A 72,089-nucleotide genomic window follows, 5' to 3' on the forward strand; every position below is an offset into this window, starting at 1 on the left:
TAACCGGATATAGCTACTCGTTCAAATGCCTTCGGGACATAGCCCGGTTATAGTGACTCGCACAAATGCCTTCGGGACTTAGCCCGGTTATAGTAACTCGCACAAATGCCTTCGGGACTTAACCCGAATTTAGTAACTCGCACCAATGCCTTCGGGCTTAGCCCGGAATTAGTAACTCGCACAAATGCCTTCGGATCTTAGTCCGGATATGGTCACTTAGCACAAAGCCTTCGGGACTTAGCCCGGACATCATTCAAATAACCATGCACATTTAACAATAAATCATGACACATTCGTATTTCATTTTCATTAGCAAAACTCAAACACAAGACACTTATCATTCTTGCAATTTCGGCTCAATAGCCACACACAAAGAGCATGATTTTGATTTGCTTAAAACATGATCTAATCAAATCATAATTTAAGCTCTATTACTCAAGAACTTACCTCGGATGTTGTCGAACGATTTCGATGGCTATTTGACCACTTTTTCCTTCCCTTTATCGGATTTAGATCCCCTTTGCTCTTGAGCTTAATTAAACAAATAAATTGATTTAATCATTTGAGCATCGAAAAGAGGAACACTAGGCACTTAGCCCATATTTATACATTAGACATTAAAGTCACATACATGTGAAATCATGCATCAACTCAACATATTAACCCACACTCCCTTTTAGCCGATTGTCCTAACCAAGATATAGGCATCAATATGTTTGCCTCTAACCGAATGCATGCAACACAAATCTTCTTATGTGGCCGAGTATGCATGTATATGTTGAGGCCAATTATATGCTTAATACTTCCCACAAGTATGGTTACTTGTATTAGTTATATACCGTTTCATTTCAAATTCAAAACTCGGCTAATACGCATTTATACACTAGTAATCAAATACTAACATTTTGCATTTTATCTTACTACCATTTCACTTCTACTTTCTACCATGGTCGAATGCATCAAGACACCATTTACCCTTGCAAGGCATAAATTTCATCATCAAAACTAACAAGCTTATAATCCCATGACCGAAACTTCTAACAACACCAATTAAAATACTTCATGGGTTTGAGGTAAAACCAAGAAAGAAACTCATGAATATCGAGATATAAGCACTAACATTGTTCATCTAGATTTAGCATGACACAACATCCATCACCCTTATATTTACCATAGCCGAAAACCTTACTCATTCCAAAAATTCAAATCTCAACTTGGTCACAAAAATAACTTGGTATCTCACCAACACAACATCAACACCAAGCAAGAATGATGCATCCATGGCCGAGTGTCATTTCCATCACATAGCAAGATTTAGACCATGGGCTAGGTAGAACTCAAGCTAACAACTAAAACATGCATGCATCTCATGGAACATCATCAAACATACCTTAGCCTAGTTACATGCATGGCCGAACCTCTTCAACCTTTCTTCTTCCTTCCTCCTTAAAATTTTTGGCCAAGGATGAACCAAAGGATGAACACTTTTTTTTTTGTTTTTCTTTCTAGTTTCGGCAAAATGGGGGAACAACCACACACTTTTTTTTTGTTTTCATCATATTCCCTTTCATTATTTTATTCCCATGCTCCTTATTTTATCATACTTCCCATGAAACACTAACTTAACATGTTTATGACATGTTCTTGCCCATCACACTTGGTCTACCATACTTGTCATGGCCGGCCACTACTAATTAGGGGGGAAATTGACATGCAAGTCCCCCCTTTTTATTTCATGCACTAATAGATCCTTATGCTTTAACCTACCACATTTCAAAATTTTCTCACATAAGTCCTATTTACTAAAATTCACCTACAATTAAACAAAATTCAAATATGAAATTTTCACACATGCATATATACATATAATAAGCATCAAATATGACAGCTAATTATTTTTATGACTCGGTTTAGCAGTCCCGAAACCACTTCCCGACTAGGGTCAATTTTGGGCTGTCACATCCTCTGCCACGTATAGATGATTTGTTCGATCAGTTGAACGGGGCTACAGTGTTTTCAAAGATTGATTTGAGATCAAGTTACTATCAGCTACAAGTGAAAGACTTTGATGTGCTAAAAACTACTTCCTGAATGAGGTACGGACAATGTGAGTTTTTGGTTATGCCTTTCGGACTAACAAATGCACCTGCTACTTTTATGGATCTAATGAATTGGATCTTCAGACCATATTTGGATCGATTTGTAGTTGTGTTTATAGATGACATTTTGATCTATTCCCGTGATGAATCTGAGCATGCTGAAAAACTGAGAGTAGTGCTACAGACTTTGTGTGATAAGCAGTTGTATGTGAAGTTTAGTTAATATGAGTTTTGGTTACGAGAAGTCAGTTTTCTGGGACATATTGTATCAGCATCAGGTATTCGGGTTAATCCGAGTAAGATTTCAGCTATACTAGACTGGAAGCCTCCAAGAAATGTATCAAAAGTCCGAAGTTTTTTGGGACTCGCTAGTTATTATAGACAATTTGTAAAGGGTTTCTCTATGATTGCAACCCCAATGACGAGACTACTTCAGAAAGATGTTAAATTCGAGTGGATAGAAAAGTGCCAGAAAAGTTTTGATCAATTGAAAGTTTTGTTGACCGAAGCTTCGGTGCTAGTTCAACCAAAGTCGAGTAAAGAATTTGTCATTTATAGTGATACATCTTTGAATGGTTTGGGTTGTGTTTTGATGCAAGAAGGCAAAGCCATAGCTTATGGCCCGAGACAGTTAAAGCTGCATGAAAAGAACTATCCGACACACAATTTGGAATTGGCAGCTATTGTGTTTGTTTTTCTGAAAGTTCCTTTTTCTGAACAGATCGATCCATTTCAAGCCTCATTTCATATGTATGGTGAGGAGAACTAGCTTTAGCCTCACAAAGGCAATGTTACAAAATTGATCCCTCTATCCTCTTTCATTCAAGGTCAGTTTTGAGTTCTTCCTCACCACGCCTATATTCATAATCTTTAGCATCTAACTTGCTCTAAAGGCCAGAGTGGTCAATTTTGACTTCATCCTCAACACACCTAGATTCGTAAAATCACATAAGTTGAAGGTCATGAACGAAAATCAACAGACAGCAAGATTTGTAAAATCCCATTAGTAGAAGGTCGTGATCTTAAATCAACAAACTGGGAGATTCATAAAATCTTGCAAATAAAAGGTCGTCATCGCCAATCAATAAGTGCGAGATTCATAAAATCTTGTAAGTAAAAGGTCGTAATTGTAAATCAGCGGACCTCTATCCTCCTTTCAAGTTTCAGCATCACAAAGGCAATAGAACAAAATTGATACCTCATCTTATTTTCATCCTTAGTATTTTACGAATCACATTGTCTACTGATTTACGATAACGATCTTCTACTTAAGAGATTTTATTAATCTCACGATCTACTGATTTACGATGATGACCTTTTACTTATGGGATTTTATGAATTTGTTGGTCCACTGATTTACGATCACAACCTTCTACTTAAGGGATTTTACTGATCTTGCGGTCTACTGATTTATGATCATGACCTTCTACTTACGAGATTTTATGAATCTCGTAGTCTGCTGATTTATGATTACAACATTATACTTAAATGATTTTACGGATCTAGACGTGTTGAGGAAGAACTTAAAATTGACCTATTTTCCTTTAAAGCAAGTTAGATGCTAGAGATGATGAATATAGGGGTGTTGAGGATGAATTCAAAATTGAGCATGAAAGATGGATGATAGGGGAATCAATTTTGTTACATTGTCTTTGTGAGCTGAAGCTAGTTTTCTTCGCCATAGGTTTGTAATGAGGCTTGAAATGGATCAATCTGTTAAAAAAAAGTAACTTTCTGAAAAGCTTCAGTTGACTTACAATCACGACATTTTATTTACGAGATTTTATGAATCTGACAGTCTTTTGATTTACAATCACGACCTTCTACTTATGGGATTTTACGAATCTGACAATCTTTTGATTTACGATCACGACCTTCTACTTATGGGATTTTACGAATCTCACGATCCACTGATTTATGATCACAACCTTCTACTTACATGATTTTACAAATCTAGGCATGTTGAGGATGAACTCAAAACTGATCATTCTGCCCTTCAGAACAAGTTAAATGCTAGAGATGATGAATATAGCCGTGTTGAGGAAACTCAAAACTGACCTTGAAAGGAGGATAATGGAATTAATTTTGTTATATTACTTTTGTGAGGTAGAAACTAGTTCTTTTCACAATAAGTCTGAAATAAGGCTTGAAATGTATTGATCTACTCAGAAAAACAAGGAACTCTTTGAAAAGCTTCAGTTGATTGACAATCATGACCTTTTACTTATAGGATTTTACGAATCTAACAGTCTGCTGATTTACGATCACGACCTTCTACTTACGGGATTTTACGAATCTTGTGGTCTACTAATTTACGACCACAACCTTCTACTTATGAGATTTTATGAATCTTATGGTCCGCTTATTTACGATCACAACCTTCTAATTTTGAGATTTTATGAATCTAGGTGTATTGAGGAAGAACTCAAAACTAACCAGTCTATCCTTTAAAGCAAGTTAGATGCTAGAGATTAAGAATAAAGGCATGTTAAGGAAGAACTCAAAACTGACCATGAAAGAAGAAGGATGGAGGAATCAATTTTGTAACATTGCCTTTGTAAAACCCCAAACCAGGCCTAGACGTTATGGCCGAATCTGGCGATGTCACATTGAAGTGTTTTTCGGAAAATATAATTTTGTTGAAAAACCCTTTCTATATTAAACCTATTTGTGGTCTTAACAAAAATTTAGGATGTCTTATTCAATGTTAAAACTCAAGTCATTTAGCAAAATGTTATTCATATTAAATTGTTATTACTTTTTAAAACATTGTTTGTGCGGAAGCTTTTAAAATAGGTTGCGTAAACGTGGTGCTCTGAAAAACATTTATCCTTTTGAAACTCGCGTCCTACTACTAACAGATACGAATCAAAATAAATAAAACCCCAAATTAAAAGTTAAAAATTTAAAGAGGCCTTATTACATAATAAATACCCAAATTAAATGACTTATAATTAAAAAATCAAATATGGGAGCAAAAGCAGTTGTGTGGCCACCTTTGAGTCCCTCGCAGCACCGATCCACCTAAGACTGGAGATTACCTGTATAGTTAAAACAGATGGGTGAGTTTACGAAAAACTCAGTGTGTAATCCCATATAAACAAACAATCAGAAAACAACCACAGTCTGGGCCTAAGCCCTTTTTAGAACAGTGACAATATCAGTTTGGGCTTTAGTCCATCTCAATACAGAAACAGTCATGTATTTGGGCCTTGGCCCATTGCAGTAACAATAACCAGTGCAGAAACAGTAACAGTACAGATATGCAATCAGAAATCCTACCCAACCAGCCTCTACACATCACTTCGCCCAGCCCTACACACTATTTGGGGATAAAATCAACCCACCCACCCCAATCACACTAAAAAATAACACTGGTTGTGGCACTAAACAGAAATTACAGCAGAGCTGCCAGTACAGTGCACTTCCTCCAATCATAATAACCCATCCCCATGTAACAAATCAAAATATCATGCATGTATGCAACATATATAAAACGGTATGTTCAGTACAGTCATACATCTCATAAGGGCATAATAGTCATTTTACCTTATAGCGGCATAACAGTAATTTATCAATTTTGGGGTCGAGGTATCCTTACCGACCCAACAGTAGGTCCACAGTTGTCTCGAGCGACCCGTACAACCTTAACAGTCAAACAGTGAAAATAGGCCCAAAGCCCATAGTGCGGACCCATATGAGCCCACATGCCGGTGTGGCCCACAAGCCCAAAAATGATCTTGGCCATGTGAATTACACAGCCTAGCCCAATCTTCTCTACACGTCTGTGTGGGGCCCACACGACCTATTTAGACCCAACGTGGCCCGAAATGGCCTAAGCCCGTGAAATCGCTCATGGTGGCCTCTACGTTCAAACGCCCACGTTTATGCATTCGATTTACCACGTGAGCGAGCGTATGCCCGTGTAACAATAATTGTCACATTTGCTGACTTTTTTCGATTTACAAGTAGAGATAGTGTTTTACACACCTTGTCTACGAAAATGTGCGAAAGGACCACAAGCGCTCCAAATCTAGTTTTAAGCACAATACACCATTAGTTCCCTTAACAACAAGATTCAACCATCCTTTTTTTAACATTCATTAACACGATTTTTTAACACTTGCCTAGATCGATCAACTGAGGATCACCCACTTAATCCGTTGCAAGAGGCTGATTCCAAATTCCTTTTTGAGGTATCCTGCGATACAACCAAGGCTTAAAAACCCGAACCATGTAATGATCATAACCAACACATTGTACTAACCACACAACACTTATCGAAGTGCCACACTAGGAAAGGAGTAATCGGCTTTTACCCCAACATCAGTCGAACACAAACCCTACTACCAAGACAGAGACTAGCGCTAACACAATCCTAGCCATGAACTGCAGAAAGAAGAATGTTAGCAAGAATATTACAACATAGAGAAAAAGATAACAGAGAAGAAACATGCACCCCCGATTGGTTAAGAACAATCACAACAACCGGAAACAAAATGAAAAGAGGGAGAGATACCTTAATCAACCCAAGTATCAAGATGGAAGGATAATAAGAAAAGATTTGAGAGAGATATAGTAAATGGTTAAAGTATTAAGATGAAGGAATGTCAAGAGGAGACTGTTGAGAGAAAATGAGAAGAGAAGGGTAATCGGCAGTGAACACAAAGAGAAGAGATGGTAAACAAAACGATTGGGAAGGAAAGTGCAGAGAAAGGAAGGAGAATATTCGGTCGTACAACAAAGAAGTGACAAGAAACCATAAAAAACAATTGACAGAAACCGAAAAAGAAAAATGAGCATACCAACCAAAGCTGAATCTGAAAAGTAAGAATCCTATTTCGGCACACACTCCTCTTCCCTTGATCCATTCCTTGAAAATCTCCTTACATCACTCCACCCACCAATTTGAATTCCACACAACTTCTCCTATCCAAATTTTCCTCTATAAAACACTCCCCAAATCCCCCTAACAATCGAAATTCCTTAAGAATCTCCTAAAATTCAGACACAACTCCCCTCACTCTCCAAACACTCAAGTTTCGGTCAAACTAGAATAGGTAACACACCACTTATCCCCTAGACCAGTAGGCCCTTTATGTCATGAAATACCCACATTTATTTAAGAAACCTACTTACTAGAGGCAAGGTTTATTCAAGTAAAAACAAAATTTTGCACAAACCAAAGCTTGAACCCAAGATTTCTCAGACTCTTCTCAGAACACTTAACCATTACAGCAGATACATAGTTGTGTCACTTCTTGCACAACTAATCATTTATGTGTTGCCTCCTAACTGTTCCCACGCTCAAGACCTAATACTTCTAGGCCCAAAATTTAGGGCGTTACAGCCTTTGTGAGGCTAAAGCTAGTTCTCTTGACCATACGTTTAAAATGATGCTTGAAATGGATCGACCTAGTTAGTAAAACAAGGGACCTTTAGAACAGCATCAATTGATTTACTATCACGACCTATTACTTTTGGTATTTTACGAATCTCACGGCCTGCTAATTTATGATGATAATCTTCTACTTATAAGATTTTACGAATCTCGCAGTCTACTGATTTACAATGAAGACCTTTTACTTACATGATTTTACGAATCTCTTGGTCCACTGATTTATGATCATGACTTTCTACTTACTAGATTTTAAGAATCTTGTGGCCCGTTGAATTACGATCATAATTTTCTACTTACGAGATTTTATGGATCTCGTGGTTTGTTAATTTACGATCACGACCTTCTTCTTACAAGATTTTACGAATGTCGTGGTCCGCTGATTTCTGGTCACGACCTTCTACCTATGTGATTTTACTAATCGAAGCTTATTTAGGAAGAACTCTAAACTGACCTTTCTACCCTTTAAAGCAAGTTAGATGCTAGAAATGATGAATATAAGCATGTCGAAGATGAACTCAAAAATAACCTTGAAAGATGGAGGATAAAGGAATCAATTTTGCTGCCATTCCTTTGTGAGCCTGAAGCTATAGGTCTGAAACGAGGCTAGAGATAGATCGATCTACACATAAATACAAGCAACTTTCTAAAAAGCTTCAGTTGATTTACAATCTCGACATTTTACTTACGGGATTTTACGAATGTCGCGGTCCATTGATTTACAATAAGAATCTTCTACTTACAGGATTTTACGAATCTTATGGTCTGCTAATTGACGATCAAAACCTTCTACTTACGTTATTTTTCGAATCTAAGCGTGTTGAGGAAGAACTTAAAATTGACCCCTCTACCCTTCAGAGAAAGTTAGATACTAGAAATGATAAATCTATACGTATTTAGGAAGAACTCCAAACTAACCTCGAAAGAATGTGGATAGTGGATTTAATTTTGTTATATTGTCTTTGTAAGGAAAAAAACTAGTTCTTTTCACCATGCATCATAAATGAGGCTTGAAATGGATTGATCTACTTAGAAAAACAAGGAACTTTCTGAAAAGCTTCAGTTGATTTACAATCACGACCTCTTACTTACAGGATTTTATGAATCTCAATGTTTGCTGATTTACAATGACAACCTTCTACTTATGGGATTTTACGAATCTTGTAATCTGCTGATTTACAATCACGGCCATCTATTTACGGGATTTTATGGATCTAGTGTTTCGCTAATTTAAGATCACAACTTTCTATTTACAGGATTTTTTGAATCTCACAATCTACTGATTTATGATCATGACCTTCTACTTACGAGATTCTACGAATCTCGCAGTCTATTAATTCACGATCACGACTTTCTATTACTTGATTTTACGAATCTAGGTGTGTTAAAAAAAACTAAAAATTAACCTCTCTGCCCTTCAAAGCAAGTTAGATGCTAGAGATGATTAATATAAGCATGTTGAGAAAGAACTCAAAACTGACCTTGAAAGAAGGAGGCTAGAGGAATCAAATTTGTTACATTGCCTTTATGAGGCTCAGCATAGTTCTCTTCACCAAACGTTTGAAACGAGGTTTGGAATGGATTGATCTGCTCAAAAAAAACAATGAACTTTCTGAAAAGCTTTAGTTAATTTACAATCACGACCTTTTACTTACGGGATTTTACAAATCTTAAAGTCTACTAATTTATGATGGCGACCTTCTACTTACGGGATTTTACGAATATCGAGGTCTACTGATTTACTATTAAGACCTTCTACTGACTGGATTTTACGAATATCGTAGTCCACTGATTTACCATCACAACTTTCTACTTACGGGATTTCACTAATCTCATGGTCCACAGATTTACGATCATGACCTTTTACTTAAGGAATTTTACAAACCTCGTGATCCGCTAATTTACAATCACGACCTTTTACTTATGAGATTTTACAAACCTCGCTATCCATTCATTTACGATCATGACATTCTATTTATAGGATTTTACAAATCTCGTGTTCCACTGATTTACGATCACGACTTTCTACTGACGTAATTTTGACGAATCTAGGCATTTTGAAGAAAAACTAAAAATTGACATCTCATCTTTTCAGAGCAAGTTAGATGCTAGAGATGATTAATATAGGCGAGTTGAGGAAGAACTCAAAACTGACCTTAAAAGAAAGAGGATAGAGGAATTAAATTTGTTACATTACCTTTGTGAGGCTAAAGCTAGTTCTCTTCACCATACGCCTAAAATGAGGATTGAAATGGTTCGATCTACTTAGAAAAACAAAGAACTTTCTTAAGAGCTTATGTTGATTTACAATCACGGCATATTACTTACGGGATTTTATGAATCTCGAGGTCTGCTGATTTATGATCACGACCTTCTACTTACCATATTTTACGAATCCCGTGCTTCGTTGATTTACAATCACAACCTTCTACTTATGGGATTTTATAAATCTCGTAGTCCGCTAATTTTCAATCATGACATTCAACTTACAAGATTTTACAAATCTCACGGTCCGCTAATTTATGATCACGACCTTCTACTAACATGATTTTACGAATCTAGGCGTGTTGAAGAAGAACTAAAAACTGACCTTTCTGCCCTTCAAAGCAAGTTAGATGCTAGAGATGATTAATATAAGCGTGTTGAGGAAGAACTCAAAACTAACCTTGAAAGAATTAAGTTAGAGGAATCAAATTTGTTACATTGCCTTTGTGAGGCTGAAGCTAGTTCTCTTCACCATATATTTGAAATGAGGCTTGAAATGGATCGATTTGCTCAGAAAAATAAGGAACTTACTTAAAAGCTTCAGTTGATTTACAATCACGACCTTTTACTTATGTGTTATTATAAATCTCGTGGTCCGCTGATTTACGATTACAACCTTCTACTTACGAGATTTTACAAATCTTGTGGTGAATTGATTTGCAATCATGACCTTCTACTTTATCAATTTTACGAATCTTGTGGTCAGCTGATTCACAATCATAACCGTCTACTTATAGGATTTTACGAATCTTGCAGTCCGCTAATTTACAATCATGACCTTCTACTTACGGAATTTTACGAATCTAGGCGTGTTGAAGAAGAACTAAAAATTGACCTTTTTGGCCTTTAAAGCAAGTTAGATGCTACAGATGGTTAACATAGGCATGTTGAGGAAGAACTCAAAACTGACCTTGAAAAAAGAGAATAAAAGAATTAAATTTGTTACATTGCCTTTGTGAGGCTAAAGCTAATTCTTTTCACCAAATATCTGAAATGAGGCTTGACATGGATCGATCTATTTAGTAAAACAAGGAACTTTCTTAAGAGCTTCAGTTGATTTACAATCACAACTTTTTACTTACGGGATTTTAGGAATCTCACAGTTCGTTGATTTACGATCACGACCTTCTACTTACATGATTTTTCAAATATAAGCGTGTTGAGGAAGAACTCAAAAGGGACCTATCTGCCCTTCAGAGCATGTTAGTTGCTAGAGATAGTTAATATAGGCGTGTTGAGGAAGAACTTAAAATAGACCTTAAAAGAAGGAGGATAAAGGAATCAATTTTGTAGCATTGCCTTTGTGAGGCTGAAGCTAGTTCTCTTCACCATACGTCTGAAATGAGGCTCGAAATGGATTGATCTTATCAGAAAAACAAGGGACTTTCTGAAAAGCTTTAGTAGATTTACAATCACAACTTTTTACTTACGGGACTTTACAAATCACGTGGTCTACAATCATGATCTTCTGCTTATGGGATTTTACGAATCTCACAGTCTGTTGATTGATGGTCACGACATTCAACTTATGGGATATTACGAATCTCTTGGTTTACAGATTTGCGATCATAACCTTCTACTTACGTGATTTTACAAATCTAGGCTTCTTGAGGAAGAGTTCCAAATTAACCTCTCTGCCTTTCAAAGTAAGTTAGATGCTAGAGATAATGAATATATGCGTGTTGTGGAAGAACTCAAAGTTGACCTTGAAAGAAAAAGAATAAAGGAATCAATTTTGTTACAATTCTTTTATGTGGCTGAAGCTAGTTCTCTTCACCATACGTCTGAAATGAGGTTTGGAATGATCAATCTGCTTAAAAAAATAAGGAACTTTCTAAAAAAATTCAGTTGATTTTTAATCAAAACCTTTTACTTCTGAGATTTTACGAATTTCACGGTACGCTGATTTACGATGATGACGTTCTACTTACGATATTTTACAAAACTCTAAGTTAGCTGATTTACGATGATGACTTTTTACTTACTAGATTATACGAATCTCATGGCTCACTTATTTACAATCACGACCTTTTATGAATCTCGTGGACCACTAATTTATTATCACGACATTATAATTAAGGGATTTTATGAATCTCGCAATCCGCTAATTTAAGATCACAACCTTTTACTTAAGGGATTTTACGAATCTCGAGGTCCGCTAATTTACGATCGCGATCTTCTACTTATAGAATTTTACGAATCTAGGGGTGTTGAGGAAAAACTCAAAATGGACATATGTTCCCTTCAGAGCAAATTAGATGCTAAAGATAATGAATATAGGCGTGTTGAGAAATAACTCAAAACTAACCTTGAAAGAAAGAAGATAGTGGAATTAATTCTGTTATATTGCCTTTTTGAAGCAAAAGCTAGTTCTCTTCACCATACGTCTGAAATGAGGCTTGAATTGGATCGATCTTCTTAGAAAAATCAAGAACTTTCTGAAAAGCTTCAATTGGTTTACAATCACGACCTTTATCTTCTGAGATTTTACGAATCTCGTGGTCCGCTGATTTACGATTAGGACCTTCTACTTACGGGATTTTACGACTCACATTCCACTAATTTATGATCACAACCTTCTACTTACGTGATTTTATGAATCTATTCATGTTCAGGAAGAACTCAAAACTAACCACTCTACCATTCAGATTAAGTTAGATGTTAGAGATTATGCATATAGCCATGTTGAGGAAGAACTCAAAACTGACCTTGAAAAAAGAAGAATAAATGAATCAATTTTTTTTACAATTCCTTCGTGTGGCTAAAGCTAGTTCTCTTCACCATACTTCTGAATGAAGCTTGAAATAGATTGATCTTCTCAGAAAAACAAGTAATTTTCTGAAGAGCTTCAGTTGATTTACAATCACAACCTTTTACTTACAGGATTTTTCGAATCTCAAGGTCTACTGATTTATGATCACGACCTTGTACTTACTAGATTTTACAAATCTCGTGGTCCGCTGATTGATGATCACAACCTTTTACTTACAGGATTTTACAAATCTCGTGGTCCACCAGTTTACGATCATGACCTTTTACTTAAGGAATTTTACAAATCTCGTAGTCTGCTAATTTATGATCACGACCTTTTATTTATAGGATTTTACGAATCTCCTGGCCCGCTGATTTACTATCACGACCTTCTAATGATGTAATTTTATGAATCTAGGCGTGTTGAAGAAGAAATAAAAATTGACCTCTCTACCCTTCAGAGCAAGTTAGATGCTAGAGATGATTAATATAGGCGTGTTGAGGAAGAACTCAAAACTGATCTTGAAGGAAGGAGATTAGAGGAATTAAATTTGTTACCTTGCCTTTGTGAGGCTGAAGCTAGTTCTCTTCACCATACGTCTGAAATGAGGCTTGAAATGGATTGTTTTGCTAAAAAAAAATAGGTACTTTCTGAAAAGCTTCAGTTGATTTACAATCACGACCTTTTATTTATGGCTTATTACGAATCTCGAGGTTTGCTAATTTACGATGACGACCTTCAACTTATGGGATTTTACAAATCTCGCAAACTGCTAATTTATGATCAAGGCCTTCTACTTTTGAGATTTTATGAATCTCATAGTCCGCTAATTCATGACCGCGATCTTCTACTTACGGGATTTTACTAATCTTGCGGTGCACTGATTTACTATCACGACCTTCTACTTAAGAAATTTTACGAATCTCGTGGTCCGCTGATTTAAGATTATGACCTTCTACTTATGGGATTTTACTAATCTCATATCTGATTTATGATCATGACCTTCTACTTACGGGATTTTATGAATCTCGCGGTTCATTGCTTTATGATCACAACCTTCTACTAACGTAATTTTACGAATCTAGGCGTGTTAAAGAAGAACTAAAAATTGACCTCTCATCCCTTCAAAGCAAGTTTGATTCTAAAGATGATTAATATAGGCGTGTTGAAGAAGAACTCAAAACTAACCTTAAAAGGAGGATAGATGAATTAAATTTGTTACATTGCTGATATGCGTGATAAGTTTTATATTAATGATTGATCGTACTTGAAAACTAACTATTATCACGATAAAGGCAAGCACACCTATCGAACAGTAGTATAGCTTATAGTAAGACTGGAATGTCGAACCCATAGGAACTAAAAGTACTAGTACTAACCTTCTTTTTATTATCTAGCCTAAAAATAAGGGGATTTGCTTTATCTAAACTAATTAACTAAACTAAGAATGCACAGGAAGTAAATTGGGGAAATACTTTTAGGAAAGCTGATTGATTTAGGCAATACCCAAGGAAGAATCCACCTAGACTTCACTTGTTATTTGACTCTAAACTAGACGATTTATTCACTTGACTCGATCCGTAGAAATACCTAATTTATATTATTATCTCTCTCGAGACTAACAACATCTAACCCTAGGTTGATTAATTGAAATCTCTTTCTAATTAAAACCCCTAGTGTTGCATTAACTCGGTCTATGGATTCTCTTATTAGGTTTGACCCTAATCCGACATATTTATGTTGCCCTATATCTAGGGGTGCAATCAACTCCGCTTAACTATGCTAGATCTACTCTTAGACAGGGACTTTTGCTCCTCTGAATAAGCACATCAATACTTGAAACAATATCCAGAAATATTAAAGCAAGAATTAAGAACACATAATCAAGAACAAATCAAGTATTTATCATATAATTCAGAAAAAAGTAACAAGATCCGTCTTAGGTTTCATCCCCCTTAGGTATTTAGGGAATTTAGTTCATATGTGTAAAAGAAAACATCTCAGAAGAATAATAATAACAAAACATAAAGAAACCCAAAAACCCCTGAAAGAAATTGAAAGGAGATCTTCAGTCTTGAAGGAGAATCCGGCTTCTAAGATGGATCAATCGGCTTTCTTCGAGTAATTCCTTGCCTCCCACTCTGTGTGTCTCTCTAGGTGCCTCCTCTAGGGTGTTTATATAGGCTTTAGAATGCTTCAAAACCCCCAACAGTGGCCTTTTCCGAGTAGAACTAGATTTGGGCTCAACAGGGACACGTCCATGTAGGGTGGCTTAGACCGTGTTAAAGTCTGCTAAATAGACACGAGCGTGTGGTTTACCCGTGTGAGGAAGTCCAGGCTGTGTTGATTTCCCACGTTGACCCATTTTCTCCGTTTTTGGCCAGTTTCTCACTCTTTTTACTCTCCTATGCTCATCTAAGCATAAAACATGAAATTAAAGGATTAGGAGCATCAAATTCCACAAATCTAATGATAATTCATCCAAAAATGTGCTAAGCATGAGATAAAAATATGTATAAATTACGACTTATCAATTGCCTTTGTGAGGCAGAAGCTAGTTAGTTCTCTTCATCATACGTCTTAAATAAGGATTGAAATGGATCAATCTGCTTTGAAAAATAAGGAACTTTCTTAAAAAATTCAGTTGATTTACAATCACAACCTTTTACTTATGGAATTTTACGAATCTCACAATTCACTAATTTACGATAATGACCTTATACTTACGTAATTTTTCGAATCTAAGTGTGTTAAGGAAGAACTCAAAACGGACCTCTCTTCCCTTCAGAACAAGTTAGATGCTAAAGGTGATGAGTATAGGCTTGTTAAAAAAGAACTCAAAAATGACCTGGAAAGAAGGAGGATAGAGAAATCAATTTTGTAGTATTGCCTTTGTGAAACTGAAACTAGTTCTCTTCACCATACGTATGAAATGAGACTCAAAATGGAACGATCTTCCTAGAAAAATAAGGAACTTTCGGAAATACTTTAGTTGATTTATAATCACGACCTTTTACTTATGAGACTTTACGAATTGCGTAATTCGCTAATTTACAATCACGACTTTTGTAACAACCCAATTTTTAGTGGTATCAGAAACAGTGGTTCGAGACCACTAAATCCGACGAGTGAGTTTGAAAATTTTAATATTTAATTATTATTTATGAGTCAAGTATTACTTTAGGAAACTTTTGGATTAGTAAATTTGTGATTTAAAAAAAAATTATTAGGTAAATTAGGTTGGAAAAGCAGAATCGAGACTCGATTTCATAAATTGAGCTGTAAATATTTTTATAAATATTTACAGAGTGTTAGTGAATTAGTATTAAAGTTTTGTTAGAAAATTTTAACGTTTTGATAATTAATTAAATAAAAAGGACTAGATTGAAAAATGTGTAAAATTTATTAGAGTGATTAAATAGCTTAAGTGATAATTGAAGGAGGACTTAAAGGGTAAATTAGCCTAAAGAAAGATGGCTGAACTGTATAAGCAGGAAAAAAAACAAAGAAATTAAGTTATTAATGGGCAAAAAGGGAAATAAAATAAAATTTAAATAGATAAAAAGAGGACTTAATAGAAATCTAGATATTTCTTCACAAATATTCAGCCAAAAACACCATAGGAAGTCCCCAATAAGCTAGTTTTTCATATTTCTACTTCAAGTGAGTTCAATTCTGGTTTATTTTTTGAAATTTTTATGTTTTTGATACTTTTACAGCTAGGTCCAACTATATGTTTCATTTGTTTTTTATTTCATGGGTAATTTTGAAAGTTACCATTGATGAGTGTTGGAAGTTTATGATGAATTAACTTTGATTTGAAGCTTTAATTTTATTATATGATGATTTTATCAAGTGATTTTAGTAGAAATGGATTTTTAGGATTAAATTGTGAAGATGTTATGAACTAGGGTTTGATGTTGAAATTCTGAATGTCAAGGGTTGTGAAATATCCTATAATATATAAGTAAAGTGTTAATTGAGAAAAATTAGCTCAATTGATAGGTTAATTGATCAGGGACTAAATTGTAAAATTATAAAAGTTAGGGTAAATGTGTAATTTTAAAAATTGAAGGGCATAAATTGTGAAGTAAACTAGAATTGAATTAGATGTTAATGAATGAATAATTTTACATTATAGATCAACAACCCGAAGATAAACGCGAAAAAGAGAAAATAACAAATTAGTCCCTAAATTTTTACAACTTCTACAATCTACCCAAGGTAAGTTCATATGGTTGAACTTTTATGATAAATTGTTGATTTAGGAATGATATAATGTATTATTTCATATATTTGTTAATTATTTATGATTATTATAATAATATGAAAATCGAATTGAATGTTCAAATTAAATGGAACTCAGGATTGAGTGCGATCGTTCCGTGACACGAGATGAATTGACGGATAAAACCATGATTGGACCATGGCAAAGTGTTAAATGTAAGACCATAGCCTAGGTTATGGCATTTAAATGAAAAGACCATAACTAGGTTATGGCACCGTGAACGTAAGACCATGGTTTGACCATGGCAGTGTATCTATAAGTGTAAGACCATAGTTGGGCTATGGAATCTTAATGATAAGAACATAACTGGGTTATGGCATTACGAGTGTAAGACCATGGCAATATACGTGTAATACCATAGTTGAACTATGGCATCAAGTAAAAAATGTTCTCTAATTTGACCAAGGTTGGTAAGTGTCATATGAGATTAAAGTGATAGAATTTAAGTAGTTATTGATATTGAGCTCAACCAAGTGAATTTTATTAATTGAAAATGTGATTGGCAGGCAATGTTAGTGAAATGCTCTGTTTAATGTTTATTTATAGTTTGTTCGGTAAGATTTATTTTTAAAACCTGTGAACTTACTAAGCTTCTATAAACTTACTCTTGTGTGTTTAATGTTCCTTGTAGATTGATGTGAGTTCGGAGGATCGGATCAACACATCAGACCACACTATCCAGATTTCTCCGGTAGATTTTGTAATACAATCCTATGGTTTATATGGCATGTATAGGGTTGAGTTAGAAAAGAATTAAACTTAAACATGTTTATGAATGATACATATGTGTATGTTTGTTTGTGTGTATCTAGTAGTAATTTTTAGTAATCAATAAATGGAGTTATTATGGTGAGTTTATGCAAATGAGACTTATGAAATATGTTTAAAATATGAATTTTTTACATGAATTGGTTGCTTGGTTGGGATATATTAGTGTATCTCTATGTTGTGTGCAGGTTGATGTTAATGAGTGTGAGAAAAGTGGCCTTAAAATGGCCTATTTTCGTCCACACGGGTAGAGACACGGGCGTGTGTCTCAACCGTATGTGACAGACGGCCTGGCACATGGGCGTGTAGTCTGGGCGTGTGTCCCCTGAAACTTGAAATTTCAAAACAAAATGCCTAGGTTTTTGCACACGGCTTAACATACGGGCGTGTAACTTGGCCGTGTAACCCCTGCACTTCATACAGGGCTTAGCACATGAGTGTGTGGTTGGCTGTGTGACCCAAGTCAATAGCTACCCTAATTTGGATACGACCTAAGACACGGGTGTGTCTCCTAGTGGTGTGAGCCACACTGTCTGGCCACACGGGCGTGTGTCCCCTATTCCTAAGAAAAATTTTGAAATTTTGGGAAAATTTCCCTAAATGTTTAGTTTAGTCCCGATTTACTTCTAATGTGTATTTTGGGCCTCGAGGGCCCATCTAAGGGACAATATGAGTGTTTTATAATTGATTCTTAATATGAATAATAATAAAGGTTGTAAAATGTCAGTAATTAGTTTATAAAGTTTGGTAATGCTCTGTAACCCTGTTCCGGCGGCGGATAAAGGTTAGGAGTGTTACAACTTTCTACTTACAAGATTTTAAGAATCTAGCAGTTTGTTGATTTACGATCACGAACTTCAACTTACAGGATATTATGAATCTCTTGGTCTGTAAATTTACAATCACAACATTTTACTTACGTGGTTTTACAAATCTAGGTGTATTGAGGAAGAACTCCAAACTAACCTCTCTGCCTTTCAAAGCAAGTTAGATGCTAGAGATGATGAATATATGCGTGTTGTGGAAGAACTCAAAGCTGGCCTTGAAAGAAAGAGGATAAAGGAATCAATTTTGTTAAAATTCCTTTGTGGCTGAAGTTAGTTCTCTTTACCATACGTCTGGAATGAGATTTGGAATGGATCGATCTGCTAAAAAAAACAAGGAACTTTTTGAAAAGCTTCAGTTGATTTATAATCACGACCTTTTACTTTTAGGATTTTACGAATCTCACGATCTGTTGATTTACGATGATGACCTTCTACTTACAGGATTTTACGAAACTCTCAATCAGCTGATTTATGATGACGACCTTTTACTAGATTATACGAATCTCATGGCTCACTATCATGACCATCTACGAATCTCGCAGTCAACTGATTAACGATCACGATTTTCTACTTATGGGATTTAATGGATCTTGTGGGCCGTTGATTTATTATCACGACCTTATATTTAAGGGATTTTACGAATCATTTAGTTTACTGATTTACAATCATGACCTTTTACTTATGAGATTTTACGAATCTCGCGATTTCCTGATTTACGATCGCAACCTTTTACTTACTGGATTTTAAGAATTTAGGCGTGTTAAGGAAGAAATCAAAACTGACCTATCTACCCTTCAGAGTAAGTTAGATGCTACAGATAATGAATATATGAAAAAAGGAGGATAGTGGAATTAATTTTGTTACATTGCCTTTGTGAAGCAGAAGCTAGTTCTCTTCACCATACGTCTGAAATGTGGCTTGAATTTGATCGATCTATTCAGAAAAACAATGAACTTTCTGAAAAGCTTCAATTGATTTACAATCACAACCTTTATCTTTCGGGATTTTTCGAATCTCACGATCTACTGATTTACGACCACGACCTTCTACTTACGTGATTTTACGAATCTAGTCATGTTCAGGAAGAACTCAAAACTGACCACTCTGCCTTTCAGAACAAGTTAGATGCTAGAGATTATGCATATAGCCATGTTGAGGAAGAACTCAAAATTAACCTTAAAAGAAGGAGGATAGATGAATCAACTTTGTTACAATTCCTTTGTGTGGCTGAAGCTAGTTCTCTTCACTATACTTTTGAAATGTGGCTTAAAATGGATCGATCTTCTAAAAAAAACAAGGAACTTTCTGAAGAGCTACAGTTGATTTACAATCACGACATTTTAGTTACAGGATTTTATGAATCTCATGGTCCATTAATTTACGATCATGACCTTCTACTTACAGGATTTTACGAATCTCGCGATCCATTGATTTACGATCACAACCTTCTATTTATAGGATTTTACGAATCTCGTGGTCTGTTGATTTACGATCACAACTTTCTACTTACGGGGTTTTATTAATCTCGCGATCCTTTGATTTACGATCACGACCTTTTACTTACTGGATTTTAAAAATTTCATGGGCCATTTATTTACAATCACGACATTCTACTTACGAGATTTTATGAATCTCACGGTTCATTGATTTACGATCACGACCTTCTACTTACGGGATTTTATGAATCTAGCGGTCTGCTGATTTACAATCATGACCTTCTACATGCGTGATTTTATGAATCTTGCGGCCCGCTGATTTATGTTGACGACCTTCTCTTTATGGGATTTGCGAGTCTCACAGTATGCTGATTTAGGATCATGGCCTTCTACTTACGTTGTTTTACGAATCTTGTGGTATGTTGATTTACAATCATGACGTTTTACTTACGAGAATTTATGAAACTCATGGTCCGCTGATTGACAATCATGACTTTCTATTTACTATATTTTACGAATCTTGCGGTCCTTTGAATTTACAATCACGACTTGCTGCATACAATATTTTCAAAATATTATGGATTACAATACAGTTCGCAGTAATTCTACAATACAATTTGTGACATTTCTGTAAATATAGTTCATGGCATTCTATAGTACATTTTGCGACATTTCTGTAAATACAATTCGCAATATTTATAATACGGTTCGTTTCCTTAAAATCATTTCTTCAATAACCTTTTGACTCTTGTACCACACTGCTAAACAATAAAATTTACTTAATAAAGTTTCAAGTTAAAACTTACGTATTAAGCCCCTAATTACACGTTGCACGCATGCAAATTTGTCCAAGAAGAATCACTTTATAAGTCTTCTAGGATAAGGTAGGGGACAAATTGTTATAGAGTTATAATAAAATATATCATAACTTGACTTGAAGTTAGACTCACTCTGGTGGCCCAAAATCTGACCTGTAACCCCCCTATATACATTTCTAAAGACCCTCTTTGGGAAGGGTCTCTACTTTCAAGATACTCCTCCTTTTATATCATTTTTCCTCTCTACTCTAACTATCTATGTATGTACTAACCAACAAAACGACCAACTAAATTTGAGATCAATAAACAATAACTTGTCCTCTAAGATGTTAGGAATTATCTATAAATTGTTGAAGTGACCTTATAGAAAATCTCCAGATATCATTAAGGTAAGCAAAGAGGGTTCTTTGTTAGTAAGCATGGTTATTAGCAACAATGTCTACACGTAATTGAATGGTAGGTCATCGTCTTGGTCTATTCCTAGGAGCCTCTCTAACAAGATTGAAGAAGTCCATTTGTTCTTCATTATCTTCACTTGTAGAATCTGAGTTGAAACTGCTACTTGCATGTATATAAAAAAAGAAACAAGATTAGAAGAAGGGGCCATATTTGAGAAGGAAATACATAATAAACAAACTTTAATCCTTTTATAAGGAGGATAAGGAGAAGGGTGTTTTTAATATTAGGAATGGGAAGAGACAGAAGAGGAGAAAGAAAGCATAACAAAGGAGGAGGTTAAGAAACATGGAACCCAATTAATTGGTTAGAAAGGAAAAAGAAAAGACAGAATGAAGAGAGTAATAAATGAGGGTAGAATTAGACCAACCAGAAGGTTGAATCAAGAAACAAGAAGATGGGTTCAAAAAGAAGTTAAAAATCTTTGTCAGAATGAAGACCAACAAACTTGATTCTAGAAACTTAACACAGGGAAAAGGAAATCCGAAAAACAGATAAGAAAGCAGAATCAAGTAACAGAAACAGAAAACATTACGCTGTCAAAACTCCCTACAATTTAACATCATGGTTACCATTGAGCCAATCGCACCTTGGCATGTTAAATTTCTATATTTTTATATAACATTGCAAGTAACCAACTGTCAGCTAAACAATGTGGACACAATTCAAAGGTTTGAATCTTTGGAGTTTGTAATTGCACAAATTATAAATTGAAATGTTGAATTATTTATTTAATGTAAAAAGATTTAACAACAATGAAATAATGTTATATAAAAATATTGGTTCTTTTTATTTGAATTAAAAAGTTGACAAAAACAAACTATTTAATTGGAGTTAATAGTCAAAAGTTAAAAAAAAAAGTCAAACTTCAACAACTTGAATAATTCTCCCTAAATTAAAAATGAAAGTCTAGAAACACATGCGATTCAAATTAAAAACATTATTATAAAAAAAAAAGGTTTATGTTCCAGAATTTTTTAAATTTAAATAATGATAATAAAAATGACAGCATAACCAAAGCGGGGCCGCCAATTGCCAAACAGCCTCCAATCTCACGCCAAAAGATCCCTTCTTCGCCAAAGAAGAAAAGGTGTTATACAGTTCACACAGAAGCGTCAATCAAAGAACTGATCACCGTTGAGCGACACTTCATCTTTTGGATTACTCTCTCTCTAATTTTTTCTCTTTGCCCTTTGATTGATTATTTCATCTGCGGTTCGCTGAGAGAAAAAGAAAGGAAAATCAAGTGTGAAGCAAACACGTCATTATTAAATAAAAGTGGTAGAGCGATCTCAGAGGTTAAAGAGGGTACAAAATGGCGACTCTTCAAACATGGAGAAAAGCTTATGGTGCTCTTAAAGATACCACCAAAGTCGGACTCGCTCATGTCAACAGCGATTATGCGGTACTTTTCTCTCTCGCTCTCTCTCTCTCTCTTGCAAGTTATCTTATCTCTTTCTCTATATTTAGTCTGTATAGATTTTTTTTTTTATAATTGGATTTGATTTGCTTATTTTTGGAATATTTATAATTAGGATTTGGATGTGGCCGTAGTCAAAGCTACCAACCATGTCGAGTGTCCTCCAAAAGAAAGGCATCTTAGAAGTGAGTTTTCCTTTTTGTTTTTGGATTTTTAAGTGTGAATTTACGGATCCAATTTCATTTCGTTGAGTTTTCGGTTTCTGGGTTGGGTATCTGACGATATAGTTTGAGGTTTTTTTTTTTATTGTTTTTGGTTTTAGAAATCTTCGTTGCGACATCAGCGATTCGGCCTCGAGCAGATGTTGCTTATTGCATTCATGCTCTTGGCCGCAGATTGGCCAAGACTCATAACTGGACGGTATAATTCACTGACTTTTGTTATGATTACAATATTTTTTAACTGGACTTATGTTTCATTTTGGTTTCGAATCGATGTTTAATAGGATGATGAGGATGATGTAGGGATTTTCAGGTTATAAGATTGATATGCATGTTTTCAGAGTTGAAGTAGTTTCTTATTGCTTTATCGCTTGTATATTATGTTAGATTTCCAACCGTCAATTTTATTAATGTCGATATGTAATTGAATTTGGCAATACTCTGCATCATGTGGAATGTTTTGTTGTAATATGCAAAGAAGAGTGCAATCTTCAATATACTACGTAGTGATACTATATTCCACTGCAATGCCTTTGCTATAACCTTAAGAAACTTTTGAGGACAATGAATCCTGTTTCATCTGGTTGAGCTATGTTAATCTACAATTGTATGCTTTTTTTTTTTTCTGTTTTCTGGAATAGTTTCTGTTTGCAACTATGGTTTCTAGACATGCTGAAATGTTGCAGCATACTACTAGATTGCAACTTGGAAGGATGTTGCTGCAGTTGTTTATGCTGCAAAATGGTTAAACGGATGGGAATGCATGTTTATGGTTTTTGAATTGCTTAAGTCTTTCTCCGATTCATAATTACCTGTTATGAATGGAGAAAATAACTTGCATTGATGGTTTACAATTTGCCAATGTCAAGGTCTTGTTCTGATATGGGTTAACGAACATATGTTGTAATTGTTCTTTTTTTCATTATTCAATAGGTTGCATTGAAAACGCTTATAGTTATCCATAGAGCATTGAGGGAAGGTGATCCTACTTTCAGAGAAGAACTTTTAAACTTCTCTCAGAGAGCACGGATTCTCCAACTTTCTAATTTCAAGGATGATTCTAGCCCTATCGGTAAGCTTTTAGTCTCTCTCTCCTTTGCCTATGTGTCTTCTGGTCACCAGTAATAACTTCTGATTGATTTGCTTACTTCTTCCTCCTCTTTCTGTATTTGTCCTTCAGCATGGGATTGCTCTGCCTGGGTACGTACATATGCATTGTTTTTGGAAGAGAGGCTTGAATGTTTTAGGATTCTGAGGTATGACATTGAAGCTGAGCGTCTACCAAGACCTGACCAGGGGCAGGATAAGGCATCACTCTTTTGTGAATATTTGTTCCATTAAATTACAGGCTGTTCTTTTACCCTTTGTGCTCTCATGGCCTGCTGCAACTTTTGTTCTTTTTAATGGGTAGGGTTACAGTAGAACCCGGGAATTGGACAGCGAAGAATTGTTGACACAATTGCCTGCTCTGCAACAGTTGCTTCACCGTCTTATTGGTTGCCGGGTATTCTATTATATGTCAATCTTTTAGAATTTGAGTTTTGTTTCCTCTACATGTTGAGAAGCTTTTATTTATTCATATTTTTCACCATATTTAGAAAGTCAATAGTTTTCTCTTCTCTCTTGCAGCCAGAAGGTGCTGCTATAGGCAACTATGTTATACAGTACGCTTTGGCTCTGGTATTTGTTTCATCTATCTGTACCTGAAATCTTCTTTCAAATTTATCACTACTGTTTTTCATTAGGTTATTAATTTGAATGTCTCAACAAGAGTTGAACCAAAAACTATGTACGCATCCAAAATGTGTCTATCTAGCTGTCTTTTGCTAATTTTTCAACTGAAGTGAACATTTTGATATTAATGGGCACCATAAGTATTAACTCTTATCTAGACTTTCTTATTCTGAGTTTTCTACTGGAGGACCTGGTTTCTCCTTCTATTAAATTCAAAGTTCAAATGTCTCTTTGAAGTTTCTTTTTCTGTTCATTATTTTCAGTGTGCAATGCTTTATTGTCTTTAAATCTCGTAGAATTATTTTCCCCTCAAACTATTTTGAAACCTATTTTGTATCTACACCTCCTTCCCCTGCACTATCAAAAATTATGAGAGATTTTTCTTTGTTTGTTAAAAGAAAATGTGGGAAATGGTTTTTTCACTTCCTCCTAAGGGTCTCTTTGTCTCCCTTAGGAATAAGTATAATAATGAGAATCTAACAATGGAAGCGCTTTGCATTGAAATTATTTTGATGTCTCAGTATTGCAATTTTTAGGTGCTGAAGGAGAGCTTCAAAATATATTGTGCTATTAATGATGGAATTATAAATCTTGTTGACAAGGTAACATTTTTATTTGATGTTGTTTATAGAAGAATTTCCTAGTTTGAGACAATCTGGCTGCTCAAGTTGTAATTTATTGCAGTTTTTTGAGATGCCAAGACATGAGGCTGTCAATGCTCTTGATGTATACAGGCGAGCTGGTCAGCAGGTGAAGATGTAATTTTTTTTTTAATTCATCAGATGTTTATCTGATTAGTTGCTTTTATGATTATTGGATTATACTCTTTCTTAGTTGGTAATCATGGCTTGTTTGACGTCTCAGTGTCAACAGTTAAATACAATGGTGGCTCAGTAAAATATATTCAATGTTTATGACGCAGGCTAATAGCCTTTCTGATTTCTACGAAGTTTGCAAAGGATTGGAACTTGCTAGGAACTTCCAGTTTCCTGTTCTCAGGGAGGTATGGATTCTATGGAGGCGGTTTGTTGTTTGAGTTGCCTCTTTCGTGAATCTTTTGTTCAATACTTGTTTATGTTAATTCGTCACTGATCTTGTTCCAGCCGCCACAATCTTTTCTTGCTACTATGGAAGAGTATATTAGAGAGGCACCGCGTGTGGTTTCTGTTCCAACAGAACCATTGGTTAGTACTCCTCACTATATTTCTGATCACACACTTGCATACATTATAGATCTATGTGGTCATATAAAGACAGAATGACGTTTGAGTTGTGGTTATTTTTTCCCCATATTTTAGAAATGCTGACTAGTTCTCACCATGAGGATACAATATAGCAACATTTGAGAAGCTGCAAAATCTTCAATGCATAATTATGCTACTGGCTCTAAGACTAGAAATGCATACAATTTTATGTTTGAAGACTATGACATGAACTGTGAGAAAGGTGACCTTGTGATAGTTGGAGTTCATTATCCATAATAGATGGGTGAAAATGAAAATTCTTGTAGAAATCAAAGTATTTGATACTAAATAGAACATAAATCAGAGTTTTTTATATACAACCAATGACACTACTTTAGGAAACTCTAAGTTAGGAAAGATACTAAATAGGAGATATGATCCCTTAAAATAAGGGATTTTAATAAAAAAATATCTACAAAATATTCCTAAAATATTTATAGAATATTCCTACACTCCCCCTCAAGCTGGAGAATATATACATTGTATAATCCCAGCTTGAACAGGAATTTATTGAACATAGGTTTTGGCAAAGCCTTGGTAAGAATGTCTGCAATCTGTCCTTCTGAAGGAATGTAAGAAAGAGTGGCTGTCTTTTTGTTGACTTGATCAGCAATAAAATGCCTATCAATTTCAACATGCTTTGTTCGGTCATGTTGAACTGGGTTCTTGGCAATCTGAATGGCAGATTGATTATCACACAAAACTTCAAAGTGATCCTCCTGATTTGTGCCAAGTTCTTTTAGTAATTTAAGTAGCCAAATTCCTTCGCATATCCCCAAAGCTAGTGCTCTAAATTCAGCTTCAGCACTACTTCTTGAAACAACAGATTGTTTCTTACTTCTCCAAGTTGTAAGGTTACCCCAAACAAAAGTGCAGTACCCACTAGTGGATCTTCTTTCAGTGAGATCTCCAGCCCAACTAGAGTCTGTAAAAATCTTAATAGTTCTGTCTTGTGTCTTCTTAAACATTAAGCCGTGTCCTGGAGTTTTCTTCAAGTACTTGAGAATTCTATTTGCTGCTGCCATATGCTCTTCAGTAGGATTAGTCATGTGTTGACTTATCACATTTACGGGAAAAGCTATATCTGGCCTTGTCAAGGATAAGTAGATTAGTTTCCCAACTAACCTTTGAAATTTCTCTCTGTCTACTAAGGACTCATCTTCTTTATTGAATCTCAAGTTTGCCTCCATTGGTGTAGCAGTCGGCTTACAGCCAAGAAAACCAGTTTCTTTGAGTAAATCAAGTACATACTTTCTCTGGTTGATCACAAGTCCTTCTTTTGATCTTGCCACCTCCATTCCTGGGAAATACCTTAGCTTTCCCAAGTCCTTGGTTTCGAATTCCCTGTTTAACAACTTCTTCAAATTGCTAATCTTTTCCTTATCATCTCCAGTAAGAATGATGTCATCCACATACACAATTAGGATAGCTTTATTATTTGTAGAAGTTACCTTGATGAAAAGCGTATGATCGGCAAGGGACTGCTTGTAGCCATTTTGAAGAATGACTTTAGTGAACCTCTCGAACCAAGCTCTGGGTGATTGTTTTAACCTGTATAGAGACTTGTTGAGCTTGCAAACCTTGTTGCTACCTTCAATAGACTTTGAGCCAGGTGGCAATTGCATATAGACTTCTTCCTCAAGCTTGCCATTAAGAAATGCGTTTTTTACATCAAGTTGGTGTAATTTCCAATCGCAATTTACAGCCAAACTTAGGAGTACTCGAATAGTGTTAAGCTTTGCCACAGGTGCAAAAGTTTCTGTGAAGTCTATCCCATATGTTTGCGTGAAACCTCTGGCCACTAGTCTAGCTTTGTATCGTTGGATACTGCCATTAGAGTTATACTTTACAGCAAAGATCCATTTACAGCCGACAGCCTTTTTTCCTTGAGGAATGTCTGTAATGGTCCAAGTAGCATTTTTCTCTAGTGCACAAATTTCCTCTTCAACAGCCTTTCTCCATTTTGGATCCTTTAGAGCTTCAGCTATGCTTGTGGGAACCTGTTCTTTATCCAAAGTTGCTGTAAATGCTTGAAAAGACGGCATCAATGAATTATAACCAGTAAATTTTTCAATAGGATGCTTGGTGCACTGTCTAACCCCTTTTCTAATAGCAATAGGAAAGTCATCTAGAGTACTGGACTTACTGATTTCTTCTTCCATTTCGGCAACTGGAACCAAATCCAATTCTCGGCAAGAATCAGATTGCAAAACAGTCTCAGGGATGTCTTCTTTTTCTTGTGTAGACACGAAGCTGTTTGGGTGGTGGTGTTTTTTGAAGACTGTCAATTGGAGTAGGTGTATTTTCAGGAAGAGTGTTTAAAGTGGGTGTAGGTGAATTAGTCATAGGTACTACAGGAGAATCAATGGGAGCATTCACAAGTGACAGATCTGCAGGTAATGGCGAACAAGATGGCAATTCTGAAGGTTGAGAATGAAGATTAGGAGGAGATACCTGTTGTGGCTGAAAATCACTCCATGTTTCCCCTTGAATTTCAGCCTGAGTGAAATAGGAATCCTGCTCATAAAATGTTATATCCATAGTGGTGAAAAATCGTTTAGAAGGAGGATGATAGCATTTATAACCCTTCTTAAGTGAAGAATACCCAACCAATACACATTTTAAAGACTTAGGATCTAACTTGGACTTATTAGGAGCAATATTTTGGATAAAAACAGTGCAGCCAAAAATTTTAAGTGGCAGAATGGAGGAGATAGGCTTAAAATGAGGAAAGTGCTGCAAAAATATAGATTGAGGCGTTTGAAATTTTAAAACCTTACTAGGCATCCGGTTGATTAAATATGTGGCAGTTAATAAGGCTTCCCCCCACAAATATTTAGGAACATTAGTGGTAAATAGAAGAGAACGAGTAACTTCAAGAAGGTGCCTATTTTTTCTTTCGGCAATGCCGTTTTGCTGTAGGGTTCCAACACAAGAACTAATCTGAACTATGCCCTTTTTCTTAAAAAAATCACCTAAAGACCTAGCAAAAAATTCACTGCCATTATCAAATTTAAAGAGCTAGATTTTAGACCCAAATTGAGTGAGAACAATGTTATAAAATTGCACAAAAACACTAGCAGTTTCAGATTTATCTTTCAGCAAATAAGTCCAAGTTATCCTACTGTGATCATCAATAAAAGTGAAAAACCACTTACAATTATCAGCATTCTTCACCCGAGAAGGGCCCCAAATATCACTATGGATCAAAGCAAAAGGGTAAGAAGGCTTGTATGTAGAAGGAAAATAAGATGATTTAGTATGTTTGGCAAGAGAGCAAACTTTGCAAGAAAAAGAATTAGGCCTTTTCTTGATGAATAGAGCAGGAAACAATTTTGCAAGGTATTGGAAACTAGGATGGCCTAAACGAAAGTGCCATAACATAACAGTATCAACTTTTCCTAAAGCGGTAAATGACTTGGAGATCTCGATTTTAGGAGAGGTAGGGAGGATGTAGAGACCATTATGCAAGCTGGCCTTACCAATCATCTTCTTCGAGTTCAGTGCCTGCAAAGTACAATCACGATCATTAAAAATTACAGAGCAGTGCAAGTCTGTGGACAATTTACTAACAGAGATGAGATTGCACGCCAGATTTGGTACAAAGAGAACATTTTTAAGTGCAATCTGTTCATTGAGAATAACAGTGCCATGTCCCTCTATTTTGCACAAGGTACCATCAGCCGTTTTGACAGCTTTACCAAAGGTATGGAAAAAATTGTGAAACAATGCCTTGTTACCAGTCATATGATCCGTAGCACCAGAATCGAGGATCCAATTAGGAGTCAACTGGGAGGAGAAAAATGCAGTAGAAGAAAGGTTACCTTCTGGATCTTTTATGACCAGATTACCCTCACAAGACCCTTGAAACTTTCCAAATAGTTTTTGAAGTTCAACAATCTGTTCTTTAGTGAAACTAGTGACAGAGGTGGCAACGGCAAGGCTTGATTTATTATCTCGAGAGTGCTTGGACTTCCAGTCCTGAGGCTTACCATGAAGCTTCCAACACTTCTCCTTAGAGTGGCCGGGCTTTTTGCAATGATCACACCAAGGTCTCCCCCGTTTGGAAGAGGGAGATGATTGATGGGTCAATAAGGCAGATCTTTCAGAAGTGGAATATGGTTCATCACACACCTTCGGCTTTCTTCCTTCTTGACCATAGAGAAAGCCTCTCGAAGGGAGGGAAGAGGAGAAATAGCCAGGACCCTGCCGCGAACCTCGTCCAGGTCCTTATTTAAGCCTTGGAGAAATTGAAAAAGTCTTCGTTGAGTAACAATTTGCTGATAAAGAGCAGCATCTCTTGGATCTACCCAATCATAATGTGCATACAAATCTAATTGTTGCCAAAGAGCAGTAAGGGTATTGTAGTAGAGAGTAACAGGCATGGTTCCTTGTTTAAGGGTGGCTGCTTGATCTTCAACATGATATAATTCAGCAATGTTATCCGTGCTAGAGTAGGTTTCGCGGACTGCACTCCAAATTTCAGCGGCTGTGGTGTAAAGAAGAAAGTTTCTGCTTATACTCGGGGTCATGGAATTAAGGAGCCAAGTCATAACCTGACCATTGTCACGCATCCACTTAGCAAAACCAGCATCAGTCACAGCAGGCTTCTTGATTTCACCAGTAACGTAGTCCAATCTTTCTCTGCCCAAGAGAAAAATCTTAACCGATTGGGACCATTCAAGAACATTGTTGCCATTCAATCGATGGCAGGTGATAGTCAGACCAGACGAATCTGATGGAGCATCGGAACCAGAAAAATTTTTTGGATTTGAAGTAATCTCCGAAGTAGGAGAAGGAGTTTCGGACATGGTCTAGGTTGAATAAAGAAATCGTAACCTAAGCTGATACCATGTAGAAATCAGAGTATTTGATACTAAATAGAATATAAATCAGAGTTTTTTATATACAACCTATGACACTACTTTAGGAAACTCTAAGTTAGGAAAGATACTAAATAGGAGATATGATCCCTTAAAATAAGGGATTTTAATAAAAAAAAATATCTACAAAATATTCCTAAAATATTTACAGAATATTCCTACAATTCTCATGGAAATCTTCTTGAAAATCGAAAAAGAGACTTGTTAGTATTGTTCAATAACAAGAGGATTCTAGCTGACTTAAGAGAAAATTGTCTAGATCAGCTGCACTTTAATCTGTCAATACTTGGTTGTTGTGTGAAAAAGGTAAAAAAAAAAAAAAACAGAGTATCAATAAACCCCAGCAGTGAGGATGAAGAGGCAAATGAGTGATTGTATAGGAAAAGAAATGCATGTACTTATGAGAGGATACAAAAAATAAACTGTGGGAAATATAATGAAAGGTGCTTGAGATGGCTTTCTAACACGAAATAAAAGAATAAAAGATTGGTATGAAAGCAAGAGATCACTAGATTAAAAGATAAGCTAAGATGAAAAGTGAACATGATTAGTTTTGATTTGCAAATGTAATGTCAAAGTTAATTTATAAAACTTGCTTCTCAATATTAGGATCTTTGAAACCATTTTTTGTTCGTTCTTTCCCTTTTCTTTTCTTTAAAAAAAGATATTGGTATATGCTATAAGAACTAATGGTCCATTGTTTACAGCTTCAATTAACATACAGACCTGAGGAAGGCCCTTCTGAAGATACTAAATTATCCAATGATGAACCTGAGCCATCTGCTCCTGCTGATGAAAATGCAGCTTTCACTGTTGAGACTGCTCCCCCTCCCCCTCCCCCAACTCAGACCAACATGGACACTGGAGATTTATTGGTAATGTTTCTTTTGGAGTTTCATAATGTTATCCTACTTTTCTACTTCATTTTTTTTATTGCATATTGGTGGGTTCAGGGATTGAATTATTCTGCACCTGATGCCTCAGCAATTGAGGAAAGCAATGCTTTAGCTCTAGCCATAGTGCCAACTGAATCAGGTAAATTATGTTTCTTTTTCTCTCTTTTTCTCCCTTAGTTAATGGTTGTCCTGATGGTCTTTGCTATTACCACAATTAGCTAAGGTGCAAAAGTTTTATTTTGCAGGTACTGCTTCAACATTTAATTCTAGTGCTGGTCAGCCTGTAGAATTTGATCCTACTGGATGGGAACTTGCCCTTGTCACTACACCAAGTACCGATATTTCTGCACCTACTGATAGGCAATTGGTATGCGCTTTCTGTGCTTTAACTTCTTATTTTGTTCTTATGTGTTGCTGTTGATTGGGGAATATAACACTTTACTGGCCAAGGTTTGTGATGATTGAAAGGTTAGGATTTGGTTGAAATATTGCCAAAGAGAGGCTTCACTTATAACTTTTGAGAACTGCCTTACTATCTCCAGCCTTATTTGTTAATTTTGGAATTAGGGCATGTTAGTTCTGGTTTTACTTCTCTGGAAGTGATCATCTTTATTTCTCCCTGCGTTTTTGGATTGTTATATACTAAATGAGTGTAAATACATTGAAGACTTTCTGAACCCCGAGCAAACTTACCTAATTAAACTTGTGGCTGATAATTTTCAGGCTGGTGGATTGGACTCGCTCACTCTCAACAGTTTATATGATGAAGCAGCATATAGAGCTCAGCATCCTGCATATGGAACACCAGCTCCAAATCCATTTGAGGTACAAGACCCATTTGCCATGTCAAATAACGTTGCTCCCCCACCTGCAGTGCAAATGGCAGCAATAGCTCAACAACAAAACAATCCTTTTGGTGCTTACCAACCTGCTTATCAGCAGCAGCAGCAACAATTGATGATGAGCCCATCAAATCCATTTGGTGATACAGGGTTTGGGGCATTTCCGGTGAACCAAGTGGCCCCTGTTGGTCAACCACATGCTAATAATCCATTTGGAAGCACAGGCCTGTTGTAATGTTAAGTGTGAAGAGTTGGGTTTGTGGATTTTGGTTGGTTTGATCAGTTTGGGCATCTTTTTATGAGATGATGGAAAGAGTGGGTAGGTTGTGTTTTAGGCACACGATGAATGGCTTTCAGCAGCTATCTTTTATTACATTTTGTATGGGGTTGTAAAGTCAGTAGTTCAAAGATGTAATAATATCTTAGATGATCACTACAATTATTTTTGAAAATTCCCAGCCATGTGCATCTTTTGAAATGTCATTGAATCTATTCGAATTAACTGTTAGTTGACACTTAGGTATTGGATTGAGTTAAGTTGGATAATGATATAATGATTAAAATAATATATTTTTGTTTTATTTTTTTTATTAATTGTCAATTTATTTGGTTTGTTGGATTGAAAAATAGAAGGAAGTGAATGACTTCAATTTGATCTGTTCGGTGAACACATATCTTGTTGGTTGAACCAAAAAATAAATAAAGGACGACTTAGCTTTGCTGAGTTTGCTAGTAATTTAAAGGGCAAATTTCAATTTCACAAGTCAAGTGCATCGTATTCATGGTGATGACCTTATAATTAATATATGCTTACATTTGTACCTTCTATTTACCATTTTTTTTAAATGTTTTCACAAAAATATTTACTACATTCCTAAAATGGAAAATCGTTGTTTGGGTATTTTAAAAAATTTTAAAATTTTAAAATTTTAAATAAGTAAAGGTAAATTTGCACTTTAGCTCCCTTAAAATTATGAAAATTTAATTTAATCATTTAAAAATTATAAGATATAGACTATTAAAAATTAAAATTTTATTATCACCTCCCTACAAAAATTTTCTGATTTACGTAAGTATCTGAATTTATAATTTCTAATTATTTAGTTTTTAATTTATTTTTAAATTTAACTGGTAGCTAAAATTGAAGATAGTAAATTAAGCTGGTACTTTTTATTGATATTTGACTAGCACCATTAAATTTTAGGTTGACAACCAATAGAATGTTAAAACATGTTGCAAAATAAAAAATAATAATATTTTTTTGAAAATTTAAAAATGTAAAAATTAGGATATTTATTTATTTTTTATTTTACATGCATAATGCATATGGGTGACCATTTTTCTAAATTCATTTTGAATTTTTAGTAATTTTATATTTTTTTATAATTTCAAAAATAACCATAAACAAAAACAAACTCCTATAATTTATTAATTTTCAACTTTTTTATTTTTTATATTTTTAAATTTTTTTCTTGATTTTAGGTTTTTATTTTATTTTATTGATTTCATGTTCACAATAAATCTAGAGAAATGATTGTCCAAATTTAAATGAACATAGACAATCATTTGTTTAGGTTCATTCTGAACATATATTTCTCTAGGAGTTTTATATTTTTTACAATTTCAAAAAATAATAATATAAAAATAGTTTTATAAAAATTCCAGATTTAAAATAAATATAATTTTTATTACTTAAGTAATAAATTATTTTGAAATGAATTTAACTTTTATTTGAGATTTTAAAAAATAAAGATGATTATAAATCATTTTAAAATATATTTTTATTAATTAAGCAATAAATTTAAAATAAATTCCCTATTTTAAAATGATTACAATTTAAGTGATAAAATTGGAATTTATTTTTAAATATATTTTTAAATTATTATTTTTTGAAATTATAAAAAAATATAAAATTTTTAGAGAAACATACCTTTAGAAACCTGTGTATCTTGATAATCATTTGTCCGTATTCATTGTGTACTTAAAAAAAAATCCTAAAATTAAAAGAAAATTCTAAAATTCTAAAAATGATTTTTTTTAAATGATGTCATTTTCGAAATTATAAAATATAAAATTACTTTAAAAAAAACATTTAGAATGAACCTAAACAACCATTTGTTTGGGTTTGCAAAATAAAAAAAATTAATTTTTAATTTTCAAAAAGTATTTTCTAATTATGTTTGTGACATGTGTCAAATTCTTTTGGTTGTTAGCAAAAAAATCTAACGGTATTAACATGGCACCAACAAAAGAGTACCAACCAACTTAACTTATGATTTCTAATTTCTAAGTTTAAGTATAAAAAAAATTAACTATCAAATAAATATAAATGATGAAGTTGAAATATATCCCTACATATTAACCCATTAATAAACTTAAAATACCCTATCAATATTTGGTTTTGTGTGCATACTTAGAGTTATGCTTCTCATTTCATAGCCACGTCATATTATATAATTAAAGAATTTGGACCATTTATATCATACCTCATTTTGTGGGAAGTCTACCTTACCTTTCATTCATTTATATATTTAAATGAATTGTTCTCATTGAAGTAATAAAAATATTTTTATTTTTTAAAATAAATTATATTATTTTGAAGATATTTTTCTTATTTTATATATTTTACATAAAACTAAAAATATATATATACATGATAGGAATTTAAACTTATGCTTACAAAGTTTTCAATGTTTAGATTTTGCCATTCAACTAAAATCTCATATATTATTTATATTTATTTTTTTATAAATATTTTTATTACATAATTATGTTTTTTACCCATATTATGGATGTATCATAATCAAATTTATATTAAAGGGTTTTACTATATTGATACAGCAAATAAACTCGACACCAACTTAATTAGAAAATTACTTAAAAGACTCATTTAATAAATTTTTTAAATATTAATAAAATAATATTTTCGTCTTTTACTATTTAAATAAAACCCAAGCTTAAAAAAATGTCGACCATACCATCTATAATTCAATTATTGATTATCAATATCATATTTTATTTTATAATTCTTGATGAGAGAGAAAGATATTTGTAAAGAGTAAAGGAAATTAGAAGGAAAAAGCAAAAGACAGAGGAGAGAAGGGAAGCCCACCTCTTGGAAGCGCTCCCAAATCTTTCATCATTACCCTCACTTCTTTTCTTTTCTCTTTTTCAAGTTTAATCTTTGCTTATATAAAACAGCTGGTTTTGCGTTAACTGATAGCTTTTGTAATCATAGAATCCAATGTTTTGCATTTTAAAAACACTAATATTCCTTTCTTCTTAATCCCATCCTTTTTTTTTTCTTTAACTAAAGACATAAAAGCTTGACTAAGAGTTTTACACCGTGTCATAAATAGAGTTATAAAGCTTGTATTGAATTATATTTTACACATTCTATTAAAAAATAGGTAAATTAATTCTTATATATTAGATGAAAGAGTAATCTAGTTTTTCAATTAAAAATTTCATCCATTTTTACTATTAAAAACTAGTCACTATACACTAACATGAGGTACGCATGGCATACCACTTGTTATGATTTGGTTATTTTTTCATTCATGTCAGTTTCTAACAGTAAAAATAAATGTATTTTTTTACAAAAGACTAATTTACATTTTGATTTAATGTATAGGAACTAATTTATTTATATTTTAAATAAAAGAGATAAAATGTAATTTAAATACTAGTATGGTGCTGCTATGTTACTTTTACTTTAGAAGTACGTTAGTATATTTTAGTTTTATACCTTAATTATATTATTGTAGATATCTATGGCTTAATTTCCTTATGGATTCTTCTCCACGGCTTTATCATTTATATAGTACCAATTTTTATTTTATTTTCCTTTTAAAAGTATCGTAGAAGGCTTTATATTAGGGTTAGATTGTATTTTGTCTCTTATACTAAAAATAAAGAGAAAATTAGTCTTTGTATGTTAGATAAAATAGTAAATTAGTCTTCTGTTAAAAATTTCATACTATTAAAAACTAGTCAATATATGTCGCATGAGATATACTTGGCATGCCATGCATCATTGTCTAGTTATTTCATCGACCACTCTAGTTTTTAACAGTAAAAATTTATAAATTTTTTAATAGAGAGGACCAACATGCTCTTTGATCTAGTATACAAGGGCTAATTTACTTATTTTTTTAATAAAGAGATAAAATATAATCTAACTATTAATATAGAACCTCTACTTTTTTCTTTTCTTTTTCTTTTTTTAAATATTGTACACATCATAAGGGAAAAAATGCAATTAGGAGTAACAAATGTAATTAATATTCTCCAGTCCAGGCATGGGAAATAACCTTTAAATATCAAATGGGGTTTTCTATTTCTTGGAACCAAATACCAATTTTATGTTTAAATACTAATCCTCATATTTATTACTTTAATTTTGAAGGTGTTGTTATATAATAGATTGGGTAATTAAATTGTAAGTTAATAGTTCTTCCCCAACTGTGCCTACTCAAGGTTTTAATGAATTTCATCAATTTTCAAATTAAGTTGGTCCAAAATTCTGTTTCTTGTTGTACTAATTAAACTACCTTTTTATAATATCTGACCTATTTTACTCATCTATTTTAAAACTAATCATTTTTAATTTGTATTTAATTTATTGTTCATGAAAAATCTTTTTGTTTTTCATTTGCATTATTTATCCTTTTTATCTCCTTATGTCCATTCATTTGAAATATCTCCAATTCCTTTCATCAAATGGTTAGAAATGTACTCAAAAGTTCAACAGAGGATTAATTAATCAATTAAAATATCCTCTCTCTCTCTCTTTTCAAATTCATTAAAATCTTTGATATTTTAAATAATAAAAAAAATAAAGAAAACTAAATTAATTAAGACTGTAAAGCAGCCTAGGATATAAAAAATCCAAACAAGTCCTTCTAGAGAACTAGCAATCTTTTGTATACATTGAAATAGTCAGAGATTTGGACCCTTACAATCATCTCTATCGAAAAATAATATTAACTTCATTTTTTAAATAAGATTCGGATGTTAATATTTAAAGATTGATAAAAAAAGAATTTATCTGTCGTGATCAATAATATAAAAATTCATTTAAAAAATTATATATACATAATATAAACATTTTATTCCAAAAATAAAAATGAAATCATATAGATGGTCCAATCAAATAAAACGATGCTTAAAAGTAAATTTATTTGAATTAGTTATGATTGTGAATGAAGAAGAATAAGGGACCCTTTACATGAATGATTATAGTACAAGATGAAGCAAAATATACTTTGACAATTTTAATTTTAAGTTTTTTTTTTTTTTGGGGGGGGGGGGAGATGATGTCTTTTTAACCACGCCACCCATGTGGGATGATGCCTAAAGGGTCCCTCTCTTTCATTCTAATATTAACAATATATCATATATATATATATACATATTTCCTTTGGATTAAAGAAATTCAATGAAGTGAGGCTCATAAACTTTAAGAAACCATTCGAGGAAGAGCTTAGTTAATTGAATTTGGACTGTTGGAAATATTGAGGATTTCAGCTCCCCTTTGTGGGATCACCTTACTGCCCTTTTGGTAAAAAAAAGCTCTATATATAAAAGAGATTCATACTTTAAGAAATTTAATTTTATAGACTACAATTGATATTTTAATAATTGATGATTGAATTTAGTAATATAATTAATTGTGCTTAAAGTTTTTAAATTGAAATTTTTATATAAAATAAATAATTAAACGTTTTTAATTTACTTAATATTTTATATATATAATTCATATGAATAGAATATTGTTAGGATCGTCCCGATTAAGCAACGAACAAGTAAAAATAGTAGAAGAAATTGAGAAGATGAACACACAAATTTAACGTGGAAAAACCCCTCAAAAGAGGATAAAAAACTACGGGCAAAGATAAATTTACTATAATGGCAAAAGAATGAAGAGTACAAAAGATGGAGATAAAAACTAAACCCCGAAAACCCGAAAAACAAAGAACCCTCAAACGTAAACACAAAATTCTCTGAATGTGTTATGAGTTCTAATCTAATGGGTGTCTCTTAATTCTAAGATTGTAAAGGAGCCTATTTATAGGCTAAATTAGTAAGTCAAATAAACTATACTAATAAATGCTAAATATATTATACTAATAAATACTAAATCTTCTAGAAAGAAAATATATTTTTGTTTAACTTGACTTGCAAGCAATCTCTTAGAATTTGGGTCACACAATTCTAACAAATATAAAATACAATATAAATATTATTAGTATAAAAATTGTGAAAATTTTGATTTTTTTAATAAAATGAAAAGGTTAATTAGTATAAAATAAATAATGTTGAATAATTACTTAATTAATTTAGAAAAAGGAATAAAGTGATTTTTTGTTTTAGTTTACTTTATTCAAAGATGTCCTTGGAGTTGGAATCCTATAGCTGAAAGTTTGTGTGATAAAGCAAAAGGACAGGAGGGGAACAAAATCATCTTTAGACACAGTGGTTAATTTACTTACTCAATTTTAAGTTAGGGTTGGGATTTGTGGAGTAAAATCAAGAATTATGGGACTAAAGGCTAAACCTAGACAATGGTAATCCACAAAATTCAGGTTCCAAAGTTTTAGTTTGTTAGGCCTTGATTTTATTAGTAAGATAAAATAAAAAAAAAGCTTGAATTTAAGTATATTGAAATACCTATGAAAATATTATAGGTAATTTTAAATATTTAATAATAATAATTCTTTTAATTATTTTCCTCCAATTAAATTGAATATTCGTAACATTTATAAAGGCAAAAAAAATTGTTCTAACACTGAACTAGTCTAGCTTCTAATTGACTTGGGAAATAATTTTCAAACATTGTAGCTACTTTTTTAATCAAATATTGTGAAAAGGCTATGAGAATGAGTAAAATAAAATTTTATAAGGTAAAAAAGAATGGGTATAATAATTTTTTTGGTGTTTTAACTTTATAAAAAAAATTTATTTTAGCTCTTCATTTAATTTTTCATCTTTTTTAACTCTTAAACTTGTATTTGTTTATCAAATTACCCTAAAATAGACGAAAAATGTAACCTTTTTTTTAACTTACATATAAATGACACATCAACATTTAATTTATATTAAAATTTTTTAAAAAAATTCAAAAAAATTCAAAAAATTATTTTTTAAAATCATTAAAATTATTTAAAAAGTATAAAAATTTTAACAAAAAAATATTTTTAATATGTTTAAATTTTAAAAATTAATTAAATGTTGACATTTCATCCATATGTATATTACGTTAGCAAAGTTAACAAATGTAAATTTTTTATTATTTTAAAGCAATTTGATAAAAAAAATACAAGTTAAGAAATAAGAAAAATGAAAAATTAATAAAGTTTGAAAGTTTAAAAATTTATTATACTAAACAGAAAAAAATAAAGGGATAGGTTGGGTGAGGAGGGTGGTGCCTTTTGCCTACCAATTAATTTATTGGTATCTCAAGGCTTTTCCAATTTCCTGAATAAGTCATATCATCTCATTGTGCTATTCAATGTCAAATTTTAATTCCACTTCTTTACTTTGGTGCAGCTCATAAAGTTACCCAAACCAAGTCCCTATTTTTGGAAATCAATTCTCAATTTCATGAAAAAAAAATTCTCAAATTCCCATATTATATCATATAGTGATTATTTATTAAATTCTTTAATTATGTAATTGAAAATTCAATCTTTACTCATATATTTTATGATTAATCGTAAAACTAAAAAATATATATAACTTGACAAAAATATCACTTTTGAACAAAAATATGTTAGCTTTGTGGGTGCGGGCTGCAACGTATGCAAAAGCGTGCCCTGCACAAACATCTTGAAAAAAGTAAAAAATAGAAGTCGTTAGATCACAACAGTTAGAAACTATAAAATGATAAAAATAATTTTAAAAATTAATGGCTAGAAAATCCCAACCCTATATAAACCCTTCACCTTATCATTTTTTTTTCTTTCATTTTCATCCAACTTTTTTAATTTTTATTCTCAAACTCTTTTTCTCTCAATTTTCTATCTTAATCTTTAAATAAGTTCCAAAATATTTTTTTCAGTTACAAATTATTAGTAATTCCATGCCTTTGTTCAATTTTCATCATATTAAACATCTCAAGTAAAATAGGTAATTTAATTTTTTTAAATAAGTCTAACAATATTTTTTATGTTAAATAAATTATTAATTTAGTGGTAATTTAATAATAGTTATAACATTTTGGTTTATTTTATTTTTCTAAATTGAGTAATCATATTTAATTTGATAAACGTTACAGAATTTAAAAATGTCAATGACACTGATTCATCTGGATCACAAAACACATATTCGGTGTCTAATTACAGATGGTAAAAAAAATATTATTTTTATTTTTATTTTAGTTAATACCATTATTAAGTTGTTAATATTTTTATATACTTTTTTTTAAAAAAATTATGTTTATATCCTTTTTTAAATTGTTAATATTATTATATATTTTATTTTTGTTAATATCATTATTAAGTTGTTAATATTTTTATATACTTTTTTTTTAAAAAATTTATGTTTATATCCTTTTTAAATTGTTAATATTATTATAGATTTTATTTTTGTTAATATCATTATTATGTTGTTAATAATTTTTAATTTTTATGTTTATATAATTAGGACAAAGATCAAATTATTGAAACATATATACATAATTTAAGTGTGAGAGAACCATGTGTTATAGAACAAGACTTGAATGATGTGAGATTCTTACACGTGTCTCATATGCTCAATGGGACTAAATTGGAGCCTACACTTATCCATGCGTTGCTGGAGAGATGGAGACCCGAAACACACATGTTTCACCTTCTGTGTGGTGAGTGTATGATTACACTCGAGAATGTGATATTACAACTCGATCTACCAGTTGATGGGGCAGTTGTCATAAGGGTAGTGCACGTTGAGGATTGGAGGCCAATTTGCCATCAGATATTGGGCAAGGCATCAAACAAGTTTAATAATAGCTGGATAGATATGAAATGGTTAAAAGATAATTTCTCACATCCTGACAACTCTTTTAGTGAGGTAGAAAGACAATAATTCGCTCGAGCATTGATAGTAAAGTTGATCGGGAGTTTTCTAATGCCAGATAAATCTCGAAATAAGGTACATTTAAGGTGGCTCCTACAACTAATTGACCTAAAAGAAACCAGGAGGCTCAATTGGGGATTAATTATCTTGACTACATTGTACCAAGAGATGTGTCGGGCTACTAAAGCACCAAAAATTAAAATTGGTGGATGTATACTCTTTTAGTCATGGGCATGGTACTGCTTACCATTTTTACGTCCTCGAGTAAACGTCTCTTACTAATTTCTACTCGTAATAAGGTAAGAATCATTTAATAATATAGTCATTATAGTATTTTCTTTCATTACTAAATTTTCATAATTACATATTATTTGAACAGGTAGAACAATGACGCGAGTCATGTAGTTATATTAAATGAGCTTGAAGATATTCAATTATTGTTAGATTAACAGTCAATCCGAGGTTAATTTTTGAATTTTTCAGTTACATAATTATTATGAAAACATTTGAAATTTATTATTAGATACATAATGAAATTTATAATTTTGTATTACTGTTTCAATGGATGCCATACTTTGATCCAAGAATTGAAGAATGCATCCCGATTGAATTTTTGACGAATCGTAATATCGAGCACATCAAAGTGCCATTGATGGTTTTTGAAACAATCGAGATGCATAAATCTAATCGAATGATGCTCGAGTTTGGCTTTGTGCAAAATATTCTACCCTCACCTTAAAACATCGATGAACTTCACAAGATTGACTTACGAGGGAGGACCGATAAAGATTAGTCTAGATTCCATGCAAAATATCAACCTATAGGGACATAGGTATAATTTTCTACCTATATGCAAATAAATTGTCAAACCAAATTTGTCGACGTCTTTGGATTTCATGACATGGTTTAGAGTTAATGGTAGGCCATATCTATTGTCGAAAGAGAAAATGAGTGGACAAATTCATCGTAAAAGGGCCAACACGACCCTATATGAGGCCGCGATCGGGAGCACATGCATCGAGTTCATCATTATCAACTCCAACCTCGAATTATATACCAATATGTACACCTCTAGGTCAGTATGGTTAGCATTTACTAATAATTTCATGTTTGTCACACAAGTACCAAATTATGCACCTTTATCGATATATACCCCGTCATCCATTCCACCATCATACTATGCATCAACATCTTCCCCAAGAATATTTTTCGCACCATCAGTATATTACACGCCAATGTCGTTAACAACACCATTGTTTCCAAAATTTCCTGTAATTCTAGAATTGTAACAGCCTTACCCGACCTGTTCACCGAATTCGAGTATGGAGCGTCACAATTGAACCAGGTTCATGTACCAAATTAGAACTCATTATTTTAAGATTGGGTTATATTACCTATTTATAAAAATTTACAACAGAGGCAAAAAGTTTTTACTAAAAGTTCACTATGTCAACTTTAGACTCTAAAGGAACTATATAGATACAATATTTTTATTCCCGTGAAGAAGTCTCTAAAGGTACCCCCTTCTTATATGCATGGCACTTAACTAGTGAAGCTCCTTGATCTAACACTGTCTGACTTGGTCTATCCTCACGTTCCTTATTCTGCAAATCCTACAACCACAAGTCAAACTTTTGTAAGTCCCAAAAGAACATAATGAGTTTCCTAATTGGATTTCTTATACTTAAACTCTGTCTCGTAAGGGTAATAAAAGAAAGGAAACTAAATGTAGTTAACTCCTTATTTGTACGTGTAAATTTCTCTTAAACCCAAATGTAACGACTCTGATTTATTCCTGATCCTACCCATTGGAGGATAGATCATCAGACGATTTCCTTTTGGGAAATTCTATCACACTTGATCAGTCTTGGCGATTTCTCGGACATCTCCTCATCTCTATGAACTCTACCCCTTTTTTTTTACTTATATTCTATCTTCCATTTATCCCTAGTGTTGATTCTTCTTTCCAATTCTTATAAGGTAGTCCCTTAGGCATACCCTCCTAAAAATCTTTAGATGTGTTTCGCCCTTGGCAATCATACCAAATCCATTTAGTCCATAATGAACTCTTTATCTTACCATAGTCTCGAAGGATTTGCTGACATTCTATCTGTTGAGATAACTATTGGGGGTCCCTCATCACTTTGGTGGATTAAGTCTCATTTGGGATGGATAGCGATTGGATTACTTCCTTGTAATCCACTTTATTCGAGATACCAAGCTCGTAAATGTGACATACTTGTCTACTGTGGATCGCATTAGCCTTCAGTACCTAGTAGACTATCATCAGAGTGATCATCTATGTTTACGATTTCTCCCTTATATTGGTTCCCTACAGAGCTAGTCATTTGGTTGGTACTTTCTCAATAGTTTTCCCCTTGAAAAAGAAAAATCTTGACAGACACATCTATTACTCGGTGTATCCCTCTGTGTTAATGGGTTCTAATTAACCCATCTCTTCTTTCTAGACTACTTGGCATATTTTTTACTCAATATCTAACTTACAGGGTTTCTCTAAGCACCCTTTAGCGATTTTTAGTGTTGAATTTTTATCTACGATCCTTCGTTAAACCATCTTTCGTTCCCCTGTACACTAGGCACCATTAGTGTGTCATTTCTCATGACTATTTCTTGCTGGATTACCACTCATATGCCCTACTGGCTTCAACAACTACTATTCTAACAATCTTTCCCCACTCTCATTATGTTTCTCATTCGCTAGCGGATTCCTTCAACCTATTGGCTAACTACTGCGTCCCTTACTTCCACTTTCCTTTTTACCTTTTTTCCTTGTTTGTAAAACTTTCCACGATTACTGTTCTAATTGACCACCCTTATTTATTGTCTCGACAGACTCCACAAGCTGCCATAATCGAGCTATGGTCTTACTCGTCAGGTTCCCTATTTAATGCCCTAGTAGACTCCATTGGTTTTCATAGTCAAGCTATGGTTTTACACCTCGAAATCCTTGTGTATACTATCTTGGTGGACTACTTCGTATATACTATCCCGACGGACTATAATGGTTGTCATAGTTAAGCTATGGTCTTACACCATTTAACCTCATGTTTAATGTCTTGGTGGTCTTTATTGGCCATCATAACTGAGCTATGATCTTACGCCTTAAACCTCTTGGAGGTATTGCCCCGAATGACCTTACCGCTGTCATGGTTTCGCCCTATAAAACCTACTAATCATCGTCGTAGTGCTACTCTATGGAACCTTATAACTGTCAACATTGGTTAATCTTGTATCTACCTTGATGTTTGAACACCAAAGTGTCCCCTTACAAGGCCTAGAGCTTCGCACATAACAATTTGCTTCTAGCAATCCTAGATGGCGGAATCTTAACGAAATTCCAATTTTCCTATTCCTCTGTTCATTCCTCCATTTCGTAATTCCTAATATTGATCCTCAAACATTGTAGTGTCTCCTTTGCAAGGCTTAGAGCTTCACACATCACGGGTGCCCTTAGCAACACTGTATGACGGTATCTAACAGGATTACCCTTTTTCCCAATCCTAATTTCATCTAACCCATTGATGATTCCTTTCCATGTTCCACTATTATAAACATACAATACATGCATTTCAGAAATAAAATACCATGGAATCATAATTAATTCATGCACACTGAACTAAAATGGTGAATACACATATATATGTATACGATCTTAAATAACTTAACATTTCATGGTTAAAGTACAAAAACTCTAATGCTTCTTTGCTTTATCAATTTAGCTTTTCCAAACACTAGAGCTTCAATTCTCTTGGCAGTAACTTTATGGATTCTCTACTTTTTTGCTTCAAACCTCATGATTTCTACTCTATGCAGAGCTTCCCATAATTATCTCTTTTTCAAAGTAATCAAAGAAAAAGATGAAAAAGAAAAGAAAGTGAAATTAAAGTGAGAAGAATCCTCCCCGGGAAGTTATTTCTCTGCTATTTATAACTTGTCTCGCTCGGTTATGAAGCTCACAGAAACCATCTACTGGTAATCATTTTGCCTCCCACTCTAAACTAGTTGGTTCCAACCAAACCAAAATTTGATTTCAACCATGCACAATTTTGCTGCTAACTTTTCCTGATTTTTTAGTATAGACCACCAACTTATAGTTTTTTTCAATCTCTAAATTGTTCCAAATTTTAGGGTTTAAAGGAAATTGATTGTCACATATCTTCTCTCGAATATCTATATTGTCACATATCCGACTAGATTTCAGTCGACCTTTTGGATTGCGACCCAATTCAATATTCGGTAGTAATTCAAATGAAGCTCTCAAAACAAGCGACTATCTACCTTTATTTTGGGTCGGTGGAAATTCAGACTTTCATGCTTTATTTATCTGTTTTAGTTTGCACACTTCATTAACATACTTCATGCAATCCAGACGAATTTTGGCACATGCAGCAATTATAGGTAAGCATGGAAAATGAAATGCTTGAAATCTTTCGCAGTTGCAAGTTTATTGTTTCAAGTATACATGATACAATCCTTTGATGATACCTTTATTTGGTCGATAGAATTTTGTAACCTGAAATAATTCATTTAGACGCGAGTAACATGTTAGATCTGGTGCCTATGTGTAGTATTTTTGTCTATGTACACTTGTAATTTTTTCGAACAGATTGGTTAATAAAATTATTCATGATTACATTAATACCTTTTGTATAATTATCCTTATATGGTTTTTGCATGCAAAGTAAAGTAGAAGCAAATGTTGGCTCACTGGTTATCTTATGTTTAAACTAATATTAAGTGGTATTTCATGGTCAGATTCTAATTTGGAAGACAACTTGTATCAATAGAGGAACTTAAACATGTCCTTAGTCTAATAAAAAATGAACAAACCAATTGAAAGATTAATATGTCGTTTATCAAGTTTAATCAGGGAGATGTTTTGTCTTGGGCATTAGAGTGAATGACTCCTAAAAGATAGATACATAGATGTAACTGATTAGACTGACAGTACATCTATCTGGATCCAAGAAGAATAGATCCTGAATCCATTTATGGATTTATTCATCTGGGACGTGTATAATGTGACATACCTAAATCCTTAGTGGATGATGGACTATGTACGCATGACAAGTATACGTTGATGTAAGTAAAAGCCTTAGTTCAAATAGATAAGGAACCAAAAGTTGGTGTGTCGGGGTATACAACTTTTATAGTATGTAGCATTATTCACAAAGGTGGAATTTATATCCTGAAACATGGGTAAATGATATCCTCTCATTGGAATTACATGGTTGATTAGAAGTAAACGGGTTAGTGGGTCATTCGTCTTCGTAATGAATGACTTGATTACCATTTTATAGTAATTGACTTTTTATAAAGGAAGATGTAACAATTATCATGAGATAAAATAGGATTATATTGGGAGAACAAATATTATCCCAAAGAGATTAAGGATATCTTATGAGGGTAACACATATATGATAAGGTTATTGGATTAGTATTGATCGAGTTGCTTTCATAATGGTATGTTGTTGGGGAGAGATCAATCACAATACTATAGTGGAATGACTTCATAACTAAATGAGTTTATAAATAATAGGCAAAAAGTTGGAACTTAATTATAAATCATTTGAATCTTAATTGCATATGTCCAATAGGTTCCTCCGCTAGCTCGTTGAAACTAGAAATAAATTGCATGTTAAATCAAATGAATAAAAATGGTGAAAATGGATAAATGAGAAACATTTAGAAATGAATGTGTTTTCTCCAAAATGAAAATGAAAAATGAAAATGACTTGGAAATGAATTTATGTTTTTCAAATTGAATGAATTTTGAAAATGGAATAAATGATTTGGTCATAGTAAATCATTGAATGTAGAAATATTAAATATATTTTATCATAAATTCTTTTACGGCAAAGTCGTCATGATTTTAATATAACTAAAATTGGGTTGAGAAAATTATTTAATTAGAAAGATGGTAATATGTTTATTTCGACAAATAGAAAAATAAATATCAGGTTGGATCGAATTATAATGTACAGGGTTAAAAGTAAAAAAATACTTGTAATTGGACTCGATATGGGAGAGGCCTAAAAGCCTCTCATGATAATGAGAGGGACGGCAAACCCTAGTATTATTAACTAGGGTTATCGCCCTTATATTCTTAGTTAGACTAGGAATTCTCTTTTCTAGTTGAAATAAACTTCTACAATTCAACAAGGGTTCTACTTCATCTCCCTATAAATTGATCACACTGATAGGGCAAAATACACAACTTTAATATATTGGCTCTGCCAATTTTCTATTTGGAGGAGATTTTTCATTTTTACACTTAAATAAAGAAAATTATTGTTGGTTCTGTATTTGATTCGAATAATTCAAGCTTACACTCAAAATAATTTGTGGTATGGGAATAACAGATAAAGTCGTTTGGTTGAAAGTCAAGAACGACAAGGATTCGTCTAGCCAAAAACACATGTGTGAATTCGATAATTGGTTTATTGCTATAAACATCACAAACCAACTAAATTTTCAAAATTTTGTATTTTTTGCTATGTAAGAAAATTGTATTTGAACCGTATTTTTCCAAGATGACACTTTACCATCATAGAGGTCGCTCTTGTTCGATTTTCATCCATATATTTTCTTAATTTCTTGCACCAAATATGTCCGCCCTTTATCTGTCCAACATGTTTTTCTTCTATCTTTGGAAACAAGACTTATAAGAGAAATGTGTCTCTTTCACCACTGAAATTATCAGCAAACAACACATCTCCTTTAATACATAATATATGCATTACTCTAAGTTTGTTGTCATATGACCGTATCGTAGGCCTCCATCATATGATTGAGTCCACTATTCCTTGGGTATTTGATTGAGGTAATCAACACCATTTTTATTTACTTCTCGCAAATACTTTAACATTTCATGGAATCAATGTTAGACAATCTCGTACCTTGTTGAAGAAAATAAAGAGTATATCCATGAATGTTGACCATGTATATGTTAAAGATTGATATAGAAAATAATATTCACTACATACCCATGCTAACAACATATCATTGTTCCTCATCGTTGTGGAATTACCCATGTAATTTGCCCTAATATGACACATACAATACCTATGGTGTGTACGATTCCATAGGCTTCTATGTCAATCAATCATAACTTGTATTCCAAGTGTCCTATCAAAATTGATGCATATGTCAGGTTATGACACGACATACCTTCTGAATTTAGTAAAGAAGAAGTCTCAAACATTCACAATTTATTGTTCAACAATTGCAAAAGCTATTAATAGGATTTTTCAATACCATCTTATGCAACAGCTAACAACAAGTGATGGTACATGAATGTACCATCAATTTGGACTATCCGCTTACAGTACTAAAGTTTTTCACTAAATAGCTTGAATGTAAAAAAAAAGACAATGGAAAATTCTTTTGCCTTAGACCATTCGATTTCCATGATACGTAGGTTCCATTTGCAAATCGATGATGGTACCTAGTATATACTGATTTAGTACACGCAACCATTGTCATAGATCATTATATGATTCATTCTACCCATTATGCATTTTTTTCCATTGCCTTCTGTTTTGCAAATTATGCCTTATAGTAAGACACAGTGTAATACACTCACTAAGGATATTAGCAATCAAAATTGGCATGGGAATCTTAGGATTCACTTTCATCATAGGTAAGACAATGTTAGAATCCAATTTCAAATGATCCTATGGCATACCTCCAAAAACACAAGTATGTGTATCATCATATTTCTTTATCGTCTAGAATCTCATCTTCTTTCTCACGAATGCCATGATTTTCACGGCAATCTATTGTCACGTATTGTGTTTTGGAAAAAATTTGGTTTGAAAACGGTTTTCTTGCCAAGCAAAAAATAAAAAATTTGAAATCCGATATAGTTTGTAATTTTTATAGTAATAAACCTTAACCAAATTTGTACCTATGTTTTTGGATAAGCGGATCCTTGATGTTTTTCAACTTTCAACCAAATGATTTTTTCCATTATTCTCGTATCACAAATTACTTCGAGTGTGGGCTCGAACCAATTGAATTGAAACACAAAACTAGAAAAAGTTTTCCTTTTGGGGTGAAAACAAAAAATTCTCTCTTCTTTAATTGAAATTGGTAAAATTGTTATTCTGAAAAATTTGTTTATAAGTTGAGAATAAATTCTCTCTATTTTTTGACAGAAAAACAATCTCTCAAATGTTGTGTAAATAGTTCTACTGTTGCTATCTATTTATAAGAAAAGAAGGTAGAACCTTTGTAGAGTTGTAGAAGTTTATTTCCATTAGAAAAATAATATCGTAGTTTATCTAGGATATAGAGGGTGACAACCCTAGTTAATGATACTAGGGTTTTTCTGTCTCACCTCCTTATATAAGGGGTTTTGGGTCTCTCTCACATCGAATCCAATTACGAGTACTTCTTCGGCTTTTTGGACCTAGTACTCTATAATATGATCCAACCTTTATAGAGTTGTAGAAGTTTATTTTCACTAGAAAAACAATATCCTAGTTTATCTAGGATAAAAGGGGCGACAATGATAGTAGGGTTTGTTGTCCCACCTCCTTACATGAGAGATTTTAGGTCTTTCTTACATCGAGCTCAATTAAGAGTACTTCTTAGACTTTTTGGACCCAGTACTCTGTAATATGATCCAACCTTTGTAGAGTCATAGAAGTTTATTTTCACTAGAAAAACAATATCCTAGTTTATCTAGGATATAGAGGGCGACAACCCTAGTTAATGATACTAAGGTTTTGTTGTCCCATCTCAGTATATGAGGGGTTTTAGGTCTCTCTCACATTGAGTCCAATTACGAGTACTTCTTGGGCTTTTTAGACCCAATACTCTATAATATGGTCTAACCCGATTCAATTTTTCTATTTCCCAAAATAAAATTTAATATTTACATATTAAATAATTTTTTCATCCTAATTTTATCCTAGTAATTTTTTGACAATTTTACCCCTGGTAAAATTTTGAGAATTTTTGTTTAATATGTCACAACTCAACATGCTCACTTATTTTCATTTTCAGGCTTCAAAATAGTCAAAAAACATAAACTCATTCTTCCACCATTTTTTAAATAATCTTATATAGAATTGCAAGTTTCCATTTTCATTTTCGTTTCCATTTCCATTTTGAAAACCTACATTCATTTCCAAATGATTTCATTTCTCTATTTTGGAGAAAACCATAATCATTGTTGAATGTTTCTCATTTCTCTTTTTCTATTCATTATGTTCATTTCTATTCAAACACGCAATTCATTTCTGGTTTCAATGAGCTAGTGAAGGGACCAATTGGACATATATAGTTGAGGCTCAAATGATTTATAATTAAGTTTTGCCTTTTCGCTTATTAATTATAAACTTATTTAGTTATAAAGTCATTCCACTATAGTATCATAACTGAGCTCTCCTCAATGACATACCATTACGAAAACAATTACTCATTACTCATCCAATGACCTTGTCATAAGTGTGTCACCCTCATAGGTTATCTTTGATCTCTTTGGGATAATATTCGTTCTCCCAATATGATCCTAGTTTATCTCATGGTAACCATTACATCTTCCTTCATGAAAAGTTAATAACTATCAAATAATAATCAAGTCATTTGTCACAAAGACGGACGACTCATGGCCACGTTTACTTTTCATCAACCATGTAATGGCAATGAGACTATATCATTTATCCATGTTTTGGACTATGAATTCCACCATTATGAATCACACTACATACTACAAAAGTCGTACACCTAACACACCAGCTTTCGGTTCCTTCTGTATTTGAACTCAAGCTTTTACTTATATCAAAGTGTACGAGTCATGCATACATAGTCTGTCATCCACTCAAGATTTAGGTATGGCATACTATGAACGTCACAAATGAATAAATCCATAAATAGATTTAGGATTTATTTTGCTTGGGCTTATCTGATATACTATCAATCCAGTTAGTCACATCTATGTCTCTATCTTTTGGGAGTCATCCGCTCTGATGCCTAGGATAAGGCATCTCCCCGATTGAACTTGATAGAAACGACATATTAGTCTTTCAATCGGTTTGCTCATTTTCAATTAGACTAAGGATATATTTAGGTTTGTCTACTAAAACAAGCTGTCTTTTTGTATTACGATTCGACCATATAATATCGCTTAGTATTAGTTAAACATTAGACAACTAGTGAACAATATTTGCTTCCATTTTGCTTTGTGTGCAAAAACCATGTACGAAAAATTATACAAAGTATATTAATGTAATCAATGAATATGTTTTATTAACCAATCCGTTCGAAAAAAGTACAAATGTATATTGATGAAAATACTATACTTAAGGCTCTAGATCCAACATTTGTACTTTACCTCATTTTTTCGCTCGTAATTTTGTAACATGAAAATTAACCACATGCTTTATGTTATACCGTTTAACTGTAGCAACATCTTTGTAGGAAAATTTTAATCCAACTTGTAAATTGCCTAAATTTGTAGAACTCGTATGGGCTAGTCTTCTATAAGGAAATTATGGAAATTCTTACCCATCTTGAGCATTAATGTCGACATTAAGCATGTAGGGTGGAGGTTCATACGCTGTAAAATCTTGGTTAGGTTCCTCTAACATTATTCGTACCTTCACTATCAAATCATTCCCTTTTGGTTTAGTAGGAACAATCTCTGGTTTAAAAAATAATACAATTACTGAACCATATGGCCCTGACTCCCAGATTGGACCATCATCGGTTTCAACTTCCTCTTCATTCTCAACTTCTTTTTCTTTATCAACCCAAGTTGTTGAGTCATGTACTTAGATTTGATATCCCTTTATCGCGGTGCGGGTGGTAGGGAGAATACAATTCATTCTCGGCAACCCCACATTAAAACCAATATTACTTACGGATTGTCCACCTATGTAACTTAATGGCAAACTCGCATAAGTCTTTCCAGTATAGGACACTGGCATTCCAAAGTTGAAATAAAATGTACTCACAGAATGTCATCTTGGGATCTTTGCGTTTGGGTTACCAACTAACCCAGAATGTACGTCAAAGTTGCAATCAAATGCTGAAACGAGAAATGCCTTCCCGTTAGTGATTTCAACATTTCTTAATACGAGCTTTGCATCAACACCGTGAAACCTCCGCACAACTATATGGTTGAACTATCTACTTACTGTTCTTGAAACAAATTAACTAAAACTATTGTCAAATTCAGACCACCTTCCTTTACATCGGCCAAGTAGGCATATAACTCTAGTATAGCATTTCTAGTTGAACATAGCGCATCAAGCATTAACTTGACATTTGTGTCGCCTTTGAGCTCAAATGTATCATTTCTTACAAGGTTCATTGATGGTAGATATCTATATTTCAAGCTTGAAATTTTCCTTCAACTTGAAGCCGAAATATTCCTTCTAATTCTTAACAAAAGATCGTTTAGTTTGAAGTTCCCGTTGAAAGCCAAAATCCTATAGATTTGGTTAATATAAAAACCACCTCAATTTTGGTGTCACAAATTTGATGGTCGTAATAAATAACGATTATATTTTGTTTACTCATCTTCGCAAAAAGAAAACATGTTTCACATGTTTAATAAATAAAATAAAATGAAAGCATTGTATAAAAAAATACTCATTAAACAAATTCAAACAATGACACCAAAATTAGTTACTTGAACTAATTTACTTTGTTGGGTCGATTTTCTAACTTTAGATTTTTTAACATCAACAATCTTCTCCTCAACATGCAAATCTTCTGCTCCAAACTTAATTGTGTAAGCATCTCTATATCAATATTCATTTTATAGGAAAACTCTACCATCGGATATGAAACATTTTTCAAAATGTTGAAAAAGATTGAACATGACTCACAAATGAGAAAAACACTACTAAAGAAATGTTTTTTCTAAAAAAAATTTTTCCCAACATTTCTAGGTATTTGATCGCCTTTGGACATACTAAACGCTAGAGTGTGAATACTGCAATAAAAGATGTATTAATGAGACGATATCCGCAAGTACACGAGTCCAGTTGTAATATAGTCACAACAGAGTAGGTGAGTACTTCGAGGATCATACCCAAGAGAGGTAAGTACTAAATCAATTTTAACATAAACAGTAAAAGATCTAATTAGTACTTTAGTTTAGTTATAGTACGAAGGTAAAATAAAAGGAGTTTCTAGGGGTTTTATAAAAATAAAATAATATAAAGAACTAAAATTTGAGATATTGAAGAATAGAAATAACAAATCTGATTATGAGTGATTAGCTCGCTTCGGTAATCCCTATCAATTGTTGCTTCGGGTTCCTCGTCAATCAACTAGTTGTTATCTCAGCAAGATCTTTCGATCTTCTACTCAAATAACAACTTGGTAAGAACTACTTATCTTCAGACCTCACAATCTATACCAGTTTGGGGTGAAGGTGTTCATGGATAGGTCATACCAATTTTAGGTTATTTCCCACCTTGATGACTTTCCAAGGTTGTCAGGCATAGGGTTTGTTTTACGTTCTTCCTTTCCTAAACAGTTGATCCTTTGAGTACCCCTACAAAACAATTAACAGATCATACTTCCACTAGCTAATCCCCCATAGAGGGATTGGTTTCTCATGGTCTCCATAGACAATATAGAATCGATATAAAGAGAAAACATGCTAAATAAATCGACAATATAGAGTTTATGAAAGAGTCCGATTGTATTAAGATTAATTGCGAATCCACAAGGTTTGATTGTCTTCATAATACAGATATCTCAAAATAGAACAAGAACGAATGAAAATAAATCTAACTTAAGAAAGAGAAAACTAAACTGAAATTAAAAGACTAATTCTAGGCTAAGTGAATGGTGTCTTTTCCATGTGAGAAAGGAGCCTATTTATAGATCTCAGGTGGTCGTCTTCCTTAACCCTAAGTTAGCTGACGTTCTCGAGCTCTAAGTTTGATTTTACAGACCAAAACGCCCCTTGGTTTGTGTCTTAATTTCGTCCAGAGTTGATGTCGCGACACACCAGGACCTGTGTCACGACAAATGAGTCAGTATACTCCCCTTGTGGTATCTTCAGGGGTATGTCGTGACACCCTTAAGCTGTGACGCGACATCGAAGGTACTTTCATGATTTCTCCATTTTGTTCCTTATGTTGCGACATCGGACCTTCCATGTTGTGACGTAGTGACCAGTATTGATTTGGCATACCTTTTAATGGTCTCTTACACACTTATAAAGTTCATTAGCTCACCCTTAGGCCTCATTTGACCCCTAAGGTCAATAAAAGACTCATTTGCCACATTTTATTAACTTAACGGAAATTTAAGAAAACATAATTAAACTTAATTAAAATGCTTGTCTTTAAGCTCCTAAAGTGCGGATATTAGATTAATCTGCAACATCGAATTACGACAGATCAATATTCTTATGACCTGAAAATTTTTTCATGGAAAAGACGAGACGAACTACAGGTTTTATCTTGGAATTCTCGAGTTTTTAGAAAATTATTAAACTTTTTTCGATTTTTTCAAATTTCAATCCAACCATTTTTTTTATCTAACAGTTAAATTTAATTTTTCAAATTAACAAAACTTTTTTTAATGTAGTGGTTGTTGATGTGGCATGGAGGGAGGGGAAAGTGCATCCCATAGCAAATATAAGTCTAGTAGGACGCGCTTTTACCACATGTACAAAATTGACATATTTCCTTAAATTTAAAAATGCGAGATATTTTGAATGCGCTTTCATTATTTGTAAAAAATCAATTAATTTCTTTAAATTAAAAGAAAACATATCTCTCATTTTCAATTAAAAACGATATTTTTACCTAATTTTACCTAAAAAATTGAGTGAAAATAGTTTATTTATTTATTTATCTTCTTATACTAAAGGCAAGAAAAAGAATAACCTGGTTGAGAGCTGAGGGATAAATATATGAAATAAAATCAAAACAAAATAAGTAAAAAAAGGAATGAAAGAGCATCTGGTAACAAACATGGCTTCTAAATGGACCCCACTCTTGTCCACTAATTCATTGCTAAAAAGCTTTGGTGGGCCATTCCATTTTAATTTCTTTTTCCAATTTTGATTACATTATTCACAATGAATTTACACTTTATTTTAATTTTTTAGAAACAAAATAACATAATAAAAGAAAATTACATCATACAAACATACCTTTTTTTTTTTGAGGGGTCGAAGATTGGAATCTGGACCAAACATTGATACTCTGGTCATCCGATTCACCATTTTGTTTTGCTTCTTTCTCTTGTTGATCTGTTTTCAGATCTGAATACCTTGGAAACTCTCATACTCATACTCAGCCTACAGTCTTTTTTAACATCATAGGTATTTTTATGGATATTGTGAGAAATGTTTGCCCATTTATTATTTCCTTTTAAGGCCCTTTCATTGCTTCCTTCTAATACTACTCTTTCTTATTCAAAACCCTTAAATCTCTCTTCCTCTTCCTCTCGTTCTTATCTAACAAATACTACCCTTTCTTTGTTTCTTTGTTTCGTTTTGCTTTTGTTCCTTTTCACGACTCGCCAAGTCTCTCTGTACATAGAACAAACCAAAGAGCTCCATTAATGGCTGCAAATAAATTTGCAACCATGTTGCATAATAATACAAACAGGGTCACTCTTGTTCTTGCATATGCATTGCTGGAATGGGTTCTCATCCTTCTTCTCCTTCTCAATTCTCTCTTTTCTTATCTGATCATCAAATTTGCTGATTACTTCGGTCTTCAAAGGCCTTGCCTTTGGTGTACTAGGCTTGATCATATCTTTGACCCATCCAAGTACAACAATTCTTATAGGGATCTTGTTTGCGATGGTCATGCCAACGAGATTTCTAGACTGGGTTATTGTTCATCCCATCGGAAACTAGCCGAGTCTCGAGATATGTGTGAGGATTGCTTGTCCTCATCACGGTCGGATTGTTGTGACTTGTCAAAGAAGTTAGCTTTTTTCCCATGGATGAAGCAGGTCGGTTTGATTCAAGATGGTGGCGATAAAGTGATGGAAAATAGTGAAGTGAATTCCAAGTGTTCTTGTTGCGGTGTCATGTTGGAGAAAAACTTGAACTTTCCTTATCTCTTGATTAAGCCTTCTTGGGAGGTTTTGGATTATCCCCACAAAGGTAATTTAATTACTGAAGATGGAGGATTTGATAATGTTGAAGATGAAGGCAATGCTTCAGATGGAGCCAAATCAGATGTTTTGGCTGATTTTCAGGAAGATAAACAAAGGGTTGAAGAAAACAATAGAGTTGAGATCTTAGCTCATGGTGATGAGGATGAGGATGGGGGTGAGGGTGAGGGTGTTGGAGGAGAACTGGGAAAAGAGGAGTTTTCATGTTTTATTTCTAGTTTTGATTGCAATCAAATGGCTACCAATGAAGATGATCTGATCTTAGAGAAAGATCTGGTATCAATGGAAGAAGAAAAAGAAGGAAACTTAAATGTGTTAATGGATGGCCCTGAGCTGACTCAAGTCGCTTGTAGCAAAGAGGAGTCTCCTGAAATTCAACCTAAGCATCTGGAGTTCTACATCGAAGGGGATGGTTGCCATTTGATTCCAATTGAATTGATGGCTTCTGTTGGCGTGGAAAGCCAAAGAATATACAATTTTAGAGAGGAAGATGAAGGTATTGCTGGTAATGGAGATGTTATTTTGGACTTTGATATGCATTGTGGAACACCATTGGAACTGGTAGTGGAGAATAGTTGCAGTTCAGGAGAGAAAGTGGCATTGATTTCACCCCATGAGAGTGGGGATGAAACCAGTGTTGCAGTGGTTGAATCAATTGAGTCTAAGGAGATGAAGGAGAGCTTTTCAACGCATGCAAGAGAGGAAGATGAGCAAGTTCCTTTGAATGAAGCTGATGAAGTTCAAGGAAATGCAGCAACAGGAGAAGGGGAAATGGGTGTAGATGTTAATCAAGGTACTTGTTTGATCCTATTTAATTTGAATTTTAACCAAATTTCCATTGTTGAACTATTTGAAGATGAACAAAATATTCAATTTCTTTTTGGCAGTTTCTGATGAGCAAAATGATGAAATTGAAGCAGACGTCTCAATAGGGACAGATATCCCTGATCATGAACCAATTGAAGATATTCAACTGCAACATTTGTTTGATGAATTCACACATGAAAATCTCTCCACCACTGCTCAATTGCATGTAGATGCTGATAATGGTAAGCCTTAATTTCGATTTTAGAATTGTCATTTTTTTTTTTTACTTTTTTAATCTTTTGTTTGATGTGTTTATCTTGGGTTGCTTTACTTTAGGCTCCAAGAATACTGAGGAAGAAACAATACAGTTTAAAACTATGACAGTTGAGACATGTGACCAAGCAATAAAAATCCATTTATCAGTACATTCAGAGTCTAATGAGATTGAGGATGATAAAGTTCTTGATACACCAACCTCTCTGGATGGTATCCACCAGTTGCACAAGAAGTTGCTATTGCTCGAAAAAAGAGAACCGGGAACGGAAGATTCATTGGATGGAAGTGTTTTTAGTGACATTGAGTGTGGTGATGGACTACTGACTGTTGAGAAGTTGAAATCAGCATTAAAAGCTGAAAGGAAGGCTTTAAATGATTTGTATACCGAACTCGAGGAAGAGAGGAGTGCTTCTGCTGTAGCAGCACACCAGACGATGGCAATGATAAATAGGCTTCAAGAAGAAAAGGCGGCAATGCAGATGGAAGCCTTGCAGTATCAGAGGATGATGGAAGAACAATCTGAGTATGACCAGGAAGCTTTGCAGCTTCTTAATGAGCTTATGGTCAAGAGGGAGAAAGAGAAGGTGGAGCTCGAGAAAGAGCTTGAGATATATCGCAGGAGGGTGCAGGACTATGAGACCAGAGAGAAAATGATAATGCTGAGAAGAAGGAAAGATGATGGCACTAGGAGTGCTACTTCCGGTACTTGCAGCAATGCTGAGGACAGTGACAGTCCATCAGTTGATTTGAATCAGGAACCAAAGGAAGAAGACAACTTTGGGAACCATCAAGAGGACAGCAGACAGAATACCCCTGCTGATGCAGTTCTCTATTTGGAGGAGTCGTTGGCTAGCTTTGAGGAAGAGAGGCTATCGATTCTAGAGCAGCTCAAAATATTGGAAGAGAAAATGGTTTCATTGAATGATGAGGAGTTACATTTTGAGGATGTAAAATCAATTGAATTATTGTATGAAGAGAATGGCAATGGCTTCTATGGAAGTTCTGATTTCACCTATGAAACAAATGGGGTTACCAATGGTCATTTCGAGGGAGCAAATGGGAAACATCATCAGGAGAAAAAGCTGATGGCTGCAAATGCAAAGAGACTTCTCCCACTTTTTGATGCTGCTGATGCAGAAATCGAGGATGGGATACTGAATGGACGTGGAAATGGATTTGATTCTGTTGTCTTGCAACAGAATTCACCCGCCAACTCCGAACTAGAGAGCAAAAAGCTGGCTATTGAGGAAGAAGTGGATCATGTTTATCAGAGACTACAAGCACTTGAGGCAGATAGGGAGTTCCTAAAGCATTGTATTAGCTCCTTGAGGAAAGGAGATAAAGGAATCTATCTTCTTCAAGAAATTTTACAACATCTTCGTGATTTACGGAGTGTGGATCTCCGAGTAAGGAATATCGGAGACACCGTTATATAGTTGCATACAGCATAATACATACACTTGGAAGGCTAATCGGTAAATCTTAAATCTGCTGCTCTTTGTATGCATATCATAGAGTTATGGTTTTCTTGTTACTTGTACCTTTTAACTGTAATGGTACTTCATTATTTGATTTTATGCTTGATTATTGTAGAATACTCAATTGGAGTAGCTTAACCACTGCACATTTAGGACTAGAAAACAGAAATACCAACTTCGGTGCCAGTCAACGATACAGATGCCAATACAATTCCACATTTCCAACAATCTTCAACAGGAATGCCCTTAAAAGGACAGGGAAGCTCCTGCTGTGGTCTGTTTAATGAACTTGGTTCTCAGTGTCCCAAGTAATCCCAACATTTTTGTGGGGTTTCAGCTCTTCATCACCTTTTTGAGCAAAAGGAAGATGGTGAGTGTATGTGTGTGTGAAAGCTTAGTGAGGTGAAAGCCGAGCTGTCATTTTGCATGTTGTGAGAAAAAGGGTATGGCCTGAAGAGCTGGAGTGATCCAACAAAGATTCCTCTGCCAGATGCATAACATTAGTTTATTCAGACAATTAGAACTAGGAAGCCCTTTTTTTTTTGTCATAATCAATGGAAAGAAAGGGTAAATAACCCTATTTTCCTTCTGGTCTTTTGCATCATATTATCACCTGGTTTGGGTCTACTTTTTATTTAGGAGGGCAAAGTTGAGTTACATGTATACTACATGCATCCATCTGTAAGTATATAAAGTGAGTGTTTTGTATTGTTGTTTATACTGTTTTAAGAGCTGTGCTTTACTTTGTTGTATATACACGTTCTTTGCTCTAAAGTCTTTTAAAAAAGTATAAAATAAGAGTGAAGTCAATTATATTCAGAATAAGAAGCAAAGATTGCTTTTTCACAATTTGGTTTTGCTTTTAAGCATAAAAAAACACCGAACAGCCCAACAACAGTTTTTCAATAAAATAGTCTATTGCAGTTAGTGAAATAAACACAACCCTGTTGGGGTCTTACAGCTAAAACTATAATTTTCCATTAAGCTTAAAGGGTAATGTGTTGGCAATCATTCAGTCTTTCTCAATCCACTTGTGACCAAGTTGCTCTTGTTTGATTACATGATTGAGGTTTCACGATTTTGTACACACACACAAAAAAAAATCATCAATTAAAGATGATGCCAACAATTATATATATCCAATTAAATTGTAGTACACTATGGATATGAGATTCATAGTTTGAGTAGCATGACAGTCAAAGCTGTCATAGAACAATTTTGGTGTCAACTTTGAGGAAGTTTATATCATCAATGATATCAAATTATATAGATAGTTTATATATAAGCAGCACTTTTGTTCACGTGTTAATTAATGAAGGCAGCCTTTGTACAAAAAAATAATATTTCCTTCAAAATTTTTTGCTGGTTAAATAAAGCAAGTGTATTATCTAATCATTGAACCAGCATGGTTTAACTACTTTCGGTGCAGTTTAAAAGCATACTTATGAGGAGGAGGATGGTTAAGGTTAGGTAGCTTTCATTTTATTAATGGAGTGGAGTGGTGATGTAAAGATGGGCTAAAGTTGATGTACCAAAAGTTCAATATATTGGAGCAAACTGGGATTTTGGGATTAATGAATTGATTCTTGATGATCATTGGAGTCTGTAGTTGAGCAAGCTTTTTACGTATTTATATCCATTTAGTCTAAGATTTCAAAGTCATCAAACTCAATGGAATTAAGTGATTTACTTTAAATATTCAACAAAACGTAAGCATATGTAGAATTTTATGCCCTATCCTTGAAATTTTCATAGGATGGTACAGCTTTTGGGGCCTAATATTTTACTTGAAATTCCACCCACACCCAAGATTTTGAGGTCCAGGCAATAGATAAAAAGGCTTAACATACTGCTCTTGAACTTCTTTTTCTTTTTTTTTTTTTTCAATTTGAGATTAAATCATATTAGTATTTAACATTGATACCTATAATAATGTCGTTAGTTTTTAAATAAGAAAGCAACAAATGGATGAATAAGGAGAACACATGGATTACTCTTTAATTATTAACAAATTTAAGAAATTTAAATAATATTTAAAACAAATTTTTAACAAATCTAATATAAATAAATTATAAACATTCAAAAATGAATATATAATTAGGAATATAAAAATGTAGTTTTTAGAAAATTAAAAAATATATCAAAATTAAAAATAAAAAAAACAAAAATTGATCGTCAACGATTGGTCTGGACTGGGCGACTTACTTAGACCAATCAATGGGCTCGGTTGGGCTTTTGGGGTTGAATGAGCTTGGACTTGGAAATATTTTACAACCGGGCTTCAAACCTACCTAACACATGTAACACTTCTAGCGCTGTTAAGAGAACTTTTGATATATATATATATATAATTTACTCACATTTCAACTATTTTTATTTTATTTTAAAATTTTTTTGTTGGATTTTTATAACCCCTTATTCGGTTACGCTACCAAAAGTTTCAAAAATAAATGGTCTTAGTTATAGGTACCAACTTGTATAATGATTGTCAATCTTAAGTATCAATATGATAAATAAATAAAAAAAATTAAAGTGTCAATTTGAGAAAAGTTGTTAAATTTAAAGGCCAGTTTGTATATTAAGCCTAGATGAAAGTACCTAACCCATGTACACGTTTGTTTTTTATAAATATGTCTAAATTTATGGTTTTAATTAGATCTTAAAGTTTTGACTCGAAGCAAAAAATTTAATTTGATTTTGAATTTAAACTCGAGTCAACCTAATTTGGCTATAAAAGCCAACAATGTAAACTCATAACCCAAACTTAAATTGTCCCAAACTCAAAACTAACCCAAACATGAAACAGATTGAATGACTCAAATTCGAAATGATTCATGTATGATGTTACAAAAATCTTAAAATACTCTGAATTTGAAATATCTGAATGACTTGAACCCATAACAATCCAAATTTGAAGCAATTTAAACCCAAAATGACCTAAATTCAAAGTTAATCCAAACTAAAATAATTTGAAAATTTTAGAAATTAAATTAACTTAATCCAGATTCACCCTACTCACCCAATTGATTTAATTTTAATAATCTAAAAATGATATTAAATTATTTTTTCTAGATAATTGAAGTTTTATTCAATAACCCAAAACAAAGCATTGTGCCAGACAGGGGCGAAGCCAGAAAATTTTTTTAGGGGGGCCGGATGAAATTTTAATTTTTTATAATTTTAGGAGGTGCCAAAGTGGAATTTTACCTTTATTAATTTAAAATTTTTAAAAAATTTCAAGGACCTAAAAATGAAATTTTTCATTTTAGGGGGCCCTGGCTACGCCCCTGGTGCCAGAAAATAACCATAAGTTGAAGACCTATACAATTAATAGGGCATTTGGTTTAAGTCATCTTACATTCTAGGAGGGGAGGGAGGGGGTAATCTTACATTTTGGCATAAAATTCCAACGATTGATTCGTAAAGATTTCCTTGAATCAATGACATTACATTTCCAATAGTGCCAATATTTCTCAATATCAGCTTTTCCTTACGTAATTTAAGGTTTCGAGGCAATCTTCATTTTTTAACATTTTTATCTTTCTTTTATAATTTTGGTTAATGTTATGATAATTTTTTAATATATATTAAGTAGTTATATCACATATATAATTTTTAAAATTAATATAATATAATATTTTAACTTAAATAAAAATAGATAAAATTGATTATCATGTACGTTCAATGAAAATAGTAGGGCTATCTGCTTATTTAGCACCTAAAAAAGTCTTCGATTATTACTTTGGCACTTTTTTTTTTTGGTCCAGTTTAATACTTGAAGTTGTAAATCTAATGACGTTTGTCCTTTAACTCATGCCTATAGTTAGTGATGACTTGGCGCACTAGGAAAGCATCACATGGAATTAATATTTGTTCAGTAAATAAAAAAAAGAAAAGAAAATTCAAAACAATGTAAAAGATTCCAAATTTCTCAAAAATTTTAAAAATTAATTTTTTCAAATATTATAAAAATTTATAAAAATTATAATAAGATGTTTTTTCTAAAAAAATACACAGATCTGAAAAAAAAGGAAAAAATGTAAAATTTTAAAAAAAAATTGATTTTTTTCGAAAATTATCAACTTTTTAAAGAAGGTTTAGATTTTTTTTCAAAAAATTATAAATTTTTTAATTATAATGAGTAATTGTTTTAAAAATACATTAAATTTTAAAAATAAAAATGTAAATATCCAAAAAGAATTAAATTTTTTAAAAATAAAAAAAATAAGTAAAATTTTTTTGTCAGATGGTGCTTTTCTAGTAAGCCATGTCTTAGTGACTAACAACATGGGTCAATGGATTAACATGATTCACAATTTATCATATTTAACCAAAAAGTATCAAAGTGATAATCGAGGAAAACTTTGATCTAGCAAAATCATTTATTCACTACATGCAATTAATTGCTAGACTATTCCTTATAAGAACAAGGTTTCTTGTTTCAACATGGGTTATATTGTTTTACATAGCACATTTATATGCATCAGGCCAATAAATTATGTTAAATAATTGACTTTTAGTTAGAAGTCAAATATTTTTTATTTTTAAATTTTTAAATGTATACTATATATTTCAATTGCTCTATCACCATGCACAAAGATGAGTCTTAAAAAACAGTTAATAATATATGTTAGTTATGAATCCTTTCTATAATTAAGTATCTTAAACCAATGATAAGGAAATCCATTTATAACATGGTTTGCAACTATCATTTTGATGAATTAGTGTTCCCAACATTAGAGAGACAAAATAAACATCTAGTAAAAGAAATTACATGAGATGTGATGGCAAGATAAATTCATATTTTTAATATATTTATTTTTGGCTAACTATCGGATAAAATACTATTAAATTTATATTTTTCTTATCAAAAATGAAGTTGGTGTGCTGAATTCAAACTCTTATAAAAATGGGCTAAATTGGAACAAAAAGCAAAGAGGAGGGCTTGATTGAAATATTGAAGATACAAAGATTACTGGATAAAGATTGAAGGATTAAAGATTTTTTTTAAAAAGTGGCTGGATAAAGATTGAAGGATTTTTTATATTGTTACAACTCTGTAATTAGTTTAAATTTAATTTTTAAATTTTGATTTATTTAGTGATAATATTTAGAATTATTTAGTAATAATATTTAGCATTATTTAGTGATAATATTTAAGAAAAATCTAGCTAAATTTTAACACTAAAAGTGTGTATAAATACCTAGTGGCTAGAGCTAATTAAACACACACTTTACTTTGGCATTTAATAATTTTTTTCACCCCTTCCTGCGTCATTTACACTCATGCGAATTCTATTTTGTTTCATTTTTTTGTCTTTACTTTTAACTTTTTTGGTTTAATTACCTTCCAAGGCCCTTTCCTTTTCCACTTTCCACAATTCCATTTAAACCATTTATTTTCAAGTATGATTCTTTCCATGATTAACTAAACCCCTATTTAGCTCTAGCCCAAAAATTGTTCTAACAAAACACCGTGAGATACGAACCCACTCAAAAAAAAATCTCTTAACACTGTATTTTCTATCTCTCTGGTATATGAGATAGTACAAATGCGTCTCTTAAAGTTGATTTAGCTTCGATTCAAAGTGTACGTTGAGTTGGAGTTGTTTGGCATACAGTTGGGAAGTGGGATCGGTCGTGCTGTGCTCGAATTCCCGCAAAGAAATTGGCATGTCTAGGTGGAAAAAGCCAGTTGGATTTCATCAAGGGAGATAGAGATCGGACTTAAACGACCCATGCTGTTAAGGCCATTGATTCGAGTTGGGCTTTTCAGATTGCAAGGCTGTTGAAATCTTAAATTGCGAACACGTGTATCGCAGTTAGAAATTTGGCAAGAGTCAGTTTGCAAGTCGTACCGGGATTGACTACATAAGAAAAAAATTGGCGATCGGGACGTTTTTGGTTGTTATAACCAGCTTATTGCTTGGAAGGGGAAATCTATTTCAAGGATCGATTCATGATTAGAGTACACTAAGGCTAAGGCTAAGGCTAAGCTTAAAAATATTTTATTTATCCATTTATTTTATTTTTTAAAATTTATGTTTATGTTTGCGTTTTCGAATTTATTTTTATTTTTATTTTATTAAATTTCGTATTTCTTTATTTTATTATCTTAATCAATTTAAAACCCTCCATTTCTTTTAGGATTGCTACGCAAGGTCATGGGCACGATTGTGACTGCGACAACGATTCTGGTCACTGAAAAAGGTGAAATTAGATAGCTAGTCCCTCTGGATTCGAACCTACTGCTCTATACTACTATTTACTATTTATTTTGTCGTAGGAATTTATATCTGGTGGTTTCAACGCCCATCAAATTTTGGCGCTGTTGCCGGGGATTGGTAAAAATTTTAAATTTTTGTTTGTTTTCTTTCTGACCAGGTCATCAAAATTAGGGACTCTAGCATTTGATCCGAAAATAAAAAAGTTGACTCTAACACTTCGAAGAGAAGCTATTCAGTGTGGTAAACAATCACAACCCGACTTTGAATACGGATCTTATATCGAAGATATTTACTCATCCAAAGATTCAGACGACATGGCAGATCAAACTATACACCAACTTATAGCTTCACCAAATGAACAAAAACCGCTATGCATAACTTATCCGGCAAGTGAAACACCGTTCGAGTTAAAGTCAGGATTAGTACATTTATTACCTACTTTTCGCGGTTTGAAAAAAGAGAACCCTACTCATCTGAAAGAGTTCCACATGGTTTGTCTAACATAAAACTAGAAGGAGTAACTAAGGATCAAATATGTAACAGCCCGATTTAGGGCCTAGTCGAAATAGTGGTCTTGGGACCACAAATCCGAAGTTAGAAAAAAATTATTTTACTATTTTTATGAGGTCATAGTATGATTTTATTGGTGCATGAAAAATTTGGTGAGCTAATTTTAATGTTTTCTAGCCCAATTTCGAAAAAGGACTAAATCGCATAAAAGACAAAAGTTACATTTTAGTACCTAAATGAGTTAAATAGCTAAAGAACTTAAATTGAGGGATTTTAAAGGGAAATTTCACCCTTTTTGTTAGTGTTGGCCGGCCATGTGAATGATTTTAAACAAATAGTCAAAGTATTAGGTGGATGATGTCATGATTTGGTGATAAAATAATGCCTAAAAGCCTAGCTATCATTTCTTTCTTCTCCATCTCTTTTCTCCACCGAAAATATCAGCAAAAATGCAGTTTTGAAGGCTGAAAAATTTCAGCAACTTAAAGCCCTCACAAGTAAGTGATCCCCACACCCTTTGTTGATGATTTTTGCATTTTTGAGACCTTTGAAGCATGAGCTTTCAAATGAAGGTGATATCTTACAAAATGGTCAAGAGTTTAGGGTTTTCCATGGATGTATTTGTGATGTTTATTGAGTTTTTATGGAAGAATATGAGTCCTAGTTGTGTCATGAACAACTTTGGTGAAGGAATTTTCATGGAAAACATCTAAAGTGACTATTTTGCATAAGTTGTAAAATATTTAGTAAGCATGTGAAATAGTGAGAATTTGAAGTTGCTATAAGAGTAAAAATAGTTCAGTTAGGCCTAAGATACAAAGAATCTATCTCTCAGCGATTCTTTTCTCCGCCAAAAACCCCTTCCCAACCAATTTGCCCGATTTTTTTTGTAAGATCAGCTAATTTGAAGGGGTTAATCTTTCGAGCATAGTGGCAAAATGGTCATTTTGTCAAAGTCTAGGGGCAAAATGGTCATTTTACCAAAGATGTGAATTTATAATTTCTTAATTGTATTTAGTGACTAAATGAGTGTATATTGCTATTATAGATCAAGATTTACCAAATCCGAACCTAGATCGGGGGAAGGTCAAGCAAACCGACTAAATCGAATAGCTAATTACTTTTTGTAAATTGAGGTAAGTAGTATGTAAATGATACAACTACACTGTTAATACTTGTATTCATATTGCCATTGAATTGATATTGTATGAGTTCTCAAGTTATGAATTGAAAATGTCTAGCATTAATTGAGATAATAGAAATATCTCGTTGAAACATTAGGATACGAACTGGGTGTTCGTGCCAAGGCATTGGGTGATTTGTGCGCCAGTGTAAGACATGTCTGGGAAATGCCTCGGCCACATTATGAGAGCCAGTGTAATACCATGTCTGGGACATGGCGTCGACATCCAGACGAGGGCTAGTGTAAGACATGTCTGGGACATGCGTCAGCCATACTATGATAGCCAGTGTAAGACCATGTCTGGGACATGGCATCGGCACAGAGATGAGTGCCAGTGTAAGATATGTCTGGGACATGCATCGGCATCGACAGAGATAGCTAGTGTAAGACGTGTCTGGGACACGCATTGGCTAATAGTTGTGCTAGTGTAAGACATGTCTGGGACATGCATCAGCACGCGTATATGAGAGCTAGTGTAAGACCATGTCTGGGACATGGCATCAGCAATATATCCCATGTTGAAGGCTCATAGAATACCCAGTAGTATCCCAAACGTTTCAATGATGATAGTTATAGGTCAATTTTGATAAAGAAAGAATAATCATGTTGTGAGTGGTATAGGTATCCATATGGTAAGCATGAGTAACGAGCTTAAATTAGAGAATGTGACTCGAGTAGATGATAATGAGTAAGTTAAATTATGTTTACCTTTGAGCTATAAGTATGATGACTAATGGTGAGATTGTTGTTGTATATTTATTTATATGCAGCTTACTAAGCTTTATGCTTACCCTCTTTCCTTTCCCTCTTCTTTCAGTGTTATCAAGCTAGCTTAAGGATACCTTAAAGTTAGAGATATCGATCACACTATCAGCCGCAATACTTGGCATAGTTTGATTTATATTTTTGAAAGTGGCATGTATAGGGCTAGACTAGGATGTTGTATTAATAGAATGATTCATGTATTTTGGCTTAAGTCAAAGGCCCTTCATTTTGTAATCAAGCCTGGAATAATGGTTATTATTCATTTTGATGAATGCATATAATGTTCTTTCTATGGATGAATTAGTGTCCATTGCGATGATATTTATATATTGAAATGATCTTGTGTAGGTTGTGCAAAATGGGTGACAAAAGGGCTTGGGAAATCGCCTAGTTTGTCCACACGGGTAAGACACACGGGCGTGTGTCTAGGCGCGTCCCCTGCACTTTATTTTTTTAAAGTCATTTTAGCACACGGGTAGGCCACACGAGCGTGTGTCCATGCCGTGTCATAAAGTCAGTATGCATGCTAGTAGTACACGGGCAAGAGACACGGCCATGTGTCTTGGCCGTGTGAATGACACGGTTATAGGGCACAGGTGTGTGCTTGGGCCATGTAGTTTTGGCAGAATGCCTAGGTTTTCAGACACGGGTTCAGGACACGGGCGTGTCCTAGCACACGGTCGTGTGCTTTATACCCACACGGGCGTATGGAGCTTTGTTGCATGAAATTTTTCTAAGTTTTTCATGAGTTCTCGATTAGGTTTCGAACCACCCCGGATGAACGTTTTGGGCTTATAAGCCCATGTTAGGGGCAGATGGTTTGTGAAAAGAAAAGTTTTAAATTATTTGAGATTTCATGGCCCAGTTTTGTTTAGTTAGTTGAGTTTAAGTCAGGTAGCACCACGAACCCCATCCTAGCGTCGGATACGGGCTAGGGGTGTTACATTTGGTGGTATTAAAGCATGGTTTAGTCGATTTTAGGACTAATCTAGCCAGAGTACAAGTCTAGCCATACATGCCACATATATGCATATTGATTGTGTGACAATTCCTGATGATTATAAATTGTGTTTATTATAGTAATGGATCCTGATAGAACCATGGCGGATGATGTGGAAAGTAATGCGCCGGCTCCTGCAGAAAGGACCGCGCCATTAGAGAGTCAGCCCGTGAGTATGGGCTAGGGCAGAGGGGCTAGGGAAGCCTACCTCCGAATGATGGATGCTTGGTATATGGAGTTTGTTCGTGCGAACCCGAACACTCCACCTCCCCCACCTTTTCCGATTCCTCAATATGTCTCGATGGCTCCGCAAGGTACGGATGTGTTCAAACGAGAGAAGCCTCCGGTAGACAAGATCCAAAAGTAAGGGGCTGAGGAATTTCAGGCTAGTGTAGATGATGACACAGGTAGAGCGGAGTTTTGGCTAGAGAATACCATGAGGGTATTTGATGAACTGTCATGCACACTTGAAGAGTGCGTGAAGTGTGTCGTGTCACTTCTACGAGACTCGACTTATCAATGGTGGAACACTCTCGTGTCTATAGTACCGAGAGAAAAAGGAACTTGGGAATTCTTCCAAGGAGAGTTCCGAAAGAAGTACATTAGCTAGAGGTTTATGGACCAGAAAAGGAAGGAGTTTCTAGAGTTGAAGCAAGGTAATAAGACTGTGATAAAGTATGAGGGGGAGTTTGTGAAACTCAGCAAGTATGCGTAAGAGTGCGTATCCACTGAAGCTACCATGTGTAAGAGGTTTGAGGATGGCCTTAACGAAGAAATTCGAGTATTTTTGGGCATCCTGGAGTTAAGAGAATTTATAGTGCTCGTTGAGAGAGCGTGCAAAGTAGAAGAACTGATAAAAGAGAGGAGGAAAGCGGCCAGCGAGTCGCGAGACTTAAAGAGAAGACAGATGGAGAAAGCATACCAGTCCTCATCCAAGAGATCAAAAGAATTTACTACTTGATAGAATACTTCAATGGGGTATTCGAAGAGAAATAAGAATCAGCAGAACATGGCGTCTAAAGGCCAAACTACTTCATTGCAAGTGTTGGTAGCCCTCGGCCAAATAGGCCAGAGTGTTCGCAATGTGGAAGACGTCACTTGGACGAATGCCGAGTAAACAAGAGGGGCTGTTTCAAGTGTGGGTCACTTGACCACTTTATCCGCGAGTGTCCTGAGATGGACGAGAGAGAGAGAGAAAACAAGATGCGAAAGCAAGTAGTGCTCCCTTTAGAGGTAGACCTCAAAGGAACCCCGGGAGTGGGACTGGTAGTAGGGGTACGCCGAGAGAACTGCGATGAGGTCCCAAGGCAAAGCACCAGTGAGAACCTATGCTATACAAGCTCGGGAAGAGGCAGAGTCTCTAGATGTGATCAGGGGTACCTTTTCTATTCATGACATAACTGTTATCACTTTAATTGACCCGAGATCTACCCACTCTTACATATGTATAGATTTGATACCTCGTATAGACATGCTTATAGAGTCCACTGAGTTTGTTATGAAAGTGTCTAACCCGTTAGGCAAGCACGTATTAGTGGACCAAGTATGTAAAAATTGTCCTTTGGCGATTAGAGGCTATTGTTTTCTGGCCAACTTGATGTTGTTACCGTTTAATGAATTCGATGTAATTCTTGGGATGGATTAATTGACCTCCCATGGCGTTGTAGTAGACTGTGGGAGAAAAGTAATTCAGTCAAGATATGAGAATGGTAATGTTTTTCGAGTTGGGCCAGATAAGTCAGATAACCTGCCTGTGGTAATATCGTCTTTGACTGCCGAAAGACATTTGAGAAAGGGTTATGAAGCTTATCTAACTTTTGTGCTGAATACCCAAGTATTCGAGTCGAAGATTGAGTCAGTACCGGTGGTTTGTGATGTAATATCCTAAATTAGGGCTTAATCGGAATAGGGGTTTCGTGACCACAAATCTGAGATACAAATAATTATTTTACAATGATTTTGATGTTTATGATATGATTGCATGATTGTGTGAAAATTTCGTGATGAAATTCTATGCCTAAAGTGCTTAAATTGAAAATAGGGACTAAATTGAATAAGTTGCAAAACTTGCATTCTAGAAGTTTTTAGTATGAAATTGTTTTGGAATATTAATGAGAAGGTCTTAAATAGAAATTTGACAAATTTTAAGTTCATGGACAAAATTATGACATGGAAGGAATTTTTGGAAAGTTTAGTAGTAAGGGTATTTGGTCATTTAGTTATTAAAATGAATTAAAAACAAAATTAAAAGCCAATTTTTGTCCATCTTCTTCATTAGGCCGAAATTTCAAGGGTTCTCCATAGCTAGGGTTTGTTTCAAGCTTCCAAGCTCCATAGTAAGTGATTCCAAGCCCCGTTTTTAATGTTCTTTACGTTTTTGGAATCCCGGAAGCTCGATTAAGCTTATGCTAGCAATAATTCAACCTAGGGTTTATATTTGGAAAAATACCCATAGGTGAAATTTGTGTATTTTGATGTTTTATGATAGAATATGGGGTTTTAAATTATGTTAGAAAACTTGTGCTACTCGGTTTTTAGTGAAAACGAGTAAAAGGGCTTAATTGGCAAAAATACCTAATAGTCACAAGTATATGTTAGAGAGAGAATTTGATGTTGCCATAGAAGGTAAAAGTGATCAGCATGTTATAAAACATAAGAATAAGGAATAAATTTTAATTCCCGAGCCTAGGGGAAAAAGTGTAATTATGCAAAAGTTTAGGGGCAAAAGTGTAATTTTTTTAAAGTTCGTATTAAATGCTGTTTTGATAAATGTATGTATTAAATAAGATTAATTTGGTATTATAGATCAAGAAAAACGAGATTCAAGTCACGATCGAGGAAAAGAAGAGATTGTGGACTAAATTGCAAAATCTTTATATTTTGGTACCAAGGTAAGTTCATGTGTAAATAATGTAGCATAAATGTTATTTTTAAGTTATTAATGTTAATTATAAGATATGCTGATTTTAATCGTGAAATATTATGCTTTGTGGTTAATGTTGAGTAATATGCAAATTATGTTTACTACTTGATAAATATGAATTGCTACCAAGTATCGGTTCCGATATTCCATGGAAGACGGCAAATGTGAGATCGAGGGAAAAAGCCCGTTTGAACCTTAGGAATAGATTAGGATACAAGTGACATGTCACTAGGATGGTTGAGCATCCGAACTCGTTGAGTTGAGTCCGAGTTCACTTATGGATGCAAATGTCCGAACTCGTTGAGTTGAGTCCGAGTTCGTGAGATGTAACTAGGCATCCGAACTCGTTGAGTTGAGTCCGAGTTCACTTAGGGGCGGGTTACA

At 33.7% G+C, this 72,089-nt stretch overlaps 2 protein-coding genes across 3 annotated transcripts; both read left to right on the forward strand.

Annotated features, from left to right (window-relative positions):
* The first annotated feature begins 22,122 nt into the window (after positions 1–22,122).
* Positions 22,123–32,935, forward strand: LOC107886434 (putative clathrin assembly protein At2g01600). 2 transcript variants are annotated; one of them, XM_041097500.1, is made up of 15 exons: positions 22,123–22,512; positions 22,643–22,712; positions 22,850–22,947; positions 23,682–23,820; positions 23,929–24,056; positions 24,160–24,252; positions 24,378–24,428; positions 25,019–25,084; positions 25,167–25,232; positions 25,405–25,485; positions 25,586–25,666; positions 31,317–31,484; positions 31,563–31,644; positions 31,751–31,872; positions 32,229–32,935. In XM_041097500.1, exons 1-15 carry the CDS (start codon positions 22,423–22,425, stop codon positions 32,580–32,582), a joined length of 1,689 nt encoding a protein of 562 aa, XP_040953434.1. In that variant the 5' UTR covers positions 22,123–22,422; the 3' UTR covers positions 32,583–32,935. The 2 variants fall into 2 exon arrangements, with proteins under 2 accessions (XP_040953434.1, XP_040953439.1); XM_041097505.1 differs by lacking the exons at positions 22,123–22,512; positions 22,850–22,947.
* Positions 32,936–55,533: 22,598 nt separating this feature from the next.
* Positions 55,534–59,815, forward strand: LOC107886433 (myosin-binding protein 2). The gene is made up of 4 exons (XM_016810389.2): positions 55,534–57,329; positions 57,424–57,585; positions 57,680–59,094; positions 59,213–59,815. Exons 1-3 carry the CDS (start codon positions 55,973–55,975, stop codon positions 59,053–59,055), a joined length of 2,895 nt encoding a protein of 964 aa, XP_016665878.1. The 5' UTR covers positions 55,534–55,972; the 3' UTR covers positions 59,056–59,094; positions 59,213–59,815.
* The last annotated feature ends 12,274 nt before the right edge of the window (positions 59,816–72,089 follow it).

The sequence above is a fragment of the Gossypium hirsutum genome, chromosome A03 (assembly GCF_007990345.1).
Source record: "Gossypium hirsutum isolate 1008001.06 chromosome A03, Gossypium_hirsutum_v2.1, whole genome shotgun sequence".
NCBI lineage: Eukaryota > Viridiplantae > Streptophyta > Magnoliopsida > Malvales > Malvaceae > Gossypium > Gossypium hirsutum.

Excerpts from the sequence above, each read along its gene's own strand:
- LOC107886433 (XM_016810389.2), top strand. The coding sequence starts at position 55,973 with ATGGCTGCAAATAAATTTGCAACCATGTTGCATAATAATACAAACAGG. Across the intron at positions 57,330-57,423 it reads GGGTGTAGATGTTAATCAAG|TTTCTGATGAGCAAAATGAT; the intron begins GTACTTGTTTGA and ends TCTTTTTGGCAG. Across the intron at positions 57,586-57,679 it reads GCATGTAGATGCTGATAATG|GCTCCAAGAATACTGAGGAA; the intron begins GTAAGCCTTAAT and ends GCTTTACTTTAG.
- LOC107886434 (XM_041097500.1), top strand. The coding sequence starts at position 22,423 with ATGGCGACTCTTCAAACATGGAGAAAAGCTTATGGTGCTCTTAAAGAT. Across the intron at positions 24,429-25,018 it reads TACAGTACGCTTTGGCTCTG|GTGCTGAAGGAGAGCTTCAA; the intron begins GTATTTGTTTCA and ends TGCAATTTTTAG. Across the intron at positions 31,873-32,228 it reads CACCTACTGATAGGCAATTG|GCTGGTGGATTGGACTCGCT; the intron begins GTATGCGCTTTC and ends GATAATTTTCAG.